General features: G+C 47.9%; 1 protein-coding gene and 1 non-coding gene across 4 annotated transcripts; one reads left to right on the top strand and one right to left on the bottom strand.

Moving 5' to 3' along the window:
• Window positions 1-7,757: 7,757 nt before the first annotated feature.
• CDCA4 (cell division cycle associated 4) lies at window positions 7,758-29,088 on the bottom strand. 3 transcript variants are annotated; one of them, XM_029069974.2, is made up of 4 exons: window positions 29,012-29,088; window positions 28,940-28,969; window positions 19,844-19,932; window positions 7,758-11,210 (listed from the first exon to the last, which is right to left on the bottom strand). In XM_029069974.2, the coding sequence occupies exons 3-4, from the start codon at window positions 19,877-19,879 to the stop codon at window positions 10,464-10,466; spliced, it is 783 nt and encodes a 260-aa protein (XP_028925807.1). In that variant the 5' UTR covers window positions 19,880-19,932; window positions 28,940-28,969; window positions 29,012-29,088; the 3' UTR covers window positions 7,758-10,463. The 3 variants fall into 3 exon arrangements, with proteins under 3 accessions (XP_028925807.1, XP_039768086.1, XP_028925803.1); XM_039912152.1 differs by lacking the exons at window positions 28,940-28,969; window positions 29,012-29,088 and adding an exon at window positions 20,179-20,601; XM_029069970.2 differs by lacking the exons at window positions 28,940-28,969; window positions 29,012-29,088 and adding an exon at window positions 11,331-11,546.
• A 16,141-nt stretch (window positions 29,089-45,229) lies between these two features.
• Window positions 45,230-45,367, top strand: LOC114816353. Its single transcript, XR_003764116.1, has one exon. It is a non-coding gene; the product is annotated as a small nucleolar RNA SNORA7 (small nucleolar RNA).
• Window positions 45,368-62,343: the final 16,976 nt, after the last annotated feature.

Below are 62,343 nucleotides of genomic sequence, written 5' to 3'. Positions count from 1 at the left end.
GATGGGGGGATTTCTGTTCTAGATATTGTTGGAGTAATAATGTTGGTATTTATTAAGCGCTTACTATGTGCACAGCACTGTTTTAAGCGCTGGGGGAGATACAGGGTCATCAGGTTGTCCCACGTGAGGCTCACAGTTAATCCCCATTTGACAGATGAGGTCACAGGCCCAGAGAAGTGAAGTGACTTGCCCACGGTCACCCAGCTGACAAGTGGCAGAGCCTGGATTCGAACTCATGACCTCTGACTCCCCAGCCCGGGCTCTTTCCACTGAGCTACGTTGCAAAAGATAAACCGCAACCTTCCCGGAGTAATCGAAGGGCAAAACGTCCTAGAAGCAGAAAGTTAGGCCGCGGGGCTCCTGTCCACCCTCGGCCCCATGATCTTGTGAATTTATGTAGTTGAAGGAATTAAGCGGGAGATCCGTGAACGGTCACTTGAGTTGGATTTCCCACTAGAGGGGAGCAAAACCTAGCTCAACAGTCCGCACGAGCTACAGGAAACAAACTTTTCCTTTAAAATGGTATTTGTCAAGCGCTTACGCCGTGTCACTCATCCCATCGTATTTATTGAGCGCTTACTAGGTGCAGAGCGCCGTACTAAGCAGAGAAGCAGCATGGCTCAGTGGAAAGAGCACGGGCTTGGGAGTCAGAGGTCAGGGGTTCGAATCCACTTGTCAGCTATGTGACCGTGGGCAAGTCACTTCACTTCTCTGGGCCTCAGTGACCTCATCTGTAAAATGGGGATTGACTGTGAGCCTCACGTGGGACGACCTGATTACCCTGTATCTGCCCCAGCGCTTCGAACAGTGCTAGGCACATAGTAAGCGCTTAACAAATACCAACATTATTACTAAGCGCTTGGGAGAGTACCATGCAACACTAAACAGACACATTCCCTGCCCACGAGCTTACAGTCTAGAGGAATTCGAAAGATACGAAAGTCGCGTAGACGGTCACGTACCGAAAACGAAGAATTGGCTAATTCTAACTATGTTCTTGAATGAACAGGATGTTGCAGGAGAAATCTTGAGGCACTGAAAGTCAGAGAGGTGCTGGCAAAAAAAAAAAAAAAAAACAACACGGGAAAACCACAGCACGAGTAAAGACATGTCAACTCTCTCGATAGGCGAGCTCTAATTTTTATCCAACCAATAAATTCTGAAAACTTTCCTCGTGAAGCCAGTTTATCCATTAAAGGTTCTCAAGCAGGGGAGTCTACATGATCCCTGAGAACTTAAACACTTTCTCAGGAGGCACAAACACTGTTCTGAGCGCTGAGGTAGGTACAAGTTACTTAGGTCGGACGCAAGTCCCCGTCCCCCATGAGGCTCACGGTCTAAAAAGGAGGGAGGGCAGGTTTTGAATCCCCATTTTACAGTTGAGGAAACTGAGGCAGGATCTCTTTGTCTTGTATTCACCTGAGTATTCAGCACAGTGTTTTACACACAGCGTCAATGTCGCAAATAAGCAGTTGTAGCGATAGACTGATGAAGTGCTAGCTAGGAGTAATAATAATAATGTTGGTATTTGTTAAGCGCTTACTATGCGCCGAGCACCGTTCTAAGCGCTGGGGGAGATACGGGGTGATCAGGTTGTCCCACGTGAGGCTCCCAGTCTTCATCCCCATTTTACAGATGAGGTCACTGAGGCCCAGAGAAGTAAAGGGACTTGCCCGCAGTCACCCAGCTGCCAAGTGGCAGAGCCGGGATTCGAACCCCTGACCTCTGACTCCTCAGCCTGGGCTCATTCCACTGAGACACGCCGAGTAATGCACTGTACTAAGCACATGGGACTAGACTTTAATGATAATGATGGTATTTGTTAAGCACTTACTCTGTGCAAAGCACTGTTCTAAGTGCCGGGGGTGGGGGACACGAGGTGATCAGGTCGTCCCACGTGGGGCTCGCATATCATCCCCATTTTACAGGTGGACGAGGCCCCGAGAAGCGAAGCGACTGGCCCAAAGTCACCCAGCTGACAAGCGGCAGAGCCGGAATTAGAACCCAGGACCTCTGACTGGCAAGCCCGGGCTCTTGCCGCTGAGCCACGCTGTTTCTCTAAGCTCCTGGTGGGCGGCAAACGTGTCCGCCAAGTCGGCCGTACTCTTCTCAAAGATGTTTTGCGGCCAACAGACAACAGGCGAGGGAGGGAGGGTCTACTTGCAAATGATAAAAACAAAAGGTTCATTTATCGACCCATTGCACTTATTAGTTACCAACTGTGTGGGGGGCACTGTATTATACATTCAGAATACGAGGGAATTAGTAGACATGATCCCTATCCTCGGGACTTATTAGTATAGCCAGGGGCCAAACCCTAAAATCAATCAGTCCATCGAATTTACTGCGAGCTTACTCCGTGCGGCGCCTTCATTTATGTATTTATATTTGTATTTATTGAGCGCTCACTATGTGCAGAGCACTGTACTAAGTGCTTGGAATGGACAATTCGGCACCGGTGACGGGCTTACACTGTAGTAAGCGCTTGGTAGAGTACAATCTAACAGAGGTGGTAGACCGGTTCCCCGCCCCCATTGCAGCCTGGCTCAGTGGCAAGAGCCCGGGCTTGGGAGTCAGAGGTCGTGGGTTCCAATCCCCACCCCGCCACTTGTCAGCTGTGTGACTCGGGGCAAGTCACTTCGCTTCTCTGTCCCTCAGTTCCCTCATCTGTAAAATGGGGATGAAGACTGTGAGCCCCACGTGGGACAACCTGATGGCCTTGTATCTCCCTCAGTGCTCAGTACAGTACTCGGCACATAGTAAGCGCTGAACAAATACCATCATTATCATTATTATACATATATATACACATCTACTCGTTGTGGGCAAGGACTGTCACTCTTAATTGCTCTATCATCCTTTCCCAAGCGCTTAGTACAGTGCTCTGCACACAGTAAGCACTCAATAAATACGGCTGAATGAATAAATATTACCCCTAAGTGCTACGGGGATGGTGTGAGTAGCGGGATTGCAGAAATGGCCATTGGAAGGGGCAAAGAAATGCTCTGCACGACAGTAAGCGCTCAGTGAATACCATTGATTGACTGGAAGCGGCATGGCCTAGTGGAAAGTGCACGGCCCTGGGAGCCAGAGGACCTGGGTTCTAATCCTGGATCTGCCCTTTGTCTGCTGTGTGACCACAGACAAATCACATCATCTCTCTGGGCCTCGGCTACCTCGTTCGTAAAATGGGGCTTAAATAATAATAATGATGATGTTGGCACTTGTTAAGCGCTTACTATGTGCTGAGCACTGTTCTAAGCACTGGGGTGGATACGAGGTCATCGGGTTGTCCCACATGGGGCTCCCAGGCTTCCTCCCCATTTTACAGATGAGGGAACTGAGGCCCAGAGAAGTACAGTGACTTGCCCAAGGTGACATAGCTGACACACGGCGGAGCCAGGATTAGAACCCACGACCTGGGAGTCAGAGGTCATGGGTTCTAATCCCGGCTCCACTATTTGTCTGCTGTGTGACCTTGGGCAAGTCACTGCACTTCTCTGGGCCTCCATTTCCTCATCTGTAAAATGGGGATTGAGTGTGAGCCTCATGTGGAACGGGGACTGTGCCCAACCCGATCACCTTCTATCTACCCCAGCGCTCAGAACGGTGCTTGTTCTAGTAAGCGCTTAACAAATACCATAATTACTTATTCTTATTACAGATTCTTATAACAGGACTGACGGTCTAGGTCTGAGGGAGGAGGATTACCTTATATCTACCCCAGCGCTTAGAACAGCGCTTGGCACATACGAAGCGCTTAACCAATACCATCATTACAATGAGAAGCAGTGTGGCTTAGTGAAAAAAAAAAAGGTATTTGTTAAGCGCTTCCTAGGTGCCGAGCACTGTTCTAAGCGCTGGGGTAGACACAGGGGAATCAAGTTGTCCCCCGTGGGGCTCCCAGTCTTCATCCCCATTTGACAGATGAGGGAACTGAGGCCCAGAGAAGTGAAGTGACTTGCCCACGGTCACACAGCTGACACGTGGCCGTGCCGGGATTCGAACCCATGACCTCTGACTCCAAAGCCCGGGCTCTTTCCACTGAGCCACGCTGCTTCTCTAAGAGCACAGGCTTGGGAATCAGAGGTCGTGGGTTCTAATGCCGACTGCCGCTTGTCTGCTGTGCGACCTCGGGCAAGCCACTTCACTTCTCTGGGCCTCAGTTCCCTCATCTGTAAAATGGGGATGAAGACTGGGAGCCCCACGGGGGACAACCCGATCACCTTGTATCTGCTCCGACTCCCAAGCCGGGGCTCTTTCCCCCAAGCGACGCCGTTCCTCTAGACCCGGTCGACACAGAAGACTCAAGAGCAAGAGACGGCTCAAAGATACAGATTGGGCGTCTAAGGTGTAGCCGGAAAAGATGGGCGCATGAGAGACGCGTCTGGAGGAGAGCCGTGGATCTGACGGTTCGACTTGAATTTTAGGTTTGAAGCAATGGCGAATCACTGGTGGTGGTAATGGAGGGTAACGACGCGTTCTGACCGTTTAGTATTTATTGAGCGCTTACTGTGTGCAGAGCACTGGACTAAGCGCTTGGAACGTACAATTCGGCAACAGGCAGAGACCATCCCTGCCCGACGACGGGCTCACAGTCTCGGGGCGGGGAGGCCGAGTTTGGGGGTTTAGTTGAGTTTGGGGGCTTGGGGCTTAAAAGCGATGAACTTTTAAATCAGAGCAGTAGGGTGGAAAGGGATGGACACTCGTTTCGAGTGTACTCTCCCCAGTGCTTAGCACAGTGCTCTGCACACAGTGAGAGCTCGGTAAATACAATTGTCTGACTGACTGACGAGGCATTAGGAGAAAAAAATGTCAGGATCTAGGGCCCAACTGACCATTTATTGCTATTGTTAATAATAATGTTGGTATTTGTTAAGCGCTCACTATGTGCCGAGCACTGTTCTAAGCGCTGGGGGAGACACAGGGGAATCAGGATGTCCCACGTGGGGCTCACACTCTTAATCCCCATTTTACAGATGAGGTCACTGAGGCACAGAGAAGTGAAGTGACTTGCCCACAGTCACACAGCTGACAAGTGGCAGAGCTGGGATTCGAACTCATGACCTCTGACTCCAAAGCCCGGGCTCTTTCCACTGAGCCACGCTGCTGTTCTTGTCTGCCCGTCTCCCCCGATTAGACCGTAAGCCCGTCAGAGGGCAGGGACTGTCTCTGTTACCCATTTGTCCATTCCAAGCGCTTAGTACAGTGCTCCGCACATAGTAAGCGCTCAATAAATACTACTGAAATTCATTCATTCCTATTTATTATTTAAGCACTTACTATATGATAATGACGGTGATGGTATTTGTTAAGCGCTTACTATGTGCCGAGCACTGTTCTAAGCGCTGGGGGAGACACAGGGGGATCAGGTTGCCCCACGTGGGGCTCACAGTCTTCATCCCCATTTTACAGATGAGGTCACTGAGGCACAGAGAAGCGAAGTGACTGGCCCAAGGTCACACAGCTGACAAGCGGCGGAGCCGGGAGTAGAACCCATGACCTCAGACTCCCAAGCCCGGGCTCTTGCCACGGAGCCACGCTGCTTCACATTATAAATAGGAGGGTGAACAGGTACTGAACCCCCGTTTTAAAGATGAGGAAACTAAGGCCCAGGGAGGTTTAGTGACCTACCCAAGGTCACACAGCAGACAAGTAGCAGAGGCAGGATTAGAAGCCAGGTCCTCCGACTACTCCCAGTCCAGTACACTTTCCACTGGACCACGCTGCTTCTGGATGTGACGTTGACTACCCTAACCTCCTTTGCCGGACCAGCTCCGGGAGGTGATGGCACCCAAAGGGCAAGGGGAAATGAGGAATCCATTTTTAAAGCCACAGCGGGTGGGAGGAAACAGGGGAAACATTTTGAGAAGCGCCGGGCAAGGAAGAGGATTACTTGCTCATCAGAGAAGCAGCGTGGCTCAGTGGAAAGAGCCCGGGCCGGGGAGTCAGAGGTCATGGGTTCAAATTCCAGCTCTGCCGCTTGGCAGCTGCGTGACTTCGGGCAAGTCCCTTCACTTCTCTGGGCCTCAGTTCCCTCAACTGTAAAATGGGGATGAAGACTGTGAGCCTCACGTGGGACAACCTGACGACCCTGTATCTACCCCAGCGCTTAGAACGGTGCTCGGCACATGGTTAGCGCTTGACAAATGTCATCATCATCAGGCAGACATCACCGGGTAAACATATCCAGTTTACTTCCCTCGCAGTCGGCTTCCTAACACTGTATCTGTCTGAATCAATATCAAAACTTTAATGTGGCTCCATTATTCATGCTCCAATGTACCAGTCCCCCCATTTTCACATTCTTCGTATGACAAAGCTTCGATTTTCAGTTCAATTTAAGACACGGCTTTCAGGAACCAACTGTAATGGGCATTTTTGGATGCGCGGATCTTGGAAGTCCAAACGATCTTTCTGGCAGTGCGGTGGTGTTGTTTTTAAGTGATGCTGATTACACGGTTTCCTCTACAAAGTGTAAACCAGAATTCCAGAGCAGAGTGTCGGAGAAGATCCTTGACTATGCATAATTATTTCTATTTATGTCGCATAATTATTTCTATTCACGTCGCATAATTATTTCTATTCACGTCTGTCTCCCCACCCCTTAGACTATAAGTTCACTCTGGGCAAGGAATACTTTTACCACCTCTGTTTTACCAAGTGCTCAATAAAAACCGACGGTCTACCCCAAAATATGGGACTATAGGCCACTGACCACACTTGGCTAGTCCCCGTGACATAAAATTAAGATAGCCTCGTCTTGGCTCCGGAAAAATCCCAAACTCACCACCAGCAAGGTTTGCAACTTTCTGAAAAGGGGCAATTTTATAATTCTCAGATATCTATGGGGCCACCCTATTGTGAGCTCGTTATGGGAAGGGACTGTCACCGTTTATTGTTGTACTGTACTTTCCCAAGTGCTTAGTACAGTGCTCTGCACATAGTAAGCGCTCAATAGCTACGAATGAATGAACTTCTTAGCTGTGGCCCCACATATAGAAGGCACTTCTCCATAACTGTAGCCTTCATTTGGGCCTAACACCCGGTGACAAAGAAATACAAAACACGGTCCAACAACCCTTTCCGAATAGACCATCCGAGATTTCAGTTGCTCTGAATTCACGGCTAACGTTACATAATAATGTTGGTATTTGTTAAGCGCTTACGATGTGCCGAGCACTGTTCTAAGCGCTGGGGTAGATACAGGGTAATCAGGTTGTCCCATGTGAGCCTCACCGTCTTAATCCCCATTTTAAATTGAGGTAAATGAGGCACAGAGTAGTTAAGTGACTTGCCCACAGTCACACAGCTGACAAGTGGCAGAGTCGGGAATCGAACCCATGACCTCTGACTCCCAAGCCCGGGCTCTTTCCACTGAGCCACGCTGCTTCATTACCTGTTCATGACGCTGCCGTTACATTGCCTGAAAGCAAATGAATAAATGCAAAATAGCCCACGAAAGCAAGATTAAGTACAAAGGGAAGACACTACTGCAATTTAAAATGACCTTGTTTACCTTAACAGGGGATATAAGTCACCTGTTCCCTAAATCGGTTTGCTTTGACCAGCGTGACAGTTCAAGAAGTAGGGAACTTATCACAAATGAGTCAGATTCCACTGCACCACCCGAAAGCTGACCGGTGAACCAAAAAGAAATTACTTTCCTGGAAGTCTGGGAAGACGAACCAATCCCGAAGGCCGGCGAGAGCAGTAGAGGTTCTGCATTTAATTACATGAAATAACTACGAAACATAGAGGTGAAAATTCCTTTATGCAACTTTACTTTAAAATCAAAGCAATATCGACAGTACCGACTTTACCAACTATGGTTAGAATTGACAGGTAAAAGTAAAAAAAAAAAAAAAAATGGTAATGAAAATTCCCTAAAAGCAAAGTATAGCTTCATTTTGACTCTAAACCCTTAGAGCCATCTTACCGAATGTACACAGGCGATGCTATCTTCCATGACACAATACATGAAAGATTACGCTCATATAAAGTAAACCATTTGTGAAGTCATGATATTCCACAAATTACAGAATGGAACTACAGACGTGGTACCGTAGTTATTTTATAGCCCCAGTCCCATACAAAAAACAAAAGAAAATGTCATTTCTCGCGAAAACGGTCTGCTTCCTCTACGCTTCGGAATTTATCAGAATATTTTCTAAAAATCTGAGATTTTTACATCCGACTCGCTAGCGCCGCGAGTCCCCTTGCCACGTCGGCTTTCCATTCTTCGCAAGGATAGTTCCCGAATTCTATTCTACGCTGAGTTAAAAAAATTACAAAAGATGCCATGCGTTTCGCTGAAGTCTGGAAGAAATTCCTCTTTGGAATCTAATACTGCATTTCTGCTGCTGGCCGGCGAGGGCTACCTCACCCCCAGTTTTAAGGCACAGGGAATCACTTTCAATGTTTCGCGTCATGACGGACCAAAACGTGTCTGGCCCAAACCGGACGTACATTCAACTGCCTCAGTCGTATGATGCAGAGGGACCCAGGGACCGAATATACTCGTTCTGATTTTGTTCAACCATGCCTAGTTCGCACACCCATTTCTTTAAAGTCCTCAAATGAAAACACGCATACATGCGTACACTAGTCGAACACTTTGAGTACAAGGAATTGGAGTTAATCTTGGAGAATAATGCTAACGATAATAAATAATGGCATTTGTTAAGCACGTGCTACGTGCCAGATACCGTGCTGGGCGCCGGGATAGATACGAGGTTGTCGGATAGAGTCCCCGTCCCATATGGGGCTCTCACGGTGTAAGGGAGAGGGAGAACGGGGATTTCATTTCACAGATGAGGAAACTCGAGGCCCAGAGAAGTTCAGTGACTTGCCCCAGGTCACCCGGCGGGCAAGTGGCAGAGCTGGGATTCGAACCCGGGTACTCGGGCTCTCGGGCCCGTTGATCTCCCAACAGAGCTCGGACGCAAGTGGAGAGAGGGGAACGTGCTAAGAGAAACAGCCGAGGAAACGGTCCCTTATTGTGCTTAAATCAAACTGTTCGAAGACAAGCCACCATCTCAGTGGTCTGCATTCTATTTCTCAAACCTCTTCAGCCACCGTCACTCCATCTCCTAGGCGACTTGGTTATTTCCAACATCTGATGAGAGGCTATTAGCCCAATGGGACCGGTTTATCTCTAGCATGTAATTTCATTTTAAAAATAAAATTACAGCACATTTATACTAACCCTTTCCAAAAATGCTCCTATAAATCAGATCTGGTGGATAAGTACACTCTACAACGAATGTGTAACTCCTCCGTTAGATGCCGACACCAGCCGAAGCAAAAATCACCACCTTTTTTTTTTAGAGGAAGATCGGCTATAAGGACAACCTTGACAGGACTGAAGGACACTAATTTAGACAAGATATATCAGAACATTCTGTTGGAGGGATCTCGAGGCCCCCCCACAATAACACTTTATGTAAATTAGTGCAAGATCATTTTCCCCCATATAAACAAATATCTGACCGTAGACTTAAAGGATAAACAATTCACTTGATGACATTTACATATAAATATACATAAATAAAACCCTACATAATTTATATCTGATGTTAACAAAAACATGGCTTTAACAGAAGCGATTGCATCTACTACGATCAATTTCTCCAATAATGCTCAAGTATAAAAAGCATACCTACGCAATGCCCAACTTTATAATTAAGCACTACTCTATAAAATGTAATAACACGAAACAGCGCCGACATTTTAAAGTATATAGTTGTATATTTTCAGTTTATACTCTTTACTGAGCTACTTTTCGCAGCTCACTGTAAAAAAACCCCCAAAAACATTCCCTTCTTCAAAATCTTAAAAAAAGAAACGCCTCAGCTGCAAATATTTACGTTATAAAAATTACTAAAGTAGCAGTTGGCGTTCATAGGAAAAATAGACTTTTAGGAAAATAGCTGGAAAAATCTAACACACTGATAAAAGTATAAAATGTTTTAAAAATATATTTTAAAGACGAAATATTGCCGAGAAACATAGGGAACTGACAAACGAAAATGACGGACGGTTTGTTGCTATGCTCTGGTGATTGCGGCTGAAATAGAGGGATGGAGAGAAGGGTGGAGAAGGGGGTGTGGGGTGATGTTCCGGGGATTCTGGAGGTGAGCCCAGAAATAAGGGCTAAATGAAAACCCCTTTCCCAAGCTCTCCCTACAGGACCATTGCCTCGAGGAGCGGAACAGGGAGCACGGGTAGGTAATGAAGGAAGCCCAAACTTGGAAGATTCAAGACCCTGCAACAGACTGCTACGGTATGTACTTTCATCGCAACGTACAGAGCAAAACCGCCGCACGTCAATTGATTACCACTAGTTCGCAAAATGAAGTGCTTTATCATTTTTATGGAGATTACAAATACGTCTGGTAGCAAACTAAAGTTCCGTGTCCTCCGTCCTCTATTTCTCCGAAGGTGGGGGCCCCGAATCCGTTTCAAGACTCGACGAGGATCTCCACAATATGGTCGAGCTCGTTAAGATCGGATTTACAGTTAGAGCTGGAATTTGTAGTTGGGGGCGCAGAAAAGCTCTCCAGTACGTCACAGTGTCCCATTTTCGTGTTACTCATCATTCCCGTTAAGACAGTGTCGAGATCGTAGTAAGAATTATCGACGTCAGAGAACAAGTCTTCCGCGCAATTCTGCGTTTTGTTGTCCAAGGTCTCGAATATCTGATCTAGTGACTTCTGAAAGTTTCCTCTGTTTTCCTGAGGGCTTTCCATTTCCCACACATTGCTCGGAGGGTTTCTCGCATTTTGAACGGACGTCACCGTCGAAACTTCCGAAATGATATCGTGTGGCTGGCTGTCTTCAAAGTCTCTCGCGTAGCCTGGAACGAGTTTCCCTTCGCTTTGCTCTTTTGTCGATCGACAGAGGATATCCGTCGACACCAGGCGGTCGAGGGAAGGTTGTCCTGCATTCTGGGCGTTGATCATCTGCCAAGTCCCATCTTGGGTCATTTCTTCCTGAATCTGTCGCACGGTATTGGCTATGAGAACTGAGCGACAGAGGTTAGGTTCGACTACCATGTGGCACAGCTGAAGCTTAACCAGAGACATATCTAAAAGGGACTGCCGCTGGAGATTGTAGGAGGGAAGAGTTTTAAAACCAGCCAGGGTTCCTTCGACATCATCTTCGCCGTCCCAACATTTTCTCTTGGTTCCCCTTGCGAACATCTTGTCCTGTTGAAACCAAACGAGACGTGATTTAGCACGACTGAACAGCCAGGAAAGTTAGAGGTGGCGAAACGTGCAGTGGCTCCCATTTTTTGCAGAGTACCGCCAGAAAAAAGTGCTTCTTACCAGTTGCTTCATTCGATTCGCTTGAATGAAGGCTCGATTTTTGTGGAGGGTACGGTGCGGTGACTCTACGCCGAAGTACAATTGTTCGTATTGGACACAAATGGGCTAATTAAGAAGGGTCAATGGAAAAAATTGTAAAATCCCAGGCCTATCGCTGGGGTGTCTGGCACGCAATAGTAACTGGTTTTATTTCCCAGGGTGGCTCACATTTTGGATCTGCAAAGAGTTGAGAGTGGACCAAGGTGAGAATGAAAAAGATGTTAGGTTGAGCTCCCAGCCAAGAAACTGCTGAAGGGTTGAGGAAAGATACCTTTTTTTTTTTTTTTGCTTCCCAGTTTACCTCTAAATTAAATGAGCTTTTAAATGAGCTTACCCCTCTCATCCCCACATTCACATTTTTATAAAAATTAGTTTAGGGTGGGATTTTTATATTGGCAAACCTAAAAGTCACTCTTCCAGGCTAGTTGGCTGAAACAAAAAAAGGAGTTTTAGGTACAGAAATGTTTTTATATAGAACAGACCAGGCCAAAAATTTCAGACTTCCACAAATGATTGGTGATTGGCAAAATTATTTCTTGATGGGTAAAACACAAAACAAATTTTCAATACCTAAATCCTATCATTTCCCAGAGGTGCAGAGAAATCCCAGTTGACTTCTTTTAAAAAAAAAAAAGCATATAAAGCCAATAGTTTTCTTAAATGAATGATAGTTAATGTCTTTCCAGCAGGTCTGAAGATGTCTTTTCATTCTTTATTCCCATTAGGGTGCAGCTCAGTGGAAAGAGCCTGGGTTTGGGAGTCAGATATCATGGGTTCGAATCCCGGCTCTGCCACTTGGCAGCTGTGTGACTGTGGGCAAGTCACTTCACTTCTCTGGGCCTCAGTGACCTCATCTGGAAAATGGGGATGAAGACTGTGAGCCTCACGTGAGACAACCTGATTCCCCTGTCTACCCCAGCGCTTAGAACGGTGCTCTGCACATAGTAAGCGCTTAACAAATACCAACATTATTAGAGTGCAAACTCTCTGTGGGCAGGTTATGTGCCACTTCATTATTCTGTACTTTCGGACTGTACATTACAAGTGCTTAGTACAGTGCTCTGCACATAGTAAGCGCTCAATAAATACTACTGAATGAATACATGTGTGTACATAGACACACACATATACAACATGGCTCAGTGGAAAGAGCATGGGCTGAAAGAGCCCGGGTTGGGAAGTCTGAGGTCATGGGTTCAAATGCCGCCTCCACCACTTGTCAGCTGTGTGACTTTGGGCAAGTCACTTCACTCCTCTGGGCCTCATACTACTGAATGAATGAATGCCTACTACAGTGCACCACACCAAGTGAGTGTTCAATACATGCTTACTACCATTACCGAAATAAAAGGCTAAATGAAAACCCATTTCAACTTTCCCCTAAAGGGCCACGGCCTTGAGAAGAAGCATGGAGTTTTGTTTTACAAGTACTAGATACATTAATTTTTTTTTTAATGTAGATCAGTACAAAGGAGTTTTCTATTAAAGCCTTTACAGTTTAAAAGATTTGGCCAGACCAAATGTACACTGAGATTTTAAGACTTATCCACAGGCTATAATGTTTAACTACTTTTAACAATACAATGTGGTGAAGTTAATAGCATTATCTCACATCACTGCTTGCTTAAATTACCCAAGGCAAATTCCCTTAGTGATTTAATGAGATCAAAAGAAAATTGTTTAAACCTGCTTACTTCTTGGGCACAATGCACTGCTACTGTCGGGTCCTCATTAGGCTCTTCCTTCCTTATCAGAGCTGCTTGCTCAAACTACATGCTTTCCATCTCTATCCAGAAATCAAATAAAATGTGAACTATACCAGATTCAGGGGCGGGAAGGTGAATACGCCGAGGACAAGAAGTCTATAACGGTTACTAGAGGACAAGTCCAGGATGTCACAAGGAATATTTCTAGCCCATTAAGGTTGGATGTCAGTGAGAGTAAGCCTCACAATATTCCTTCAGAGCATTCTCCCTACTGCTTCATCTTTGCCACATTCACAACCACTCGTCACGCTTTTATAAAATCTGATTTACACACGCCACTATCTGAGCACTTGCATTTGTTAAACTATTTTATGCCCGTCTCCCCTGTTGGACCCTACACTCCTTGTAGGCGGTTTGGGGGGAGGGTCACGTTTTATACCTCTCTTGTACTGTCCCACATGCTTGGTGCAAAGCTTTGCATACAAGAGACACTCTATCCTTTCACCAATGTTCTGAGACTGAATCCTGGGTCGGAAGGACCCAGTAATGGCCTTGCTCGGTTTCATGGCCATTATTGCATCAGCCTCCTCTCTGATCTTCCATCTTTCTGTCTCTTCCCGCTCCAGTCTTTTCTTCATTCCGCTGCCTGGATCATCTTCCTACAGAAACGCTTGGGGCAGGTCACTCTCCTCCCCAAAAACCTCCAGTGGTTGCCTATCAACCTCCACATGAAACAAAAACTCCTCATTCTTGGCTTCAAGGCTCTCCATCACCTTGCCCCCTCCTACCTCGTCTCCCTTCTCTCTACTGCCCACCCCGCACGCTCCGCTCCTCTGCCGCCCACCTCCTCACTGTCCCCCATTCATGCCTATTCCACCGTCAACCCCTGGTCCATGTCCTAGTGCCGTCCTGGAATGCCCTCCCTCCTCACCTCCGCCAAACTAACTCTCTTCCCTCTTCAAAGCCCTACTGAGACTGAGAAATCCCTTTCCCTCTGCCCCTCCTCTCCTCCCCATTCCCCTATTCCCTCCCTCTGCTCTACCCCTTCCCCTCCCCACAGCACTTGTGTATATTTGTATATATTCTTTATTTCTCTATTTTATTAATGACGTGTATATATCTATGATTCTATTTATCTTGACGATTCTGATGCCTGACTACTTGTTTTGTTTGTTGTCTGTCTCCCCCTTCTAGACTGTGTGCCCACAGTTGGGCAGGGATTGTCTCTACCTGTTGCCCAATTGCACATTCCAAGTGCTTAATACAGTGCTCTGCACACAGTAAGCGCTTAGTAAATATGATCAGATGAATGTATGAATTATTGCTACATCACCAAAAACATGTTCCTGTCCTGAATAATACAAATATGACTCATGAATGAAAATAACACTTTTTCAAAAGCTGAACTTATGATTAGCACAACTACACTGAATTTAAGATTCATTCATTCAATCGTACTTATTGAGCGCTTACTGTGTGCAGAGCACTATACTAAGCGCTTGGGAGAGTACAATGTAACAATAAACAGACACATTCCCTGCCCACGAGCTTACAGTCTAGAGGAATACGAAAGATATGGAAGTTGCATAGATGGTCCCGTACTGAAAACAAAGAATTAGCTAATTTTGTCACACTTATAACTATGTTCTTGAATGAACAGGATGTTGCAGGAGAAACCTTGATGAACTCAAGGTCAGAGAGGTGCTGGCAAAAAAAAGGAAAACCACAGCACTAGCAAAGACCTTTCAACTCTCTCGATAGGCAAGCTATAATTTTTATCCATCCGATGAATTCTGAAAACCTTCCAGGGGAAGCCCAGTTTATCCATTAAAGGTTCTCAAGCAGGAGAATCTACGTGATCCATGAGAACTTCAACACTTTCTCAGGAGGCAACTCGAGCTAGAAACATCAAAGTCTAACTGTATTCAGCAACTATTCGATATTCTAAATGTCGTCCAATTGAGTTATCCCTAAATTCAAGTAATACATTCAGTTTTGCCATGACGGGTTTCAAGTCAGGGTTTAGCGATTTAGTGATTAAGAAACGGTCTTCCGACGACACAAGCCATCGGTGGTCCGCATCCTGCATTAGGCAAGGAATGCCGTGCGTACGTGGACCCCGTAAAGAGAGAAGCAATGGGGCCTATTCAAAAGGAGCCCCTGGGCCTAGTTCCCACTATTTCTGCTAGACTGCTCTGTGACCTTGGGCAAGTCATTTCACTTCCCTGAACTTCAGTTTCCTCATTTGTAAAATGGAGTTCAAATAGCAGTTCTCCCAGTCTGAGGCTTGCGTGCGACAGTAAACTAACCCATTTCAATTTGAAGACATCTACTTCTGCACTTAGCACGTGCAAAGTACTAAGCAAAATGGTACCCTAATTATTCTTAAGAACAGGTGGGCACCATGGAACAATTTTTCCTTAGTTCAGGGTTTTGCAAATTCACAACCACCATGTTATAGAACTAAGCAGCGTGGCTCAGTGGGAAGAAGATGGGCTTGGGAGTGGGAGGTCATGGGTTCTCATCCTGGCTCCGCCACCTGTCTGCTGGGTGACCTTGGGCAAGCCCACTTAACTTCTCTGTGTCTCAGTCACCTCAACTGTAAAATGGGGATGAAGACTGTGAGCCCCATGTGGGACAAACTGATTATCTTGTATCTACCGGTGTTTGGAACAGTGCTTGGCACATAGTAAGCACTTAAATGCCATCATTATCATTATTATTATTATTATTATTATTAAATGTATCACAGATGGTGGTGGTGGTGAGTTGGGATTTATGAATATGGTGTAAAAGGTGAATGAGGTAGGGTCTAGAAAAACCTCTAGGCATGTTCACCCAAGAGGACTTTCTAGATTTCAGGCTCATCATTTCTTATAATTCAGAGAAATGCTTTAAATAAAATAAAGTCCTTGTCTGCAAAAACAGGGACAATCCTCCTACCTCACGATTGCTGCAATACTGCAAATTCCCACTATCCGAAACTCATTTGTCAATTCTTTCAATAGGAAATAAAGGTGGAGAAATATGGTTCAGAATATAATTGGGAGTAGACTGCAAAATTTAAAAAAATGATGATTCAAGAAAACTGACATGCTAATCACCACTGAGAAAAAGGAATCAGTTTGCAATTGCTTAAAGTCAGTTACTAATAATAGTGAATTTTTTAAAGCTACAATTGGTTCCAAAGGGGAAACCAATCTTGATCTGGTAATAGATCGGACTCGATCTGGTCATCCTATTTGAAACACTACTCCTGGCAGAGCAGCATCTTGCTATGGTAACTGTGGGTTCTATGAAAATTACACTCAGAAACGTTGCATTGTCACAGGAATATCGTGGAAATGTGCATCATTTGTGGTGAAACGGGATTTAGTTTGCAACTCATTGATACACCTTGCAAATAATTTTCCTTTTAGCTTTTTTTTTTTAAACAAAAGGATACAATAACTCAATCATACTATGATTGTATGCTGGAATTTCTATTATTGGTCTGCTACATCTTAAAAGTCATCAAAAAGTTTATCATTGGTACGGTTCCTCCCCACGCCAAGATTCTTACCTCTGACCTATAAATACACAGAATAATCAGATGGACGGAAAACAGTCCTTCAGAGAATATTCAACAAAAGCAATACAATACAGTCAGTCCCCAAACTGAGACAAAAAATAATTCTCATTTGTGACAATGGTTGCTGTAGAAAGAAAATGTATCCATTTTTAAATTTATATTCCCTCAATCTTGTTGGTCTCTCTACCTCTCAGTCACAAAAGCTACAGTTTGAAAGCAATACGGTACTTAACAGTTATTAACATAAGGAAAAAAACTATCCGGCTGAGTAATTGACAGTGTTGCTGTCAATTTTTTATGCTGCCACGTACCGAATCACTGGGTAGGGTTTTTTTAAAAACATTTTGATAGGTGTACCAGTCCATCATATTTCTGCTAAGTCGTAAAACCTACTGAGTAGTCGACCCACAAACTGACTGATGGAAAACTTCAGCTACTAAGCCTTTATTTACCAAAGTGAACTCAAATTCTCATTCTACAAGCACATTAAATCTCTGCAGGTTTCCTCTACACAGTGGCAATTACCTGAATAATCACTTAGATGGGGAAAGGAAAAGGAAGTGGACATATCTGGTCTAAATTACCCAAATAGCAGCAGTTAAGACCTAAGGAATTACTTTTTAAAGAACCCCGGAGACGGACAGGATATAAAACCCTTGCTTTTACTTTAATGCTCACATGCAATACTCTGTCAGTGCTTTTGCACTTAAAGGTTCTTTAAAACCTGGTATTGATAGGAAGGGAGAGGTCAAGGTGGGGAATCACAGCACTGGTTAAAATTTCAGATTGGATTGGTCCAAACAGATTTAGAGAATTATTTTTGTTGGTGTAAAATTTTCTCCCTAAATTCCCGCAAAAGGCACTGCAAAAGACTGGACTGAAGAGTAAATGTTGCTTCTCTAATTTGTTCTACACAAACCACAGTAAAGAATGTGTCTTATAGTATGAAATAGGCAACATATTAGTTCATTATGCTTACAGGCCTCTCAAAAATGAAATAAGAGTAATTCTTAACGATTTCCAGCATTATATCTGAAAATTTGGTTCCTGGGCTTTGACTTCAACGAATCAAAGCACAAATGCTTGTGTTGGCTGTCTTCAATTCAAATTTCTGCACATAGTAAGCGCTCAATAAATACTATTGAATGAATTTTAACGCTACTCTCACAGGGCCCTGACTAAATGACTTCTGGACTCAGCATGGAGGTACAGAGACCATTCCAACTGGTCCCCAAAGAAGACAAACATGGTTCCTCAATTTCCTGGGTGAAGTAGAGGCAACCATATAGGACATTTAAAAAAATCAGGTTCTAAAAGCCTTTGTAAACATTCCCTAGGAAAAACAGGATTTTGAAATTATTTGTACTTGAGAGTTGTTTTAAGAGAGGGTATATAATTGTAGTCGTATTTGATTAAAAACTCCTCCTTCCTTTTGTACATGGCCGGGCATTTTGGAAATGCTGACTTAGAGAGGATCTTATTTTCTTCTAAGCCTGGAGAATGGAAATCTACCCTATTTTAATGGACATTAATTTCAGCAATAAAAGAATCCTATGCCAGAGCTGTAAGGACCCTTAAGAGATCAACCTCCTCCCGCCTACGAACAGGCAAGCAAATTGACTCGACCAGACAAAACAGATTTTCTCTTAAAGATTCCCAAGATGGAGAATGGACGCACATCATATCCCGGGCTTGACTACCGCAATCTTCTCGGTGACCTCGCTGCCTCCGCTCTCTCCTCTCGCATAATCCATACTTCAACCTGCTGCCTAAGATCATTTCTTCCTAATGCATTGTTCTGCACGCATCACCCCACTCCTTAAAAACCTCCAACGGCTGCCAAGAAACCCCGGTGTATCAATTTTAAAGTACTCCAGCTGCTCTTTCCTATTTATTGCCTCTTCTCCCCCTAGACCTTAGCTCACAGGCTACATTCATCTCACGCTAATCTACTCCTCAAGCTTTATTCTCATCTCTTCTGCCGCCGGCCTCTTGCTCACCCCTTCCCCCTTCGCATCCTTCGGAACACCGTTCTCCGCATCTTCAAAACCCCCCGGAAATCAGATCTCCTCCAGGGGGGTCCACGGTTCATTTCTAATCTTCCCACTTGATATCCTCAACGGCCACTTCGGCACTTCCACTCCACCTAAGCACTAAGGGGCTCACGCCCTCCCACGACACATTACGTACAGATCTTTACACGATTTCATCTTTTGGCTATAATTTGTACTTCTCTGCCTCATGCTAGGCTGTAAGGTCCTTAGAGGGCACGGCTCATGTTTACTAATTTTATTGGACTCTCCCAAACCCCTTAATCATGCTCAGGAGTCACTCAAATACTACTGATTGATGGCACAAACTTGACGGGGCAGGAGATCAATTCTCAGAAAAACCATCTCTTATGAGACTTAACATCTTATTTTCTAAGTGCATGCAGTTTCTTTTACCAATCCCCATTAAAAAAAATTCTCCGCCACACCCGAGTTCTAATACTACCGATGGATGGCACAGACTTGACGGGGCAGGGGATCAATCCTCAGAAAAAACATCTCTTATGAGACTTAAAATCTCATTTTCTAAGTGCATGCAGTTTTTACCAATCCCCATTAAAAAAAGTTCTCTGCTACACCTGAGCTCTATCTAATTTCACACCCTCTCCTGCTGCCCATGAACCAAGGGACTACTCCTCGGACCAATCTGTCTTAGAGAAGCGGCACGGCGTAGTGGCCAGAGCACGGGCCTGGCAGGCAGAAGGTCACGGGTTCTAATCCTGGCTCGTCCGCTGGGTGACTCTGGGCCAGTCACTTCACCGCGTCAGTCACCTCATCTGTAAAATGGGGATCGAGACCGTGACCGCCCCCGGGGGACAGGGACCGTGTCCAACCCGATCCGTTTGGAGCCATCCCAGCGCTTAGTACAGTGCCTGGCACCCAGCAAGCGCTTAACAAAAACGTGATTCTTATTTGTGCCCACCATCGCTGCCAGCCGTCAATGTGAGATTACTCCCAATTGGGCTGGGCCTCTATACTAGAAGGGTGAACTTGTTTCTTCTTTGTGGTTGCTTGTTCTGTGCATGACGGCTTCTAGGAAATTCACGGTTAAGCCCTCTTCTGGTTAATTTCCGATTCGCCGTCCCTCTTCCTACTCACTGCGACTGTAGGGGTGGGAGGAGACCAGCGAAAACAAAGTTTACTTACCAACAAATGTTTGGGAGAATCCTCCTCTTCCCACATCCTACTCCCCTCCCTCTCGTCAGTCTCCGTCGGACCGGTCGGCTCAAACTGGACTGAAAGGGAAGTAGGTAGAGCACTGGGTTTTTAAACCACTGACGGTGGAATCTTTTCGCTTCCTACACACACGATACTAACAGTTGCAAATTCATCTGCCGCGGGAGGGGGAGAGCCATTCCACAAAGTTCAAGTAGTTTTCCTCTTAAAAGACACAGAAACCCCCTCCCCCGCCCCCCCGCACACAAACACACCCACACACCGGAAAAACCCGTAACTTTAAAAAACTCGAACCGAACACTCACCGTGTCAGCCGAAACCAAGCCACAAGGAGGCATGCCCTTTACTAAAGCGCTCCACGGTTGCCCACTGCTCTCCATAAAGTAAGATGTGTCACCGGTTACACCATTTTTGGAGGGAAGCTACATTAAGAAGCACAGTTCGTCCTGGGTGATTGGGCTAAACGGTACTAAGAGGAATTTCGAGCTTTCCAGGGCAAACATCCACTACCCACTCCTCACTCTGCAAGGAACGCAAATTAAGAATGAAACCGCAGCAGTATAATATCACGATGAATAATTAAAGCCGTCAGGTCCTAACCTGGGCAAGGCCGGTTGCACGGGCCAATAAAATGGAGGGTTCCAGTTTAGGAGTATCACTGGCTACCGTCGGTTTCCATTAACGGGGACGGTCACTGACGGTGTGTAAAAAGGCTCTGATTCAAGAAGCAGTCTCTTGACTTTGGCTCAAAATCTGATGAAGACGACCGCATTGGAAACATTAGCGATAGTTCATCTGCTCAGTACAGAACTCTGCTTTTTCAAAGGCATCTTAAAACTAATGATAATGAAGGTATTTGTTAAGCGTTTACCCTGTGCCAAGCACCGTTCTAAGCGCCGGGGTAGATACGAGGTCATCGGGTGGTCCCACGTGGGGCTCACAGTCTAAATCCCCATTTTACAGATGAGGTCACCGAGGCACAGAGAAGTGAAGTGGCTTGCCCAAGGTCACACAGCAGACCCTGATTCTATTTATTGCTCTTGATTCTATTTATTGTTATTGTTTTTGTCTGTCCCTCTCCCCCGACTGGACCGTCAAAGGGCAGGGATTGTCTCTGTTACCGATCTGTCCATTCCAAGCGCTTAGTACAGTGCTCTGCACTTAGTAAGAGCTCAATAAATACTATTGAATGAATGAACGAAAGTGGCCGAACCGGGATGAGAACCCACGTCCTCTGACTCCGAAGCCCGGGCTCATTCCACTAAGTCACGCTGCTTCTCCGGCACTTTACCCTGTGTCCCCGCTACCCCAGTGAACTCATTTTGAAATGACAATGCCATTGCTATTATCCATCGTATTTATTGAACGCAATAAATTTAATGAACGCGGTTTATTTACTGAACGCAGAGCACTGTGCTACGTGCTTGAGAACATATAACGACGCTCTTAAATCACCTAGAAATGCTAGGATATCTTGCACTGCCCCATTTAAGGAGGAAGAGAATACAGTGGGCTCCAACAACATAAAGAGATCCTCCCGCAGCCTGTCACCTTGCTGTGTCAACCGGCTCTTATGTTGCCTCCCCTGGGCGCTCAGTAATAATGTGGGTATTTGTTAAGCGCTTACTGTGTGCACAGCACTGTTCTAAGCGCTGGGGGAGATACAGGGTCATCAGGTTGTACCACGTGAGGCTCACAGTTAATCCCCACTTTACAGATGAGGTATCTGAGGCCCAGAGAAGTGAAGTGACTTGCCCACAGTCACACAGCTGACAAATGGCAGAGGTGGGATTCGAACCCCTGACCTCTGACTCCCCAGCCCGGTCTCTTTCCACTGAACCACGCTGCCTCTCAGTACAGTGCTCTGCATGCAGTAAGTGCTCAATAATTGATTGATTGACGCAACCCAGCGGACGCAGGCGGCTCCCCGTGATCATCATCATAATAATAATGATAATGTTGGTATTTGTTAAGCGCTTACTATGTGCCGAGCACTGTTCTAAGCGCTGGGGTAGAATCAGGATGTCCCACGTGGGGCTCACAGTCTTCATCCCCATTTTACAGACGAGGTACCTGAGGCCCAGAGAAGCGAAGTGACTTGCCCACGGTCACACAGCTGACAAGTGGCAGAGCTGGGATTCGAACCCATGACCTCTGACTCCAAAGCCCATGCTCTTTCCACTGAGCCACGCTGCTTCTCTAAGTGATCAGCGAGCGGACCCGGTGCTCATCTTTTAGAGGTTCACACCGGGGGTAACATTTCCTTCTAGAGAATAAAGGAGTTTTAGCGGGGGGTGATGGGGGGCTTTCCTCCGTATCCCGGGACCGTCAGCCTCCCTCCTCCCGCTAGGATTTTCTCCCTCGGACACCACCCCCCCAAATCCCACACTGCCCTAACGTCATTCCGGGTCGGGAGGGAACCCGGGTGAGCCTCCCCCACCAAATTCCCACCCCGGGCCCTAGGGATCTGGGGGAATGTCGCCAGCGGCGAGCCCGGGGTTGGATGGAGTTACGACGGTCATGGAAGACGGGAATTTCCACTACTGGAAGTCCGTTCTCCTCCTCCACCGTGGGGAAGCGTGGTGTCCCGCCCCGGGGGAGAGAAGGTCAGACGCTTTTCAGGGTCCCTCGGACGCGGCCCGAGCGCTCAGGGCAGTGTTCTGCAGGCGGTAGGCGCTCGATAAATAATAACAATGGCATTTACTAAGCGCTTACAACGTGCCAAGCGCCGTACTAAGCATTGGAAAATAATGATGGCGTCTGTGACGCGCTTACCACAGTGCCAGGCACCGCAGCGATGAGGTGGATACAAGCGAATCGGGTTGGACGCATCCCTGTCCCACGTGGGACACGGTCTCAATCCCCATTTGACAGATGAGGGAACTGAGGCACAGAGAAGTACGGTGACTTGCCCACGGTCGCACAGAAAAGTGGCGGAGCCGGAATTAGAACCCATGACCTTCTGACTTCTAGGCCCATGCTCTAGGCACTACACCATGATTTAAGCGCCGAAGAGAAGCAGCGCGGCTCAGTGGAAAGAGCCCGGGCTGGGGAGGCAGAGGTCACGGGTTCGAATCCCGGCCCGGCCACTTGTCAGCTGCGTGACCTTGAGCAAGTCACTTCACTTCTCCGCGCCTCAGTTCCCTCATCCGGAAAATGGGGATGAAGACTGTGAGCCCCACGTGAGACAACCTGATTACCTTGTATCTATCCCAGCGCTTAGAACAGTGCTTGGCACATAGTAAGCGCTTCACAAATACCATCACTATTATTATTATGTGCCAAGCCCTGTTTTAAGCGCTGGGGTGGACCCAGGGTGATCGGGTTGTCCAACGTGAGGCTCACAGTCTTCAGCCCCATTTTACAGAGGAGGGAACTGAGGCCCCGAGAAGTGAAAGGACCTGGCCACGGTCACCCAGCAGACCAGGGGCGGAGCCGGGATCAGAACCCATGTCCTCCGCCTCCCAGGTACCTGCTGCCGAACTGTACTTTCCAAGCACTTAGTACAGTGCCGTGCACCTAATGGGCGCTCAATAAATACGACTGAATGAATGGAATGAAGTTCTGGCCACTAGGCCCCATGCTGCTCGACTGTGAGCCTTTTGTTGGGCAGGAATCGTCTCTATCTGTGGCCGTATTGTACTTTCCAAGCGCTCAGCACAGTGCTCTGCACCCAGTCGGCGTTCAATAAATAGGACTGGATGAATGCTCTGGCCACTAGGCTACAAGCTGCTCCTCGAAGACTGGATGAGGGGAAGAGGAGGGAAAGTTGTTGTCTGCCTCCCCCCTTCTTGACTGTGGGCCTGTCGTTGGGCAGGAATCGTCTCTATCTGTGGCCGAATTGTACTTTCCAAGCGCTCAGCACAGTGCTCTGCACCCAGTCGGCGCTCAATAAATAGGACTGGATGAATGCTCTGGCCACTAGGAAGCTGCTCCTCGAAGACTGGATGAGGGGAAGAGGAGGGAAAGTTGTTGTCTGCCTCCCCCCTTCTTGACTGTGGACCTGTCGTTGGGCAAGGATCGGCTCTATCTGCGGCCCAATTGTACTCTCCAAGCGCTCAGCACAGTGCTCTGCACCCAGTCGGCGCTCAATAAATAGGACTGGATGAATGCTCTGGCCACCCGGCCACATGCTGCTCCTCGACGACTGAAAGAGGGGAAGAGGAGGGAGAGCTGTTGCCTGTTTCCCCCCTTCTAGGCTGTGAGCCCGTTATTGGCCAGGGATCGTCTCTCTCTGTGGCCCAACTGTACTCTCCAAGCGCTCAGCACAGTGCTCTGCACCCAGGCGGCGCTCAATCATTGAATGAATGAATGTTTTGTTGTCTGCCTCCCCCTCCCAGACTGTGAGCCCGCTGTTGGGCCAGGATTGTCTCTCTCTGTGGCCGAACCGTCCATTCCAAGCGCTCAGTACAGTGCTCTGCACCCACTAAGCGCTCAATAATCGAACCAATGAATGTCTTGCAGTCTGTCTCGCCCCTTCTCGACTGTGAGCCCGCGGGAATGTCTCCGTTTGTCCATTCCAGGCGCTCAGTACAATGCTCCGCACCCAGTCAGCGCTCGGTAAGTAGGACTGGATGAATGAGGAGCCACGGGAGGATTCATTCATTCAGTGATACTTATTGAGTGCTTAATATGTGCAGAGCCCTGCACTAAGCGCTGGAAGATGAGGAGGGAAGGATTCATTCATTCGGTCGTATTTACTGAGCGCTTACTATGCGCGGAGCCCTGCGCTAAGCGCCGCAGGATGAGGAGGGAAGGATTCGTTCATCTGGTCGTATTTATTGAGCGCTTACTATGTGCGGAGCCCTGCGCTAAGCGCTGCAGGATGAGGAGGGAAGGATTCGTTCATTCGGTCGTATTTATTGAGCGCTTACTTTCATTCATTCATTCATTCATTCAATAGTATTTATTGAGCGCTTACTATGTGCAGAGCACTGTACTAAGCGCTTGGGATGAACAAGTCAGCAACAGATAGAGGCGGTCCCTGCCCTTTGACGGGCTTACGGTCTAATCGGGGGAGACGGACGGACGAGAACGATGGCGCTGCAGGATAAGGAGGGAAGGATTCATTCATTCGGTCGTATTTATTGAGCGCTTACTATGTGCGGAGCCCTGCGCTAAGCGCTGGAGGATGAGGAGGGTAGAAGCCTCCCACCTCTTTGGGGTGTGGGGGGTGGTGTCCCCTCGCCCTCCCACCCCGTTTTGGTGGCCTCGGTGTCCCGCCCCCGTCCTGGGGGGTTCCGCAGGGTCCGGCCGTTGGCCACACACAATAATAATGTTGGTATTTGTTAAGCGCTTACTATGTGCAGAGCACTGTTCTAAGCGCCGGGGTAGATACGGGGTCATCAGGTGGCCCCACGTGAGGCTCCCAGTCTTCCTCCCCATTTTACAGACGAGGTCACTGAGGCCCAGAGAAGGGAAGCGACTTGCCCACAGTCCCACAGCTGCCAGGTGGCTGAGCCGGGATTCGAACCCATGATCTCTGACTCCCAAGCCCGGGCTCTTTCCACTGAGCCACGCTGCCCCAGGGCCGACCCCCGACCCTGCCTTCCGTGTGACCTGGGGCAAGTCGTTTCCCTTCCCCAGGCCTCAGTCCCCCCATCTGTCAAAGGGGGAGGGGGAGTGCTGGGCACAGAGTAAGCGCTCAACAGAAGCAGCGTGGCTCAGTGGTAAGAGGCCGGGCTTGAGAGTCAGAGGTGGTGGGTGCTAATCCCGCCGCGCCGCTTGCCGGCTGGGTGACTTGGGGCAAGTCGCTTGATTTCTCTGGGCCTCAGTGACCTCCTCTGTAAAAGGGGGATGAAGGCTGTGAGCCCCACGTGGGACAACCTGATCACCTCGTATCCCCCCCACAGCGCTTAGAACAGCGCTTGGCACATAGTGAGCGCTAACAAACACCCACATTATTATTAAGTCGCTTGACTTCTCTGGGCCTCAGTTCCCTCCTCTGTAAAAGGGGGATGAAGACTGTGAGCTCCACGGGGGACAACCTGACGCCTGTCCAGCGACTTAATGGGGGTATTTGCTAAGCGCTTACTATGTGCCGAGCACTGTTCTAAGCGCTGGGGGAGACACAGGGGAATCAGGTTGTCCCCACGTGGGGCTCACCGTCTCCATCCCCATTTTCCAGATGAGGGAACTGAGGCGCCGAGAAGTTAAGTGACTCGCCCAAAGTCACACAGCTGACAAATGGCCGAGCCGGGATTTGAACCCATGACCTCTGACTCCAAAGCCCGGGCTCTTTCCACTGAGCCGCGCTGCTTCGCTTGACTTCTCGGTGCCTCAGTTCCCTCCTCTGGAAAATGGGGATGAAGACCAGGAGCTCCCAAGGGGCACAACCCGATGCCCTCACTTTCCCCCCCCCCAACAGTCTTTAGAACAACGCTTGGCACATAGTAAGCGCTTAAGAAATGCCACCATTAAGTCGCTGGACTTCTCTGGGTCTCAGTGGCCTCCCTCGTACCCCCCCCCCACCAGCGCTTAGAACAGTGCTTGGCACATAGTAAACGCATAAGAAATACCACCATTAAGTCCCTCGACTTCTCTGGGCCTCAGTGGCCTCCTCTGTCAAATGGGGATGAAGACTGGGAGCCCCACGTGGGACAACCTGATTCCCCTGTGTCTACCCCAGCGCTTAGAACAGTGCTCGGCACATAGTAAGCGCTTAACAAATACCTTCAATATTATTATTAGGCTGCTTGACTTCCCTGGGCCTCAGTGGCCTCCTCTGTCAAATGGGGATGAAGACTGTGAGCCCCGCACGGGACACCCTGATGACCCTATATCTCCCCCAGCGCTTAGAACAGTGCTTGGCACATAGTAAGCGCTTAACAAATACCCCCATTAAGTCGCTTGACTTCTCTGGGCCTCAGTTCCCTCATCTGCAAAATGGGGAGGAAGCCTGTGAGCCCCAGGTGGGACAGCCTGATGCCCTCGTCTCCCCCCCAGCGCTTGGCACATAGTAAGCGCTTAAGAAATACCCCAATTATTATTAAGTCGCCTGATTTCTCTGAGCCTCAGTGGCCTCCTCTGTAAAATGGGGATGAAGACCATGAGCCCCGCATGGACAACCTCATCGCCTTGTATCCGCCCCAGCGCTTAGAACCGCGCTTGGCACCTAATAAGCGCTTAAGAAATACCCCCATTACTATTATTAAGTCGCTTGACTTCTCTGGGCCTCAGTGGCCTCCTCTGTAAAATGGGGATGAAGACCGTGAGTTCCAAGGGGGACAACTTGATGCCCTCGTACCCCCCCCCCCACCCCTTCAGTGCTTAGAACATTGCTTGGAACATAGTAAGCACCTATGAAATACCCTCATTATTATTATGTCGCTTGATTTCTCTGGGCCTCAGTGATCTCCTCTGCAAAATGGGGATGAAGACCGTGAACCCCGCATGGACCACCTCATCACCTCGTATCCCCCCAGCGCTTAGAACAACGCTTGGCACATAGTAAGAGCTTAAGAAATGCCAATATTATTATTAAGTGGTCTGATTTCTCTGTGCCTCAGTGATCTCCTCTGCCAAATGGGGATGAAGACCGTGAGCCCCGCTTGGACCACCTGATGCCCCCGTACCCCACCCCTGTGCTTAGAACAGCGCTTGGCACATAGTAAGCGCTTAAGAAATGCCAATATTATTATTAAGTCTGTTTGATTTCTCTGGGCCTCAGTGGCCTCCTCTGCAAAATGGGGATGAAGATCGTGAACCCCGCATGGACAACCTCATCACCTCGTATCCCCCCACCCCTCCAGCGCTGAGAACAGCGCTTGGCACATAGTAAGTGCTTAAGAAATACCCCCATTACTATTAAGTCGCTTGACTTCTCTGGGCCTCAGTTCTCTCCTCTGCAAAATGGGGATGAAGACCGTGAGCCGCGCGTGGACCACCTGATGCCCCCGTACCCCCCGCCCCCCAGGGCTTAGAACAGCGCTTAGCACACAGTAGGGCCTCAGTGATCTCCTCTGCAAGATGGGGATGAAGACCGTGAACGCCGCATGGACAACCTGACCACCTCGTATCCCCCCAGCGCTTAGCACATAGTAAGCGCTTACCAAATGCCAATATTATTATTAAGTCGCTTGACTTCTCTGGGCCTCAGTGATCTCCTCTGCCAAATGGGGATGAAGACCGTGAGCCCCGCATGGACCACCCGATGCCCCCGGACCCCCCAGCGCTTAGAGCAGCGCTTGGCACATAGTAGGCGCTTAAGAAATACCCCCATTACTATTAAGTCGCTTGACTTCTCTGGGCCTCAGTGATCTCCTCTGCCAAATGGGGATGAAGACCGTGAGCCCCGCATGGACCACCCGATGCCCCCGGACCCCCCAGCGCTTAGAGCAGCGCTTGGCACATAGTAGGCGCTTACCAAATACCAATATTATTATTAAGTGGTCTGATTTCTCTGTGCCTCAGTTCTCTCCTCTGCCAAATGGGGATGAAGACCGTGAGCCCCGCATGGACCACCCGATGCCCCCGGACCCCCCCCCCCCCCAGCGCTTAGAGCAGCGCCTGGCACATAGTAAGCGCTCCAACAGTGGCACCCCTCCGAAGTGTCCGACCCTCCGCGGGCCTCGGGGCCCAGCGTGGCTCGGCGGCAAGAGCCCGGGCTTTGGAGTCCGAGGTCATGGGTTCGAATCCCGCTTGTCAGCTGTGGGACGGTGGGCGAGTCACTTCCCTTCTCGGTGCCTCCTCTGCCAAATGGGGAGGAAGACTGTGAGCCTCCCGTGGGACCAGCCGGTGACCCTGGCTCTCCCCCAGCGCTTAGAACAGGGGTCGGCACCGAGGAAGCGCTTCACAAATACCAACATCATCATCTCGGGGGAGGGAGTCCGGGAGCTCCCACGTGGGGCCGCCTCGGGTCGGGCCGCAGCGCTTAGGACAGGGCGGGGCACACGGCGCGGGGGGGGGGAGGGGGGGAGGGTCACCGAGGTCAGCGTGGTGGGGAGGAGGCGCGGGGGCCATTTTGAAGGGAAGGACCGGTCTCCCGCCTCTTCCTCCTCCTCCTCCTCCTCCTCCTCCTCCTCCTCCTCCTCCTCCCCCGCCCGGCCTCGACCAGGGGACACTCACTTCTTCTTCCTCTTCTTCTTCTTCCTCCTCTTCCTCCTCCTCCTCCTCCTCCTCCTCCTCCTCCTCCTCCTGCTGCTGCTGCTGCTGCAGCTGCTCCCGCTCGTGTGTCTCGCGCCGGGTCGGGGTCGGAGCGCGCGGGCCGGGCCGGGTCGGGGGCGGGGCCGCCCCGCTGATTGACAGCCGCCGCCCTTCGGCGCCCACAAAGGGTAACCATGGCACCGCCCCGCGCCGCCGCCGCCGCCTCCCATTGGCCCGGGGACCCGGGGGCGGGGAGAGGGACCGCCAATGGCCGCCGGCGCGCGGGGAGGGACGGGGGGGGGAGGGGAAGGGTGCGCGCGCTCGCTCCGACGCTCGCTCGCTCACTCAGTGATTCAGTCAGCACAACTCAGTCAGTCATTCAATCAGTCATTCATTCAGTCAGTCAGTCGGTCATTTATTCATTCAATCAGTCAGTCAGTCATGTATTCATTCGGTCAGTCATTCATTCAGTCACCCGGTCAGTCATTTATTCATTCGGTCACTTATTCATTCAGTCAGCCACTCAGTCATTCATGCAATCAGTCATTCATTCATTCAGTCAGTCGGTCATTTATTCATTCAATCAGTCAGTCATTCAGTCAGTCATGTATTCATTCGGTCAGTCATTCATTCAGTCACCCGGTCAGTCATTTATTCATTCGGTCACTTATTCATTCAGTCAGCCACTCAGTCATTCATGCAATCAGTCATTCATTCATTCAGTCAGTCGGTCATTTATTCATTCAATCAGTCAGTCATTCAGTCAGTCATGTATTCATTCGGTCAGTCATTCATTCAGTCACCCGGTCAGTCATTTATTCATTCAGTCACTTATTCATTCAGTCAGCCACTCAGTCATTCATGCAATCAGTCATTTATTCAGTCAGTCAGTCATTTATTCATTCAATCAGTCAGTCATTCAGTCAGTCATTTATTCATTCGGTCAGTCATTCATTCAGCCACTCGGTCAGTCATTTATTCATTCAGTCACTTATTCGTTCAGTCAGTCACTCAGTCATTCATTCATTCAGTCATTTATTCATTCAATCGGTCATTCATTTATTCAGTCAGTCAGCTGGTCATTCAGTCAGTCGGTCATTTATTCATTCAATCAGTCATTCATTTATTCATTCAGTCAGTCAGTCATTTATTCATTCAATCAGTCATTCATTTATTCAGTCAGTCAGTCATTTATTTATTCAGTCAGTTATTCATTCAGTCATCTATTCATTCAATCAGTCATTCAGTCAGCCGTTCATTCATTGTCAGCCATTTATTCATTCAGTCAGTCATTCAGTCAGTCATTCATTCAATCAGTCACTCAGTCATTCATTTATCCATTCATTCAATCAGTTATTCAGTCAGCCATTCATTCATTGTCAGCCATTTATTCATTCAGTCAGTCATTTATTCATTCAATCAGTCACTCAGTCATTCATTTATTCAATCGGTCATTTATTCACTGATTCAGTCAGTGAGTCATTTAGTCATTCATTCATTCGGTCAGTCAGTCATTTATTCATTCATTCAGTCAGTCTTTCAGTTATTCATTTCTTCAGTCATCAGTTATTTATTCATTCAGTCAGTCAGTTAATCAGTCATTCGGTTATTTATTAATTCATTTATTGTCATTCAATCAGTCTTTCAGTTATTTATTCATTCATTCAGTCAGTCATTTGACTGTGAGCCCGTCATTAGGCAGGGATGGTCTCTATCTGTTGCCGAATTGTACACTCCAAGCACTTAGTACAGTGCTCTGCACATAGTAAGCACTTAATAAATACTATTGAATGGATTCAGTCAGTCACTCAACCAGTCATTTATTTATTCAGTCAGTCATTCAGTTATTCATTCATTCAGTCAGTCATTAATAATAATAATAATAATAATGTTGGTATTTGTTAAGCGCTTACTATGTGCCGAGCAATGTTCTAAGCGCTGGGGTAGACACTGGGTGTTCAAGTTGTACCCACTTGGGGCTCAGAGTCTTAATCCCCATTTGACAGATGAGGGAACTGAGGCACCGAGAAGTGAAAAGACTTGTCCAAGGACACCCAGCAGACAAGTGGCAGAGCCGGGATTAGAACCCGTGACCTCTGATTCCCCAGTCCGGGCTCTTTCCACTGAGTCACACTGCTTCTCTGCATCTTTTACAGACGAAGGAACTGAGACCCAGAGAAGCAAAGTGACTTGCCCAAAGTCACGCAGCTGATAGGTGGTGGAGCCGGGAATAGAACCCAAGATCCCTGACTCCCAGGCCCGGGCTCTTTCCACTGAGCCACGCTGCTTCTCTACTGAACCACGCTGCTTCTCTCCTTCATTCGTTCATTCAGTCATATTCATTGAGCGCTTACTGTGTGCAGAGCACTGGACTAAGCCCTTGGAATGTACAATTCGGCCACAGATCGAGACCCTCCCTGCCCAACAACGGGCTCACAGTCTAAAAGGGGGAGACAGACAGCAAAACAAAACAAGTAGTCAGACATCAGTACCATCAAAGTAGATAAACAGAATCATAAAGATATGCACATCATTAATAAAATAGAGTGATGAATAATATATACAAATATACACAAGTGCTGTGGGGAGGGGAAGGGGGGAGAGCAGAGGGAGGGAGTCGGGGCGATGGGGAGGGGAGGAGGAGCAGAGGGAAAGGGGGGGCTCAGTGTGGGAAGGCCTCCTGGAGGAGGGGAGCTCTCAGTAGGGCTTTAAAGAGGGGAAGAGAGTTAGTTTGAGGCGAGGCGGGCTGAGGTGAAGCGGGCTAAAGATGAGGGGACGCCGGGCCCGCTCCGGGCCAGGCCCCAAGCGGAGAGGACGATGATTTCGGCCAAACGGCACAGAACCGGCGGCTTGGTCTCCCCGACCCACGGGAAGACGGGGGCCGCTCCGATCATTCAGTCAATCCTGTTTATTGAGGGCTTACTATGTGCAGAGCACTGTACTAAGCGCTTGCCAGGTGCAATTCGGCCACAGAGAGAGACAATCCCTGCCCAACCACGGGCTTACAGTCTGAAAGGGGGAGACGGACAGCTAAACAAAAGTAGTCAGGCATCTTTTAAACAAAACAAGTAGTCTGTTGGCCCTATCGTGCCCAAAGAGTCCTCACGGTCTGAGGAAAACTTGTCCAAAGTGAACCACGGTGGTCAAGGCGCGGGCATTCCTTCATCTGTATTGAGAGCTTCCTGTGTGCAGAACACTGTAATAAACGCTTGGGAGAGTGCCCTATTAATGATAAGTAAACAACGCCCGCCACAGTGAACTTCCAGTCGCATCCCACAGACCCCTCTTTCTCCCAAGTGATGAAAATCGATGGGCTCCTTTGTTCATGGTGGCTTCCCCTCGGCCCCAGATACTCTCAGGGGGAGGTGGGCTATTTATAATGCAGGACTTTTCACAAAAAGCATTCACTGTTGGGTAGGGATTGTCTCTATCTGTTGCCGAATTGTATTTTCCGAGCACTCTAGTACAGTGCTCTGCGCCCAGGAAGTGCTCAGTAAATATGTTTGAGTTAATGAATGATTCAATTGTATTTCTTGAGCACTGACTGGGTGCAGAGCACTGTACTAAGCGCTTGGAAAGTATGAATCGGCAACAGAGACGATCCCTCCCCGACAACTCGCTCACAGTCTAGAAAGGGGAGACAAACAAAACAAAACTAGTAGACAGACATCGATAGCCCCCAAAGGCATTTATCTTAACGGTTGGCCAGGACTTCGTGGCTGGTCCCTCTAGACTATACACTCCTTTTTGTTTGTTTTTATGATATTTGTTCAGCACTTACTAGAATAATTATGGTACTTGTTAAGCACTTACTATGTGCCAGCAATTGTAATAATGTTGGTATTTGTTAAGCGCTTACTATGTGCAGAGCACTGTTCTAAGCCCTGGGGGAGATACAGTGTCATCAGGTTGTCCCACGTGAGGCTCATAGTTAATCCCCATTTGACAGATGAGGTAACTGAGGCCCAGAGAAGTGAAGCGACTTGCCCACAGTCACACAGCTGACAAGTGGCAGAGCTGGGACTCGAACTCATGACCTCTGACTCCCCAGCCCAGGCTCTTTCCACTAAGCCTAAGCCCTGGGGTGGGTAGAAGCAAATTGGGTTGGACACAGTCCCTGCCCCCCCCCCCCCCCCCGGGGGGCTCACCGTCTCCATCCCCTCATTACAGATGAGGTAACTGAGGCAAAGACCAGTGAAGTGGCTTGCCCAAGGTCACGGAGCAGACAAGTGGCGGAGGCGGGATTAGAACCCGTGAGCTGCTGACTCCCAGGCCCGTCCTCTACCCACTACACCATGCAGCTTCTACAGTGACCTTACAGTCGCATCCCACGGATGCCTCTTTCCCTCCTTGTCAGCTGTGTGACTGTGGGCAAGTCACTTCACTTCTCTGGGCCTCCGTTCCCTCATCTGTAAAATGGGGATGAAGACTGTGAGCCTCACGGGGGACAACCTGGTTACCCTGTATCTCCCCCAGCGCTTAGAACAGTGCTCTGCACGTAATAAGCGCTTAACAAATACCAACATTATTATTATTTCCCTCAAGCGATGAAAATCGACTGGCTCCTCTGTAGACGATGTCCTCCCCTCAGCCCCAAATACTCGCAGGAAGAGATGGACTGTAATAATCCAGGACCTTTCACAAAGGCATTTAATTTATCAGTTGGCCAGGACTTCCTGGCTGGCCCCTAGACTCTAAACTCTTCTTTGTTTCTGTTGCTTTTCTGGTATTTCTTAAGCACTTACTATGTGCCAGGCACTGTACTGAGCCCTGGGGACCCAGTCCATGTCCCACTTGGGGCTCACGGTCTAAATTCCCACTTTACAGATGAGGTAACTGAGGCACAGAGAAGTTGAGTGCCTTGCCCAAGGTCACACGGCAGACAAGGGGCAGAGCTGGGACTGCAACCCAGGTCCTTCGGGTTCCCGGGGCCCGTGCTCTAACCACTAGACCACCCTGCTCACTGTGGGCAGAGAATGTGTCTACCAACTCTGTTGTGCTCTCCCAAGCACTTAGTATTCATTCATTCATTTATTCATTCAATAGTATTTATTGAGCGCTTACTATGTGCAGAGCACTCTACTAAGCGCTTGGAATGGACAAATCGGTAACAGATAGAAACAGTCCCTGCCCACTGACGGGCTTACGGTCTAATCGGGGGAGACGGACAGGCAAGAACAATAAGTGCTCAATAAATGCCACTGATTGATTGGCACCTTTAATTGGCCCCTCACTTCCAACTCACAATAACTACCCTGGATTTTCAGAGTACTATTTTTATTTACGGACCCTGGACTAGGAGCGGAAATAGCAGTTTGGTCTAGTGGAAAGGGCACAGTGTAGGGCAGCAGGTGACCGGGGTTTTAATCCCAGCTCCACCACTTGCCTGCTGTGTGACCTTGGGCAAGGCATTTAACTTCACTGTGCCTCAGCATCCTCAGCGGCGTGGCTCAGTGGAAAGAGCCCGGGCTTGGGAGTCAGAGGTCGTGGGTTCGAATTCCGCCTCTGCCACTTGTCAGCTGTGTGACTGTGGGCAAGTCACTTCACTTCTCTGGGCCTCAGTTCCCTCATCTGTAAAATGGGGATGAAGACTGGGAGCCCCACGTGGGACAACCTGATTACCCTGTATCTATCCCAGCGCTTAGAACAGTGTTCTGCACATAGTAAGCGCTTAACAAATACCAACATTATTATTTTTATTATCCTTGACTCCTCTTTCTCATTCAACTGACGTATTCTAATCCCGGCTCCGCCACCTCTCAGCTGTGTGACTTTGGGCAAGTCACTTCACTTCTCGGTGTCTCAGTTACCTCATCTGTAAAATAGGAATGAAGACTGTGAGTCTCACGTGGGACAACCCGATGACCCTATATCTCCCCCAGCGCTTCGAACAGTGCTCGGCACATAGTAAGCGCTTAACAAATACCAACGTTATTATTATTATTATTATTCAACCTGTCACCAAATCCTATCTGTTCCACCTTCACAACCTCACTAAAATCCACCGTTTCCTCTCTATCCGAAAGGCTACCACATTAATACAGTCACTCACCCCCATCCTGCCTAGATTACTGCATCAGCCTCCTTGCTGACCTCCCAACCTCTTCCAACCTCTCCCAAGCCTCTCCCCACTCCAGTCCATACTTCACTCCGCTGTACGGATCATCTTTCTTACAGGAATGCTCAGCACATGTCAACCCCCTCTTCAAAAATCTCCAGTGGTTGCCCATATGCCTCTGTATCAAACAGAAACTCCTCTCTATTGGCTTTAAAGCTCTCCATCACCTTGCCCCCTCCTACCTCACCTCACTTCTCTCTTTTTACAAGCCAGCCCACACACTCTGCTCCTCTGCTGCCCCTAACCTTTTCACTGTGCCTCCATCTCTCCTGTCTCGCCACCGACCCCTGGCTCACGTCCTGCCTCTAGCCTGGAACGCCCTCCCTCCTCACATCCGCCATACAATTACTCTTCCCCTCCTTCAAAGCCTTACTGAAGACCCATCTCCTCCAAGAAGCCTTCCCACACTAAGCCCCACTCTTCCTCATCTTCCACCTCCTTCTGCGTCGCCCTGACTCGCTCCCTTTGCTCTTCCCCCTTCTCCCAGCCCCACACCGCGTATCTATAGGCCCATAATTTTATTTATTTGTATTGATGTCTGTCTCCCCCTCCTAGACTGTGAGCTCATCATGGGCAGGGATTGTCACTCTTTATGGTTGTATTATACTTTCCCAAAGGCTTAGTACAGTGCTCTGCACACAGTAAGTGCTTAATAAATACGATTGAGTGAATAAATGAATGAAAGAACTCTTCTGAGAGGAAAGGCAATTTTCATGAGCTTTTCATTTGCGTTCAGGTAAAGTCATGGTTTTAATGTGAACACACCTTAGAGAATCAACTTGTCTGGTCACACTTGATCAATCAATCTGATTTATTGAGCGCTAACTGTGGGCACTGTCCTAAGCTAGGTTGTAAGCTGGTCACGGGCAGGGAATGTGTCTGTAATATTATAACAATAATAATAATAATAATGTTGGTATTTGTTAAGCGCTTACTATGTGCAGAGCACTGTTCTAAGCGCTGGGGTAGGCACAGGGGAATCAGGTTGTCCCACATGGGGCTCACAGTCTTCATCTCCATTTTACAGATGAGGTAACTGAGGCACAGAGAAGTTGAGTGACTTGCCCACAGTCACACAGCTGACAAGTGGCAGAGGTGGGATTCGAACCCATGACCTCTGACTCCAAAGCCCGTGCTCTTTCCACTGAGCCACGATTCATTCATTCAATAGTATTTTTGAGCGCTTACTATGTGCAGAGCACTGTACTAAGCACTTGGAATGTACAACTGGACAACAGAGAGAGAATCCCTGCCCACTGATGGGCTTACAGTCGATTGATGGGCATTAATCTAAGGGCTTTAGAGGTTTGCTCAGGAAGGAGAACACACTAGATTAGAGGGGTATTGGGTACAGATTCCCTTCGCATTATTTCTTTTTCTGGCCAGTTCCCTGACAAGTCCTCAGACAGAAAAAACACAAGAGCACAGGTATTATGACTCTCCCAAGTGCTTAGTACAGGGATCTGTAATAATAGTAATAATAATAATGATGGTATTTGTTAAGCGCTTACTATGTGCCAAGCTCTGTTCTAAAAGCTGGGGTAGATACAAGGTTATCAGGTTGTCCCACGTGGGGCTCCCAGTCTTCATCCCCATTTTACAGATAAGGTAACAGAGGCACCGAGACGTGGAGTGACTTGCCCAAAGTCACACAGCTGACAGGTGGCGGAGTCGAGATTCAAACCCACGACCTGTTCATAGAAGTGCTCAATAAATGCCATTGATTGATTGGGAGAGTTCAATGGAACAGCCATATTTTCTGCCCACAAGGAGTTCTCCGTCTTACATTGGCCTCTTCCGCTCCTCCTGCCTCTCCCCCACTTGGTCCCTGACTCCAGCCTCGTCCCCTCTTCACACCCGCCCCCATACAGGTCCCCGAATCACCTCCCTGAGACGTTACTCAGAACGTCTCCTCAAAACCTTCCTCTGGTGCCCATCTGCCTGCTGCGGGACCTTGGGCCAGTCATTTTACTTCTCTGGGCCTCAGTTACCTCATCTGTAAAATGAGGATTGAGAACTGAACACCGTGTGCTCGAATCCATTCCAGTGATTAGTACAGTGCTTGGAACATAGTAAGCACTTAACAAATACCACAATTATTTATCATTATTATCTGCTCCGGCACCAGAACTTGTCACCAGGTCTCTCCTCCTTGCTGATAGGCCCTCCTTCCCTGTCACTCTACCCGCCTCGCACTCTTTGCTCCTCCCAAATCCCCCTGACTAGACTCCACCTTCTTTTGCCCGCCTTGGACTCTCTTCACAGTGACCCTCCTTCCCTACCCCATTTATAACCCTCCACACCTTCTAAACTCTCCAAAAAGCCTATTGCCTACTACTAACCTTTCCCAAGTACCCCAAATCTTACAATTTAGTACCCGCTAGACTGTAAGCTAATTCTCTAGACCATAAACTCTTTGTTGGCAGGGACCGTATCTACCAACTCTGTTATATCGTACTCTCCCAAGTGTTTGGTACAATGCTCTGGCAGGGATTGTCTCTATCTGTTGCCGAATTGTATATTCCAAGCGCTGAGTACAGTGCTCTGCACGTAGTAAGCGCTCAATAAATGCGATTGAATGAATGAATGTTCTGCCCACAGTAAGCATTCGGTAAATACCACTGATTGATTATCAACTTCTTGAGGGCAAGGATCGTGTCTATCTATTATGTTGTTCTCTCCCAAGTCCTTAGTATAGTATTCGGCACCTAAGCGCTCCATAAATACCACCGATTAGTCCTTCAGACTCCTCGCACGCTGATATATTTATGTTCATCCTCAGCTCTTGTGTACACGGATTGTTGCCCGACCAGTCATTATTTTTATTCTGATTCCACCGCTCGTGAATATTTCTCGGCCTATCTGACAGGGACTGGAAATTCCCTATGGGTGGGGAATGTGTCAAGCTTCTGATGGACTCCGCAAGTCCTTGTCTTCCCGTCTAGACTTTGAGCTCGCCGTGGGCAGGGAATGAGCCTACCGACTCTGTTATATTGTACTCTCCCAAGCACTTAATTCAGTGCTTTGGATAGAGAAGCAGCATGGCTCGGTGGAAAGAGCCCGGGCTTGGGAATCAGAGATCACGGGATCGAATCCCGGCTCTGCCACTTGTCAGCTGTGTGACTGTGGGCAAGTCACTTCACTTCTCTGTACCTCAGTGACCTCATCTGTAAAATGGAGATGAAGACTGTGAGCCTCACGTGGGACAACCTGATGACCCTATATCTACCCCAGCGCTTAGAACGATGCTCTGCACATAGTAAGCGCTTAACAAATACCAACATTATTATTATTATATAGTAAGTGCTCAATAAATACCACTGATTGATTAGTACAGTGCACTACATTCAGGAGGCACTGACTGAGTCCCAGTACTTATACACTGTACTACTGCAGGGAAGAGGAGAAGCAGCCTCTCCTCTGTAAAACGGGAATTAAAGCTGTGACTCCGGTGTGGGGCATGGACTGTGTTGAACCTGATTAGCTTGTACCTACCCCAGCACTTAGTATAATGTCTGGCACATAATAAGCACTTAACAAATTCCACTGAAAAAAACAAAAACCACAAAGGAACTCCCCTTTCCTTCAGTAGTATTTATTGAGTGCTTACTACGTGCAGACCACTGTACTAAGCGCTTGGAATGTCCAATTCGGCAACAGATAGAGACAATCCCTGGCCATTGACGGGCTCACAGTCTAATCGGGGGAGACAGACACTCTGGAGATTGCTCTAGACTATAAGCTCCTTGTGGGTAGGGAACACGTCTGCTAATTCTGTTGTCTTTTACTCTCCCAAGCTCTTAGTACAGTGCTCTGCACACGATTGCTTCCTCACCTAGATTCAGCATAGACAGACCTTCAGTGGCTGAGAGGGACCAGAGGGCCCTGGTTTCAATTTGACACTCTTCACTTAGCCATGGTGGTTGACTTTCACTTTAGTTACCGAGGTGCTGTTTCAATCTTGTGTTTCGACTCCTGGAGACGTGCAGCGAATGACTCAATTGTAAACAGACCAAAGTTGGACTCCTACCCATATCAGTCAACAGCATTTACTGAGGACTTTCTGTGGCGAAGCACCTTGACGATAGACCTTCTCGCTTAAAATAAGGAAACCGTGGTTTCCTACTTAATCAGGTGACTGAGGCAAATTGAACTTTCCTCCAAACGATTGGGAAGCACACAAGATGACTGGATCAAACTATGAACTGGGTTATCCGTCTCTCTCGAATCCCCCAATCCTCAGCCTGAGTCACTGCCTCACTATAGTTCCTTGGCTCCGGAACTCTGATGGCAAGAAATCTGGGCCCCAGGTTCACCTTGGCCATTTTAAATTTGCCTTTTTTGTTTTCTTAAAGTTGTTTCTTAAGCACTCACTATGTGCCAGGCACTGTACTAAGCACTGGGGAGGATCCAAGCTAATCAGATTGGCCCACATAGGGCTCCTGGTCTTAATCCCCATTTTGCGGATGAGGGAACTGAGGCCAAGAGATGTGAAGTGACTTGTCCAAGGTCACACATCAAGCAAGTGGCAAGGTTCTTCTTAATCCCGGGCCAGTCTCTTTCCACTTGGCCATGCTGCTTCCCGCTTGTTACGACTCAGCCTTCCTCCGCGAAACCACATTTTACTTCTCCTTCATCGACTCCTGTGCTCATTGCTCTCCATTCATTCAATAGTATCTATTGAGCGGTTACTATGTGCAGAGCACTGTACTAAGCACTTGGAATGTACAAATTGGCAATAGATAGAGACAGTCCCTGCCCTTTGACGGGCTTACAGTCTAATCACTCTCCACAGTGATTGCAGCATGGCCTAGTGGTAAGAGCAGGGGGCCGGTAGTCAGAAGGACCTGGTTTAGTCCCATCTCTGCCACTCGCCTGCTGTGCGACCTTGGGCAAGTCACTTCACTTCTCTGAGCCTCAGTTACCTCATCCGTAAAATGGGGATTAAGACTGTGAGCCCCATGTGGGATAGGGACTATGACCAACCCGACAAACTTGTATCTACCCCAGCACTTTGTACAGTGCCCGGGACATAGTAAGCGCTTAACCAATACCACTATTATTATTATTAGATCTTTAAGTTTTCCCAGAACCTCTAGTGCCCCAACCTGTCTTCTTCACTGTATCTACGACATAGATAGAAGGTAATTTGTCAGTTACTTAGTTGACTACCTTGTAAGCTCACCGATAACTTTGTTGAAAAAATACCCTCAGCCCCGAGGTCCCCCCAAAATCTGTCCTCTCAACCTCCCCAATTCTCCTCCCATCCATAAATCCTCTCATCCTTTCCAACTATCTCTCAAGATGACCGCCCAGCTGCTTTCAAATTCCATTCCCCCAACTGTGCCTCTGACACCGTTTCCTCTCACCTCCTAAACCACTTGAACCCATTCTTCTCCCTTCCCTATCTTGTATTGCTCACTTCAATGGCTCCTTGACCACCTAAAAAAATATGCTCGAATGAAGGTGACGATGGTATTTGGTAAGCGCTTACTATGGGTCAAGCACTGCTCTAAGTGGTGGGGTAGATACAGGCTAATGAGGTTAGACGCGGCCCCGGTCCCACACGGGGTTCAGAGTTTTCCTCAGCGTTAACTGAGGCATGAAGAAGTGAAGTGACTTCCCCAAGGTACCACAGCAGACAAGTGGCAGAGCTGGGGTTAGAACCCAGGGCCTTCTGACTCCCAGGCCCAGGTTCTATCCACTAGGCCATGCTGCTTCCCCGCTCTACTTAAAAAAACCCTCCTCAGAATCCCACTGTACCCTCCAAGCTACCTCCCCGCTCCCTATTTCTGTCCAGACTACTCGAACGGTTTCCACACAACCTGTCGCCTCTACTTCCTGTGGTCTAACTCCCTTGTTGAACCCATTCCAATCTAATTTTCACCTCCTCAGTCCATCGATCGCATTTGTTGAGCACTCACCCTGTGCGGGACACTATACTCTTTGGGCAAGTCACTTAACTTCTCGGTGCCTCAGTTACCTCATCTGTAAAATGGGGATTAAGACTGTGAGCCCCACGTGGGACCACCTGATTCCCTTGTGTCTTCCCCAGCGCTTAGAACAGTGCTTGGCACATAGTAAGCGCTTAACAAATACCAACATTATTATTATACTGAGTGCTTGAGTGTATAAAGAGCACACAACGATAAGACAGATGCATTCCCTGCCCTCGGCAAGCTTACAGTCTAAAGGGGGCTGGCAGTCTGAGATGGCATCTCCAAGGTAACCTTGGTTTAACTGACACAGTTCTCTCCTGACACTCCTCCTGACTGTACTGCCTCCCCTCATCGGCCTTCTTGCTGGCTCTTTCGCTCTCACCCCTCATCTGTGCAAGTCCCTCAAATTCTGTTTTGGGAGCTCTTCTCTCTCTCTGTTTTTAATGTTATTTGTTAAGCGTTTACTATGTGCCAGGCACTGTGGTAAGCACTGAGGTAGAGACAAGCTAATCAGGCTGGACGCAGTCCATCACCCACATCCCTCTAGACTGTAAGCTCACTGCGGGCAGGGAACGGTCTGTTATATTGTTGTGCTCTACTCCTCCAAGCGTTTAGTATAGTGGCCCCCACACAGAAAGCACTCAATAAATATGATTGATTGATGGGACTCAGTCTTCATCCCCATTTTACAGATGAGGTAACAGGTATAGAGAAGTTAAGCCCAAAGTCACACAAGCAGACAAGTGGAGGAGCCAGGATTAGAACTCACGTCCTCTGACTCCCAAGCCCGTGCTCTTTCCACTAAGCCACGCTGCTTCCCCTATCCTCCTGCCCCCAGGACACTGCCATATAAATAGCCTGCCAACCTCTCATGCTCAGGATTTATTCGTTCAATTGTATTTATTAAGCACCTACTGTGTGCAGAACACTGTACTAAGGATTTAACTTAAGTGAAACTGAAATTGAAATTGAACTCACCTTCCCTCTCAAACCCTCTTCACCTAACTTGCCTATCAAATAATAATAATAATAGTAATGTTGGTATTTGTTAAGGGCTTACTACATGCAGAGCACTGTACAAAGCGCTGGGGGAGATACAAGGTAATCAGCTTGTCCCACATGAGGCTTATAGTCTTCATCCCCATTTTACAGATGAGGTAACTGAGGCCCAGAGAAGTGAAGTGACTTGCCCACAGTCACACAGCTGACAAGTGGCAGAGTCAGGATTCGAACCCATGACCTCTGATTCCCAAGCCCAGGCTCTTGCCACTGAGCCACGCTGCCATCTTCCCTATCTCTGAAACAATCGATCGATTGTATTTCATTCAATCGTGAGAGTGCTTACTGTGTGCAGAGCTCTGTACTAAGCGCTTTTCGGCAAGTACAATACAATACACAGGCACTTTTCCGGCTCACAGCGAGCTTACAGTCTAGAGCCAAGCTTACCTACTGAGGGTTTATGCTGCATAGAGCACTGTACTAAGCGTTTGGGAGCATAATACAATGGAGTTGGGAGACACTTTCCTGCCTACAACAAGCTTACGGTCTAGAGGTGGGAGAAGCCTGTAGGCTTGGCCTTATCTTTGTCTCCTTTTGGAATATTTCCCAAATCCTCTCAGTTTTTTCTGTACAACATTTGCAGGACATTTCCAACATTTCCCTTTCGGCCACAAATGGCCAGCAAGCTGGCCCAGGGACTTGTCAAATCCTGCGACGACCACTGCATCAGTCTCCTCACTGGCCTCCCTGCCTCCACCCTCTTTACTTTGTACTTCATTCGGCTGCTTGGATCATTTTTCTAAAATATCGTTCTGCCTGCATCTCTCCACTCCTTGGGATCCTTAAATACTCACTCATTCATCTCTTCATCAAGCAAAAATTCTTCCCCTCTGGCTTTAATGAGGTAATTAACTCGCTGTGGGGAGAGAATGTATCTTTTTGTCATTGTACTCCCCTAAGCCCTTAGTACAATGCTCTGCACACAGTAAGCGCTCAATAAATACGACTGAATGAATGAATGACTTAAGCATTCACAAAGCACTTCAAGTGCTTCCAAAGCTCTTGAATGCATATTTTTTGTACCGTTACTTACGGAAAAACTCATGTCCATAACCCCTCTTCCTTTTTCTATCATCCATTTTAGTATCTTTCTACCTTGCTGGATTATAAAGTCTTTGAAGAAGGGATTCTGTTTTCCCTTCTACTTAGTCTACGAGCACCATGCGGGACAGGGACTGTGTCTGACCTAATTAACTTGTACCTACCCCAGTGCTTTAAACGGTGTTAGACACATAGTAAGCACTTAACAAATCTCATGAAAAACCCCCAAAACCATTAAAATAAACTGTGAGAGAGAGTGCTCTGCACACAGTAGGTGCTAAAATACAATTGATTGATGATGACACACGGTAAACCACATGATCTTACCAAGTCCAAGGAGTCAATCACTCAACCAATCATATTTATTGAGTACTTAGTGGGTGCAGAGCAATATACTAAACACTTGGGAGAGTACAATATAACAGAGCCGGTAGACAGGATCCCTGCCCACAAGGAGATTAGAGGGGAAGACGGACATCAAAATAAATTTCGGATATGTACGTAAGTGCTGTGGGGCTGAGGATGGGATGAATAAGGGAACGGATCTAGGTGCAAAGGTGATGGGGAAAGGAAGAGGAAGTAGAGGAACTGAGGGCTGAGTCAGGGAAGGCTTCTTGGAGAAGATCTGCTTTTAATAAGACTTTGAAGATGGGGAGAGTGATTACCTGTCAGATAAGAAGAGGAAGGGAGTTCCAGGCCAGAGGCGGGATTTGGGCAAGATGTCAGAGTCGAGATAAGGGAAGATGGAGGTACATTGAGTAGGATGGCATTGGAGGAGTGAAATATGTGGACTGGGTTGTATTAGCCTCAGGGAGGGTAATCAATCAATTATATTTACTGTTTACTGAGTGCAGGGTAACGGGAGAGTACAGTATAACAGAGCTGGTAACAATAATAATAATAATGTTGGTATTTGTTAAGCACTTACTATGTGCAGAGCACTGTTCTAAGCTCTGGGGGAGACACGGGGGAATCAGGTTGTCCCACATGGGGCTCACAATCTTAATCCCCATTTTACAGATGAGGTAACTGAGGCCCAGAGAAGTTAAGTGACTTGCCCACAGTCACACAGCTGACAAGTGGCAGACCTCTAACTCCAAAGCCCATGCTCTTTCCACTGAGCCACGATACCCTGCCCACAGCGAGCTTACAATCTAAAGGGGGAGAAAGATGGGGTAAGATAACTGAGTGGTTTAAAGCCACTGAGAAGGAGTTTCTGATGCAGAGGTGGATGGACAGCCACAGAAGAAGTAAAATTCAGGAAACTGAAGAATCTATAAGCTCTGGGAGATAATGCAGAAAGGCTATGAATCCTTCCCCTCAGGACCAGGCCTTGGTATCCCGTCTTGTCCGGTTCCCAGCTTTGGGAGTGGGTTAAAGTAGGGGTGGCCACATTCCACCACTCCAAACCCTAATGCAGTTCCAACTCACAGAGTCCGGCCGCTCACCCCACCTCCTCCCTAAGACGCAGTGTGGACTAGTACAAAGAACACGGGCCTGGGAATCAGGGGGCCTACTTTCTGATCCCAAATGCCACTTGCTTCCTGTGTGACCCTGAGCAAATCGCTTATAATAATAATAATAATAATGATGTTGGTATTTAAGCGCTTACTATGTGCAGAGCACTGTTCTAAGCACTGAGGTAGATACAGGGTCATCAAGTTGTCCCAAGTGAGGCTCACAGTTAATTCCCATTTTACAGATGAGGCAACCGAGGCACAGAGAAGTTAAGTGACTTGCCCACAGTCACACAGCTGACAGATGGCAGAGCCGGGATTTGAACTCATGACCTCTGACTCCCAAGCCCGGGCTCTTTCCACTGAGCCACGCTGCTTCTCCTAATAATAATAATGTTGGCATATGTTAAGTGTTTACTATGTGCAAAGCACTGTTCTAAGCGCTAGGGGGATACAAGGTGATCAGGTTGTCCCACGTGGGGCTCACAGTTTTTAATCCCCTTTTGACGGATGAGGTAACTGAGGCACAGAGAAGTTAAGTGACTGGCCCAAAGTCACCCAGCTGGCAAGCGACAGAGCTGGGATTAGAACCCACGACCTCTGATTCCCAAGTCCGGGCTCTTTCCACTGAGCCACTCTTGTACCTACCTCAGTGCTTCCCCTCTCAGGATCACACCTGGAGAGTTTCCAGTCCTCTACCAGTCTCGACTATGGGAGGGAGAGTCCAGCAGAGGCCTACCCACTCCATTCCGAGCTTGGCCTGTGGCTAGGGAGTGGCAGGCAATCTGCTACAAATCAAAGCTCACCCGTGCTGGGCAGCAGCAGCACGGGAGTCAAGGGCGGAGACTCAATTCTACTGTGTGGAAGAAGGCCACGGTCAACCACTACCAGATTTTTCCCAAGAAAACTTTGAATTCACTACCAAAACGAATGCAGGTGGAGAGTGGGGCTTCTGGCAGAGATGTGTCCGTGGAGTCGCTATAGGTCGGAGACAACTCGACAGCATAAGACGAGACAAGACCCCAGTGCTTAGAAGTGTTTGACACCCGGGAAGTGCTCAACAAGTACCATAAAACAAACCATGGTGGAGGCTGCTGTTGTTGCACTCACTGGGGCTGCAGTTTTGACTGGGGACTCTCTCAGGGAACTCATCTGTCCAGATCTTTTTTCTGATACATCATTCGGTGCACGTCTTTGCATTCTTCAAATCCCTCCAGCGTCTGCCCATCCATCTCTGCGTCAAACTGGAACTCCTCACCATCGCCTTCAATCAGCTCGCCCCAAATTTCCTGTCCTCAATGATCTCCTACTACAGCCCGGGCCCTCACACTCCACTTCTCTAGAACCAGCTTACTCACTGTGCCCCAATCTCTTCTATCTCACTGCTGACCCCTTTCCCACCTCCTGCTTCTAGCCTGGAACTCCCTCCCCCTCCACATACGCCAGATCACCACTCTCTCCATCTTCAAAGCATTATTACGGTCACATCTCCTCCCAGATGCCTTCCTCGATTAAGCGCTCCTTTCCCCGACCCTCCTTCCCTTCTGCGTCAACTGTGCGCTTGGATCTGTGGCCTTTGGACATCTGATATTTGCCCCTCCTCAACCCCATAGCAATTATGGACATATCTTTAAATCATACATTAGAAATGATTTATTTATATTAATGTCCATCTCCCCCTCTAGACAGTAAAGCTCGTTAAGGACTAAAATACCCTTGCCCTTCTTCATACGAGACATTCAAGAGGAGGAAAAGATTTGGAATCTGTCCAGAATCTGCTTGAGTACTTTGAAGAACTATGAAACTCCATTTCACCATGTCTGCTGACAAATAATTTTATCAGTGGCATTTATTGAGCACTTACTTTGCACCGCACTGAACTAAACACAACCGAGTTAGTGGATATGATCCCTGCTCTCTAGGATCATACTTGAGGAGACAAACGTTAAAATAAATAAAAGGTCAGCCGGTCAGTCACTCAATCGTATTTATTGAGCGTTTACTATGTGCAGGGCACTATACTAAGTGGTTGGGAGAGTACAATACAACGATTAACAGACACATTTCCTCCCCACAGCCTTACAGTCCCGAGGAAGTGTGAAGATATAAATATGGGAGAGGGTGAAGCATCTAAGTGTGTAGGTGGTACAGATTCAAGTGACTGGCTGATGCAGAAGGGAAGGAAAACAGGATGGGGAGATGAGTTTAGTCAGGGAAGGCTTTTTGGAGAAGGATATATACTTAATAGGAATTTTACAGATTTTTCTGTAGAACAGTACTTACCTTGATATCTCTCGCTTGAGCTTGAGAACAGAGAGGAGGTCCTAATGGCTTTTGAGGTTGAAAACAGAGAGGAGATCCTAAAGACTTTCCAGTATTCCTGAACATGGGCAAATCCAGAACAATCACTTGGAAATTCTGACCATCTTAAATAATAATGTTGGTATTTGTTAAGCGCTTACTATGTGCTGAGCACTGTTCTAAGCACTGGGGGTAGATACAGGGTAATCAGGTTGTCCCACGTGAGGCTCACAGCTAATCCCCATTTTACAGATGAGGTAACGGAGGCACAGAGAAGTTAAGTGACTTGCCCACAGTCACACAGCTGACAAGTGGCAGAGCAGGGATTCGAACTCATGACCTCTGACTCCCAAGCCCATGCTCTTTCCACTGAGCCACGCTGCTTCTCTAATGATCTTCCATGTGGGTGGAGCATGGGCCTGGGAGTCAGAAAAACCTGGGTTCTGATCCTACCACCTCCACTTGTCTGCTGTGTGACCTTGGGCAAGTCAGTTCAGTTCTCTGTGCCACAGTCACCTCATCTGTAAAATGGGCATTAAGACTGTGAGCTCCATGTGGGACAGGGGCTATGTCCAACTTATTTAGCTTGCATCTACCCCAGCATTTAGTATAGTGCCTGGCTCATAGTAAGCTCTTAACAAATACCATAAAAAAGTATGGTTCTTCAGTCAGAAAGGATCGTCTTGTCTTATGCCGTCGAGCCGTTTCCGACCCATAGCGACACCACGGACACATCTCTCCCAGAGCGCCCCGCTCTCCATCTGCCATCGTGCTGGTAGTGGATCCGTAGAGTTTTCTTGGTAAAATGTAGAAGTGGTTGACCACTGCCTTATTCACTGTGGTAAACTTGAGTTTCAGCTCTCGGGTCTCTCCCATGCCACTGCTGCCCAGCACAGGTGAGTTTTGGCTTGTAGCAGATTGCCTGCCACTGGCTAGCCACTGCCCAAGCTAGGAATGATCGCCCGGCCTCTGCTTGACTGTCCCTCCCATAGCCAAGACTGGAAGAGTCCTGGAAACTCTCCAGGTGCGACCCTGAGAAGGGCAGAAAGGATGCAAGAAAGTAAATTCAAACAAATACTTAAAACCACAAACTAAGATTTACCCCGGGAAAAATCCAAAACAAATCATTGACACCCTCTTCCCTCAGAGGTCTCTAGACCACAGGATCATTGTCTACCAATTCTGTGGTATCGTACTCTTCCAAGTGCTTAGTACAGTGCTCTGTACCTAGTAAGCATTCAATAATTACCGTTGATTGAGTCCCATCAGTTTAATTAAGCGATAGGGCTTAACCACAGGGAGCTGACTCGGAGGACTTTCTCATTCACCAGACTTTGAGAAGAAAAGAGAGACAAAGAGATGGACTTCTTCCCCACCTTTCGTCATGACCAGCTGGGTCTTGGTGCAAAGAGATAAAGAGTCGGTCTCTTTGCACCCTTTTCTTCCCTCTAGACTGGAAGTTCAGTGTGGGCAGGGAACTCATGTGCTAATTCTAACGCACTGAACTCTCCCAAGCACTTAGTGCTTGGCCTTGAATACCATTAATTGATTCCCTGCAATCCTCTTGCCAACCTTCAGCAGGATCTTTTGAATGGTTTTATTGAACACCTCCTCTGGGCTGAACACTGTACTAAGCCCTAGGAAGAATACAACAGTAGTAGACATGAGCCCTGCCATAAAGGTGGAGAATCAGCGTGGCCTAGTGGGAAGAGCATGGCCTTGGAAGTCAGAGGAGGTGGGTTCTAATCCCGGCTCCCCCACATCAGTTGAGAAACCTTGGACAAGTGACTTGACTTCTCTGTGACTCATTTACCTCATCTGTAAAATGCGGATTAAGACTGTGAGCCTCACGTGGGACAGGGACTGTGTCCGACTCGATTTGCTTGTATCCACCACAATGCTTAGTAAAGTGCCTGGCATATAGTAAGCGCTTAACAAATACCATGATTAATTAATTAATTAAGTCACTTCACTTCTCTGTGCCTCAGTCACCTCATCTGTAAAATGGCAATTAAATCTGTGAGCCCCATGTGGGACAGCGACTATGTCCAACCTGATTACATTACATCTACTCCTTGGAACAGTGCTTGGCACATAGTAAGTGCTTAATAAATACCACCATTATTATTATTATCTGTAAAATGGGGAAGAAGACTGTGAGCCCCATGTGGGACAGGGACTCTGTCCAACCTGATTACCTTGTATCTACCCCAGTGCTTAGAACAGTGCTTAATCAATTCTATAATTATTATTCATTATTAAGGAGTTTACAATCAAGCAGCTGAAGATGATAATAATAATAATGTTGGTATTTGTTAAGGGCTCACTATGTGCCAAACACTGTTCTCAGCGCTGGGGGAGATACAAGGTAATCAGCTTGTCCCACCTAATAATAATAATAATAATGTTGGTATTTGTTAAGAGCAGAGCACTGTCCTAAGCGCTGGGGTAGATACAGGGTAATCAGGTTGTCCCACGTGAGGCTCACAGTCTTCATCCCCATTTTCCAGATGAGGTAACTGAGGCCCAGACAAGTTAAGTGACATGCCCAAGGTCACACAGCTGACAAGCGGCGGAGCCGGGATCAGAACCCACGTCCTCTGACTCCCACGCCCGGGGTTTTGCCACTGAGCCATGCTGCTTCTTATAGCAGAATGGGAGAATGAAGAGGTTTAGAGAATTTATTCATTCATTCATTCAATAGTATTTATTGAGCGCTTACTATATGCAGAGCACCGTGCTAAGCGCTTGGGATGAACAGGTCGGCAACAGATAGAGACAGTCCCTGCCGTTTGACGGGCTTACGGTCTAATCGGGGGAGACGGACAGACAAGAACAATGGCAATAAATAGAGTCAAGGGGAAGAACATCTCGTAAAAGCAATGGCAACTAAATAGAATAGATGTACAATTCATTAACAAAATAAATAGGGTAAGGTAATCAAAGCGCAGGGTAAGCGGCGCAATAATATTGCATGCGGGAGTGTCGGAGCTAGAGAAGCTATGCCAAACTGGTTTAACAAGCTAGAAAATCCGACCTTGACTTGCCCAGTGATTGGTGAGGGAAGAGGGAGCTCAGGGTGCCACCCAAAGGTAGTTTCCAATGACGCCTTGCCAACTTGTGTGTGGTGGAGGGTGGTTGTGTTCCACAAGGGATAGATATTACCTCTCTAGACCGTAAGCTTGTTGTGGGCAGGGGGCGTAACCACCAACTGGGGTCTCCCCCATCTTCTTTCCTTCTTGTCAGTGGTCCCATTTCTGTATTGGTACTAATTAAGTGCTCACTATGTGCCAGGCACTGTACTAAACACTGTGGTAGATAGGAGCTAATCGGGCGTCGGACACAGTCCGTGTCCCACGTGGGGCTCGCAATTGGAGAAGCAGCTTGGCCCGATAGAGCAGGGACCTGGGGGTCAGAAGGAGTTGGGTTCTAATTCTGCCCCGCCGCTTGACTGCTGGCTGATCACTTCACTTCTCTGGGCCTCAGTCACCTCATCTGTATAATGGGCATTACGACTGTGAGCCCCAAGTGGGACAGGGTCTGTGTCCATCCTGAGTAGCTTTCATCTACCCCTGTGCTTAGTATGGTGCCTGGCACATAATAATAATGATAATAATAATGATGACAGTATTTGTTAAGCGCTTCCTAGGTAATAATGTTGGTATTTGTTAAGCGCTTACTATGTGCAGAGCACTGTTCTAAGCGCTGGGGTAGACAAAGGGGAATCAGGTTGTCCCACATGGGGCTCACAGTCTTAATCCCCATTTTACAGATGAGGTAACTGAGGCCCAGAGAAGTTAAGTGACTTGCCCACAGTCACACAGCTGACAAGAGGCAGAGCTGGGATTTGAACTCGTGACCTCTGACTCCAAAGCCCGTGCTCTTTCCACTGAGCCACGCTTGTCAAGGATAGTTCCAAGCCCTGGGGTAATCAGGTTGGACACAGTCCATGTCCCACATGGGGCTCACACTTTTAATCCCCATTTTACAAATGAGGCAACTGGGGCACAGAGAAGTGAAGTGCCTTGCTCAAGGTCACGCAGCCGACAAGTGGTGGAGCCGGGATTAGAACCCAGGTCCTCTGACTCCCAGGCCCATGTTCTATCCACTAGGCAATGCTGTTTCTTATGGCTCCTTCTCATCCCACTTCGCCCATTCTCATTCATATTCTCCCCACCTCTGGGTCTAACGACCGCCTTTCTGTCTCTCTCTTCGGGCTCAAAGTACAGTCAAAGGGAAAGCTATTGGTTACATTGTGAAATAAACTAATTTGTGCCAACTCAGTCTCTCTCTTGAAGTGTCCACAAACTGTAAACTGAAAACAGGATTTCATTACCTAAGTATTATGCTTGGTGCAGAGTCTAGGACATTCCTGCGGAGTCCCTTAGACCTAGAAATAGAAAAGGGATCCAAGTTTCCAATACACTGTCACAGCTTCTCTCAATCTATCAGTCTATTGTATTTATTTTCTGTGTGCAGAGCATGGAATTAAGTGCTCGGCAGAGTAAAATATAATACAACAGACTCATTCCCTGCTTACAACGAGCTTACGGTCTAGAGGGGGAGACAGGCATTAATATAAATAAATAAATGACAGATATTTACTTAAGGGCTATGGGTTTGGATTGGAGTGTTAAATAAAGAGAGTGAGTCAGGGTGATGTAAAAGGGAGTGGGAAAAGAGGAAATGTGGGCAATAGCCAGGGAAGGCCTCTTGGAGGAGATGTGCCTTCAATAAGGCGAAGTGGCACTTTCTCAGCAAAACCCGGTGAACTTAGGAAGTAGGATTGGATACATGTTCTTCAAAATGGCCTCAAAAAAAAAAAGGGAGGAAACTATGGTGAGCTTAGCATTATTCATAGAAAAAAGAAAAAACAAACGGAGTACATCTAAGTATTTCATAGTCCAACCTTCCAAAATAAGAGTTTTTTGCCTCCTGGCCCTGGCAAGGGCTTGAGGGAGCAAGCAGAGCTTCACTAATCAATCAATCAATCAATTGTATTTATTAAGAGCTTCCTGTGTGCAGAACATTCATTCAGTCAATCGTATTTATTGAGTGCTTACTGTGTGCAAAACACTGAACTAAACCCTTGGGAGAGTACAATATAACAGAGTTGGTAGACTCAATCCCTGCCCATAACAAGGATTCAATCAGTGGTATTTATTGAGCGCTTATACTGTGTGCAGAGCACAATACTAAGTGCTTGGGAGACTACGATTTAATATGGTTGGTAGACACATTCCCTGCCTACAAGGAGCATACAATCTAGAGTCTAAACTGTACTTTCTTGTCTTGTGCCGTCGAGCGTAGTTTAGAGTCAGTAAATAAATAGTGATGCAGACAGTCATTTGGACGTGCGTTTCTCTTCACCAAAGTTACTAGAACAATTCCCCAAAGCCTAGTCAACCCTGTTGGAAGTTGGAAAATTCAGCTACTGACTTCTCCTTTGGCTTTTAAAGAAGCTCCGGAAATAGGAGGGGACGGCTGGCCTGATCTTAGGTCTACTCCTTTGGCGGAGGGAAACTTCTCTTGACTCACACTGGGACCTTGTTAATGTAATTAGCGGTTGTTAAGCCTCAACAGCTATGATTCCCTCCGGGATCCCTAAACTGGGAACGGTGCCTGAATTCCCCTAGAGAACGGCAGCCTCATAAACCTGGCTTTTAGCTGCCTCTGACACTGTCGACCATCCTCCTGCAAACATTATCGAACCCCGGCTTCCCTGATACCGTCTTCTCCTGGTTCTCCTCCTATCTCTCTGGCCTCTCGTTCTCAGTCTCTTTCCCGGGATACTCTTTTACCTCCCACCCGCTATCTGAGGGGTTGTCCCTCAAGCTTCAGTTCTGGATCCCCTTCTATTCTCCATCTTCACCCACTCATTCACTCCCGTAGCTTCAACTATCACCTCTACGAGGATGATTCCCAAATCTACAACTCTAACCCTGCTCGCTCTCCCTCTCTGCAGTCGCTCATTTCCTGCTGCCTTCAAGACAGCTCTACTTGTACGTCCTGACGCCACCTCAAATTTAACATATACAAAGCAGAGTTCCTTAACACCCCACCCAAATCCTGATCTTCCCCCCGATTCCTCCGTCACCGAAGACGGCACCACCATCCTTCCTGTCTCACGAGCCTGTAATCTCGGCATCATCCTTGACTCCTTCATTCGACCCGAGTATTCAATTTATCACTAAATCCTGTCGGTTCAACCTCCACAACAAGGCTAAAACCCGCCCTTTCCTCTCCATCCAAACTACTACCATGTTAGTAATAATAATGTTGGTATTTGTTAAGCGCTTCCTATGTGCAGAGCACTGTTCTAAGCTCTGGTCCCACGTGAGGCTCACAGGTAATCCCCATTTTACAGATGAGGTAACTGAGGCCCAGAGAAGTGACGTGACTTGCCCACAGTCACCCAGCTGACAAGTGGCAGAGGTGGGATTCGAACCCATGACCTCTGACTCCCAAGCCCGGGCTCTTTCCACTGAGCCACGCTGCTTCTCTAATAATGTTGGTATTTGTTAAGCGCTTACTATGTGCAGAGCACTGTTCTGAGCGCTGGGGGAGATACAGGGTCATCAGGTGGTCCCACGTGAGGCTCACAGTTAATCCCCATTTTACAGATGAGGTCACTGAGGCGCAGAGAAGTGAAGTGACTTGCCCACAGTCACCCAGCTGACAAGTGGCAGAGGTGGGATTCGAACCCATGACCTCTGACTCCCAAGCCCGGGCTCTTTCCACTGAGCCACGCTGTTAATCCAAGCACTTACTCTATTCCACCTCGATTACCGTACCAACGTCCTTGCTGACCTCCCAGCCTCCTGTCTCTCCCCACTCCAGTCCATGCAGCGTGTCTCAGTGGAAAGAGCAAGGGCTTTGGAGTCAGAGGTCATGAGTTCGAATCCCAGCTCTGCCACTTGTCAGCTGTGTGACTGTGGGCAAGTCACTTCACTTCTCTGGGCCTCAGTGACCTCATCTGTAAAATGGGGATGAAGACTGTGAGGCCCACGTGGGACAACCTGATTCCCCTGTGTCTACCCCAGCGCTTAGAATAGTGCTTGGCTCATAGTAAGCGCTTAACAAATACCAACATCATCATTATTATTATTATTACTTCTACGAAAGAGTTCAGTCCATGTTTCTCCACTCCTCAAGAACCTCCAGCGGTTGCCCATTCACCTCCGCATCAGACAGAAATTCCTCATCATCGGCTTTAAAGCATTCAGTCACTAGGCACCCTCCTACGTCACCTCACTACTCTCCTGTTACAACCCATCCCGCACACTTCGCTCCTCTAATACTAACCCACTCGCGGTACCTCTATCTCGTCTATCTCGCCACCGACCTCTTGCCCTCCATCCTGCCTCTGGCCTGGAACGCCCTCCCTCTCCATATCCGACAGACTCTTCCCCTGCTTTCAAAGCCTTACTGAAGGCACACCTCCTCCAAGAGGACTTCCCTGACTAAGCCCTCCTTTCCTCTTCTCCCACTCCCTTCTGCGTCACCCTGACTTGCTCTCTTTATTCTTCATTCAATAGTATTTATTGAGCGCTTACTATGTGCAGAGCACTGTACTAAGCGCTTGGGATGAACAAGTCGGCAACAGATAGAGACAGTCCCTGCCGTTTGACGGGCTTACGGTCTAATCGGGGGAGACGGACAGACAAGAACAATGGCACTAAACAGCGTCAAGGGGAAGAACAATAAATACTCAATAAATACTAAATACTATTGAATGAATATTCTTCCTCACTCCCCGGATGATTCCCAAATCTACAACTCTACCCCGATCGCTCTCCCTCTCTGCGGTCTCACATTTCTCACAGCACTAATGTACATATCGGTGATTTATTCGTTTATATTAATGTGGGTCTCCCCTCTAGACTGTATGCTCACTGTGGGCCAAGAATGTGTCCGCTTTATTACTATAGTGTATTCTCTCAAGTGCTTAGTACAGTGCTCTGAACACGAGTGCTCAATAAATATGATTAATCGATTGGATCTGCGAGAGAAGCAGGGTGGCTTAATGGAAAGAGCACGGGCTTGGGAGTCAGAGGTCATGGGTTCGAATCCCACCTCTGCCACTTGTCAGCTGTGTGACTGTGGGCAAGTCACTTCACTTCTCTGGGCCTCAGTGACCTCATCTGTAAAATGGGGATTAACTGTGAGCCTCACGTGGGACAACCTGATGACCCTGTATCTCCCCCAGCGCTTAGAACAGTGCTCTGCACAAAGTAAGTGCTTAAAAAATACCAACATTATTATTATTATCTGCAGGGAAGCAGGGAGAGAGGAAGTAAGGCTCCGGAGAAAGGAAATAAGACACCGAGGACTGACTGCCCTAGGGGAAGTAAACTTTAAGGTGATTTGAGTCACTTGGAAGGGAGTCTTAATCAGGCAGTCTATGCTAACTACATCACTTGTTCAGGATCTGGGTTTCTGTTTTTTCCGTTTGCTTTTGTTTTATTTATTTATTTCTTTTTTATAGTATTTGTTAAGTGAGGTATATATCAACATAGGTATATGGTAAGTGCTTACTATGTCCCAGGCACTGTACTAACTACTGGGGTAGATGCAAGTTAAACAGGTTGGATACAGTCCCTGTCCCACAGAGGGCTCACAGACTTAATCCTCACTGTACGGATGAGATGACTGAGGCACAGAGAAGTGAAGTGACTTGCCCAAAGTCGCATAGCAGACAAGTGGCAGAGCTGGGATTAAAACCCAGGTCTTTCTGACTCCCAGGTCTGTGCTCTATCCACTAGAGCTTCCCCACTTTCTTTTCCACCCCCTACAGAAAGACGGTCAACGTCTGCTGGCCTCCAAGAAATTGGAATGGGGGTGGGGAGAGAACGTAAGACCCTCTGGAATTCTGAGACTTGCATTCCACATTATAGAGCCCGAACAACAAATGAACATGCTCCAAGCAAGCTCGAATACGCGTCTAGGATCTTCAATCGCTCCTCTTTGTCCAATTCCAGTATTATTCTGCAGCTTCTCACCAATTTTCAGAGAGAGAGGGAGCAAGAGAAAAGGCAGAAAAGAGGAGTGATCAGGGAGTAATTAGGTACAGCTCCAGAGTAGCACTCAGGCTGGATTGATGACTTTATGGATTAATAATAATTATCCAATTTGCTAAGCGCATACTATAATAATAATAATGGTGGCATTTGTTAAGCGCTTACTCTGTGCAAAGCACGGTTCTAAGTGCTGGGGGGATACAAGGTGATCAGGTTGTCCCATGTGGGGCATTTTCATCCCCATTTTACAGATGAGGTAACTGAGGCCCAGAGAAGTGAAGTGACTTGCCCAAAGTCACACAGCTGAAAAGCGGCGGGGCGGGGATTAGAACCCATGACCTCATACTATGTGCCAAGCACTGTAGAAAAGCAGATAGCTTAGTGGATAAAGCACAGGCCTGGGAGTCAGAAGGACCTAGATTTGAATCCCAGCTCTGCCACTTTGCTGTGGGACTCTGGGCAAGTCACATAACTTCTCTGTGCCTCAGTGACCTCATGTGTGAAATGGGGATTAAGACTGGGAGCCCCATGTGGGACAGGGACCGTCTTGTCTTGTTTTATGCTGTCGTGTCACCAACCCGTAGCGATGCCACGGACACATCTCTCCCAAACGCCCCACCTTTCATTCATTCATTCAATAGTATTTATTGAGCGCTTACTATGTGCAGAGCACTGTACTAAGCGCTTGGGATGAACAAGTTGGCACCTCCACCTGCAATCATTCTGGTAGCGGATCCATAGTTTTCTTGGTAAAAACACAGAAGTGGTTTACCGTTGCCCCCCTCCGTGCAGTAAACTTGAGTCTCCACCTTCGACTTTCTCCCATGCCACTGCTGCCTGGCAGAGGTGAGTTGCCCGCCCCGATTTGCTGGTATCTGCCCCAGCACTTAGTACAGTGCCTGGCACACAGCATGGCTCAGTGGAAAGAGCCCGGGCTTAGGAGTCAGAGGTCATGGGTTCGAATCCCGACTCTGCCCCTTGTCAGCTGTGTGACTGGGCAAGTCACTTCACTTCTCTGTGCCTCAGTTCCCTCATCTGTAAAATGGGGGTGAAGATTGTGAGCCTCACGTGGGACAACCTCATTCCCCTGTACCTACCCCGGCGCTTAGAACATTGCTCTGCACGTAGTAAGCGCTTAACAAATACCAACATTATTGTTAAGTGCTTAACAAATGCCATAAAAAAGAAGAAGAAGAAGAAGAAGCCAAAAAACAACAACAACGTAAGCTCGTTGTGGGAAGGGAATGTGTCCGTTTATTGTTATATTTACTCTCCCAAGCGCTTAGTACAGTGCTCTGCACACATATGGCAATAAATATAAATTAATAATAATGATAATAATAAGTAATAGCATGGCATAGTGGATAGAGCTCGGGCTTGGGAGTCAGAAGGTCATGGATTCTAATCCCGGCTCCGCCACTTGTCTGCTGGGTGACCTTGGGCAAGTCACTCCACCTCTAGGGCCTCAGTTCCCTCATCTGTAAAATGGAGATTGAGACCGTGAGTCCCACGTGGGACAGGGACTGTGTCCAACCCGATTTGCTTCTATCCAGCCCGGTGCCTGGCACATAATAAGCACTTAGATACCATCTCATCTCATGCCGTCGAGTCGTCTCCCACCCACAGGGACACATCTTTCCCAGAACTCCCCACCTCCATCTGCAATCGTTCTGGTCGTGTCTCCATAGAGTTTTCATGGTCAAAATGCCAAGAAAGTGGTTTATGATTCTGATTATAAACCTGCCTGACTGCTCCTCCATGGGCTTTCCAGCAGAGGTCTCTGGGCCGCTTCTTTCCCATCGGGTGACGTGTTCATCTCCCCCTATTTGGGGCTGGGAAAGAGGTGGGGAACAGAATTCTCCACTTCTGAAATTCTTCCCCCCACATATCAACCACTTGATTGACTCTTCATCTCAGGGAATCGGAGCTCGAAGCGGCACACGGCAATCGTCCCTCCTCTCGGGGTTGAATGGAAGTGCTTCCTCTTTTCACAGTTGACATTAAGGGAACCAGCAGAGACTGCAGAAGTTGTTCAAGGATTTCTAATTTCTAAGGACTGCTCGTTTCCCTTTGCACTTTGGGATAATAATAATAATAATGTTGGTATTTGTTAAGCGCTTACTATGTGCAGAGCACTGTTCTATGCACTGGGGGAGATACAGGGGAATCGGGTTGTCCCATGTGAGGCTCCCAGTCTTAATCCCCCTTTTACAGATGAGGTAACTCAGGCACAGAGACGTTAAGTGACTTGCCCACAGTCACATAGCTGACAAGTGGCAGAGCTGGGATTCGAACTCATGACCTCTGACTCCCAAGCCCGTGCTCTTAATACATTTCAGAGCATTCTCTTTGCATTCGGAGCTTTTGTTTAAATCCATCGGGACTTCACTGGAGAGATTTTCCCCGAAAGAGTTGGAGAATCAATCAATGGTATTTATTGAGCGCTTACTATGTTCGGAGCACTGTACTGTTTGGGAGAGTACAATACAACAGAATAAGCAGAAACATTCCCTCCCTGTAACAGGTTTATAGTCCAGAGCATTTTAAATGAAACACAATCTTATTTATTGAGTGAGCCCATACTGCGTTCAGAGCACTGAACTAAACACTCGGGAGAGTACGATATAATAACAACGTAACAGACACATTCCCTCCCCACGACACAACCCATAAAGAAGCAGCCTGGTCTAATGGATAGAACACAAGCCTGGGAGTCAGAATTGAATCCCGACTCCACCGTTTATCTCCTGAGTGACCTTGGGCAAGTCACTTCACTTCTCTGTGCCTCAGTTCCCTCATCTATAAAATGGGGATGAAGACTGTGAGCCCCATGCAGGATAGAGACTGTGTCCAACCCTATTTGCTTGTATCCACCCCAGTGCTCAGTACAGTGTTTGGCACAGAGTAAGCGCTTAACAAATACTATTATTATCACTATTAGAGAAGGAGCATGGCTTAGTGGAGTGCCCCGGCCTGGGAGTCAGAAGGACTTGCTTCTAATCCCAGTTTCGCCACAAGACTGCTGTGTGACCTTGAGCAAGTCACTTCACTGGGCCTCAGCCCATCTGTAAAATGGGGATTAAGCATGTGAGCCTCACGGGGGACAGGGACTGTGTCCATCCTGATTAACCTGTGGTCACAAACCCCCGCCACCCCCCGGCTCACACCAACCAGGATCTTCCCGGACGGGGGGAACCTCAGTAACAGGTAGTAGATTCGAACCCTACCACCAAGGTTATTGTGGAAAGCTTTTTCGTTTAGTTTTACCGACGTGCAAGGGAGTGACACATACATGCACACGTACGTACACTCCCACTTACCTTCACCCTCTCCACTGAGAGTCCAATACCAAATGCTTTCCTCTGCTTTCTTGCCTCTCTGCACTTCAAAACGGCCTTTTATCTGCCTTAGGTGTGGCACCTGTGATTCTACATGGCAGTCATGGATTATTGGTTCAGGCCCATTACCTGGTAGAGCAGGGAGAAAAGGCCCCTCCTCCCTCCGTGCTCCACCCCCACAGGCCAGCAATTACCAGGCTCAGGTAGAGCCCATCATTCATTCATTCATTAGAATTTATTAAGTGCTTACTATGTGCAGAGCACTGTACTGAGCGCTTGGAATGGACATTTCGGCAACAGATAGAGACCATCCCTGCCCAGTGACGGGGTCACAGTCTGATCGGGGGAGACGGACAAAAACAAGACAACATAATCACGATAAATAGAATCAAGGGGATGGACACCTTATTAGCAAAATAAATAGGGGTCGGTCTCTTCCTTGTTGTTGTTCACAGGATCACAAACAGCCACTAATAAGGCAGCTTGTTGTGGGCTCACCACATTTCTATCTACTCTAGCTCTCAGAGCAGTGCTTGGCCTATAAGACGCGCTTAACAAGTAACTATCTATAGATATGTACATATATATTCATTCAATAGTATTTATTGAGCGCTTATTATGTGCAGAGCACTGTACTGAGCGCTTGGAATGGACAAATCGGTAACAGATACAGTCCCTGCCCTTTGACGGGCTTACAGTCTGTATATAGATGCGTTCCCTGCCCACAAGGAGCTTACGGTCTAGAGGCTAAGACCCTCGACCCCAAGCCCCTGGATCCCCCACATGCCACGTCCTGATCTCCCCGCTTTTCCCTGCCGGTTTTGTCTTGCCTTTTCTAGCATCGCAGCTACCTCAGGGCTCCTCCTGGGAAAGACACGTATTGTTTGGCCCCGAGTGGGGCTGTTGATTCGAGCTGGTGACTCAACGCCAGCCCATCCACGAGGGAGAAGCTTGCCAACCGCAGAACCGGTCAACACCGGATTGCAAAAACAAGGTCTTTACTCCCCTATTCTCCTCAGCCTCCAATAACACATTAAGAAGCTGAATCACTTCCTGAAGGTAATTGTTTATGTGTCTGTTACCTAGCCTCCCGTCCGCAGGGACCTGGGTTCTAATCCCAGCTCCGCCACTTGTCTGCTGTGGGTCCTTGGGCAAGTCATTTCGCTCCTCTGTGCCTCAGTTACTTCAACTGTAAAATGGGGGTTAAGACTGTGAGACCCGGGTGGGACAGGGACTGTGTTACTACTACTAATAGTGTCGGTATTTGATAAGCGCTTACTAGCCCTGGGGTAGATACAGGGTAATCGGGTTGTCCCGCGTGAGGCTCACAGTCTTAATCCCCATTTTACAGATGAGGTCACTGAGGCAATGAGAAGCGAAGTGACTTGCCCAAAGTCACACAGCTGACAGGTGGCGGAGCCGGGATTAGAACCCATGACTCCTGACTCCTAAGCCCGTGCTCTTTCCATTGAGCCACACTGCTTAAGTGTTTACTATTTGCCTAAAATGATTCTAAATACTGGGGTAGATACAAGTTCATCAGGTTGGACACAGTCCCTGTCTCCCATGGTGCGCACACTCTTAATCTCCATTTTACAGATGAGGTAACTGAGGCCCAGAGAAGAAAAGTGACTTGCCCGAGGTCACAGAGCAGACAAGTGGCGTCGCCGGGCATTGAACCCGCTCTCTACCCCAGTGCTTAGAACAGTGCCGGGAAAATAGCGTTTAACAAATACCATAAGGAATTTTTTTAAAAAAGGATACTTGCAGCTGTAAGTTTCTGGTTGATCCCCTAAGAATCCATCACCTTGACAACACTCTCTGGGCTGGACCGGCCGAACCCACGTATGAGCCGGGATTTCAGAGGGCCATGGCGGACACTTCCCCCGAGGCTCCTGCCAAAGCTCGCCCTCCGCATTAATTTCCCCCGAGCGATCAGTGAGTGATGTAAGTGGATGTCAACGACTACCTTATCTCCCTGTCCTCTTATCGCGGGATTTATTCCCTTGTTTTTTTCCACTTGCACAAGCAGAAACCGTATCAAATATTCATTTCCCGCTCCAACCCATTTCTCAACTCTTCTTGGCGGCGCCCAGACAAGGAGTATCTTAGCTCCGGCTTGAGCAGTAAGGTTTCTTAGTCTGTCCCTGATCATGGCATGAGAAGCAGCGTGGCTCAGTGGAAAGAGCCCGGGCTTGGGAGTCAGGGGTCATGGGTTCTAATCCCCGCTCTGCCGCTTGTCAGCTGTGTGACCTTGGGCAAGTCACTTCACTTCTCTGGGCCTCAGTTCCCTCATCTGTAAAATGGGGATGAAGACTGTGCCCTACATGGGACAACCTGATGACCCTGTATCTCCCCCAGCGCTTAGAACAGTGCTTGGAACATAGTAAGCGCTTAACAAATACGAACATTATTATTATTATTATTATGGCTGGGACCTGCGTAGGTCAGTGTAAAAGCATCACACTAACACCCGCTGGTTTAGTGACAATGTGAAACACTCAGATTCAGAGGAAACTCATGGACAGCTTGAGACTGTAAGCTCGTGTGGGCAGGGAATGTCTGTTTATGGTTATAATGTACAGGGTAATTAGGTTGTCCTACATGGGGTTCAAAGTCTTAATCCCCATTTTCCAGATGAGGGAACTGAGGCCCAGAGAAACAAAGTGACTTACCCAAGGTGACACAACAGGGACGTGGCGGAGCTAGGATCAGAACCCACATCCTCTGACTCCCAAGCCCGTGCTCTACCACCCACTAGACCACATTGCTTCTCGACTATTATTATTATTAAGTGCCATCGAGTCATTTCCAATTTATAACAACTCGATGGATATATTTTCTCCAGCACGTCCTGTCTTCGGTCATAAACCGTAACCTTGCTAACGGTTCTTCCGTTATCGTCGTCATGGTTTCTATCCTTTTCTATGGTTTCTATGTTCTTCAACTGCTACCTTGAAAATTCATTCAATCCTATTTATTGAGTGCTTACTGTGTGCAGAGCACTGTACTAAGCGTTTGGAAAATACAATTTGGCAACCGATAGAGACAATCCCCGCCCAACAACGAGCTCACAGTCTAGAAGATGCCAAAGCAGGTTTTCCAGACTTCTG

This window comes from Ornithorhynchus anatinus, chromosome 1, assembly GCF_004115215.2.
Source record: "Ornithorhynchus anatinus isolate Pmale09 chromosome 1, mOrnAna1.pri.v4, whole genome shotgun sequence".
NCBI lineage: Eukaryota > Metazoa > Chordata > Mammalia > Monotremata > Ornithorhynchidae > Ornithorhynchus > Ornithorhynchus anatinus.
The sequence above is the reverse complement of the archived record's forward strand: the minus strand, read 5'-3'. Positions and strand labels throughout refer to the sequence as shown.

What these genes read in the sequence shown, in the direction of transcription:
- CDCA4 (XM_029069974.2), bottom strand. Translation starts at nt 19,879, where the DNA reads ATGTGGGAAGAGGAGGATTCTCCCAAACATTTGTTG. An exon ending in ATTCTCCCAAACATTTGTTG is followed by an intron (nt 11,211 to 19,843) that starts GTAAGTAAACTT and finishes TGGTTTCAACAG; the next exon opens with GACAAGATGTTCGCAAGGGG.